The 72,089-nt window shown below is 41.2% G+C and overlaps 1 protein-coding gene across 1 annotated transcript; it reads left to right on the forward strand.

Moving 5' to 3' along the window:
* The first annotated feature begins 18,917 nt into the window (after positions 1-18,917).
* On the forward strand, positions 18,918-31,482 carry sall1a (spalt-like transcription factor 1a). The gene is made up of 3 exons (XM_046033579.1): positions 18,918-19,778; positions 25,311-28,717; positions 29,822-31,482. The coding sequence occupies exons 1-3, from the start codon at positions 19,706-19,708 to the stop codon at positions 30,260-30,262; spliced, it is 3,921 nt and encodes a 1,306-aa protein (XP_045889535.1). The 5' UTR covers positions 18,918-19,705; the 3' UTR covers positions 30,263-31,482.
* Positions 31,483-72,089: the final 40,607 nt, after the last annotated feature.

Raw genomic sequence — 72,089 nt, forward strand, 5'->3', positions numbered from 1 at the left:
CATTGCCTCATTGCTGCTCTGGGATTTTTTTGCCTTTTATTAAACCATGCTCTCACTTACACACACACACACACACACACAGTGAATTACACAGTGTCATTTCCACAGTGAAAAGAGTAGAGTATGTTCTCCGCTGTCCTGATAAAATCTGGAGGAGGAGACACCCAACCCAACTCAGCCCACCCTCCCTCTTCTTCCCTTCTTTTCTCCTTCTTTTACTCCCCCTGAAGGAGGGGGGGATAGTATTAAGCTTGACCTTATGTCCAGCAGGGCAGCTGCCTTCTTTGTCAACACTTGTCAGATAAAGTCAGCCAATGAGGCCATTGTTGTGGCAGGTAACTGTTTTTACACGCAACTTAAAGAGTGTCTGGTAGGCGGCAGTGGGAGATTACCACCTGAGATTTATTAAAATGGTCATTGATAAAAAGAACAATGGGGCTTAAGCGGGCAAGGTAAGTGGTCCTAATTCACAACAGGAAGAGGGGCCACGCGGCTCCACACCTACAAACAGAGGGGTCTGAGGATGAATGGCCCGGCCACTTTGCCATCAATTAGCAAATAAGCTCAGTGGCTGGATTGTCTCAGAGACAAAAACTTAGTAAAACAATGCACTGATATGGGACAGTGAGCAGCAGGCAAGCTAAGAGATAAGTTTCCAGGCTATTGTCCAGGTGACAGCAGGGAGGAGAGGAGATGGCTTGCTTTTGGATGAATTCAATCTACTGAATGTTCCAAATGATGCTGTGGCATAATTATCCTGTCCTTTGTGTCATACAAACTGCCAGTAGAAAGCAGAAGAAAAACAGTTTAAATGAGATTTTAATGAAAAGGCACATTTAGTTTTTCTCAACACTGATTAATTGCAGCTACTGTAAACTGAATATATCCCATGGATGTCACTATCTGCACACGCGGAGCCCTCCCTTTGCTTAATAAATATTTTGAGATTAAAAGCAGTGATCCTGCAGATGTTCGGGCAGACATGCACGGCAAGCGTATGTTTTTCGTGTTAAGAGGATGCGTTTAATTCAGCTAGGGAATAATTATTGAAATACTAGGCTGCAATCCTAATCTGAGGTCCAATCAAAGCATGAGCCTTAGTCAGATTAAATTTATCCCCCCACATTTCCATCTGCTTCAAGACATCTCCAAAGAAATACACATTTTCTTTGGAGGAGAAAACAACAGAATTAGATTTTGGCCCGCAGTGGTCTTAACATGAGTGTTTACCAAATCAGTATGGATTAAAGAGAAGGCCCTCGTCCTGGCACAGGAGCAAGTCTGCACAAAAGGACGGAGCAGCCCGGCGTTCCTAAAGTTCCTTGACCCAGACTTTTACACACACACATGTGCTGCAACATTACCAAGCCTATGACTTTATGTGCAATCAGCTTGTATATTGCTTGGGTGCATTCTTAAATCCGCAGCAGCAAATTTGGGCTTCAAATTGACAGAGGGATTAATCAACGGGATGTTAAAATGAGTGACATCATCATACGGATTCAAGTTCTGCTGGAAAGATTTGTCAGAGACGGTTGACGCAGCTACCATCACCAGTTTCTTTTCACCTTCTTCACCCTGTTGTTTTTTTTACGAGTAAGAAATTTACGAGGGTTTCCTCTTTGTGAGCATAAAAGGTCCTGTTTGTTAGACCCATGTCCACCTAGTTACCATTTAACCCCTAACTGTCACCTGTGGTAAACACTGTGGTTGTGCCAGTATTATGAGGGTGAGCTGGACTGGAAGAGGGCTTAAGGGAGGGAAGATGAGTCCTGGTGTCGTTATCATTTATAACAGCCACATTTTTCAGCAAAATGTATTCCATTCAGATCTCCGCAATTATTGTTTTTTGGCCCCATGGGCAAATTAAATCCATGCAAATCTTGAATCAGATTCAACTTTGGTGAAGTCCAAAATGGAGGAAGCTAATATAGCGCATTAGCTAACACTTTTATTTATTGCGCCTCTTTTGGAGTATTACTGCTTCACAAAAAAGGCATGGTTTACAGACAGTTGTGACACGGGAGTTAATGTTACAAATATATATGTCGAAGAAACTGTGTGAACTTACTGTCCTGTTAGCACCCAAGCAAACTAGCTAACTGACAATTAGCAGACTCACTAGCTAGGGAAGCCTTTTTTCCCCCTTCGGTAACTCTCTGTTGAATGAAATAGTGTAGGCCTACAGTCCTGAAAGCAAGCTGCCAGGGGGGCAGTGACTAGCTCTTGCCCTACTGGCTAGCGTGTTAGTGGCTAGCTTGCCATCTACAGTAGCCCTGCAAGTTATGTCTCTGTCACCAAGTGTACAGAACATGTTTAGGATGACGTCACTTTCTGGTGTGACCTGGCATTTAGGGAACAACAACAACAGAAAAGTAGAACAAATTGAACTCGAAAGAGTCATTGGTAAAATTCAAAGCACTTTGCCTGTGTACATAAAGGATATTTGAAACCCCAAATTATGGCAGCTAGATTTCCTAGACAGTGGAAAGAAACAACGTTTTTTATAACAATGAAAAGGCAACAAAGGACATGAAAAAATGGAGTGTATCCATTCCTGAGATAGTGCCTTTTTCAGTGGTTGTGGATGTCTCACACAGATGCAGACATATGTGAATACCGTGATTATTCTTGTCTCACATTATACTATAAATGATGGTCAAATCTAAAATGATGTTGTTGTTTTTAAGTATATTAAGCCAAAAGACAGTGTTTTGTGTCCTCTCAGCAGAACTGGTCTGTCAGTTCACTTTTTTAGAGTTACATGAGATGACAGCAGGCTACTATTACCTCCCTCTGTCAGACATGGCCTCTGCTGCAGACATGTCAGCCTGTGGCATTTAGGGGGATTTGATGATACAGTTACACATGTTCACATGTGTCTGGGGGAATTAAGACATATGTGACACTCTGCTGTCTTTCTTGGGCCGATGTCATACTTGTCCTCTTAGAAATTATGGCCCTGTCTGTCCACAGCTTGCTGCATTTCACACTTTGGATTACTTCATTACTCGCTTTGCGTTTCACACTGATAGCTACATCCTAATAGATCAACCAGTGACTCCTCCACTGTCTCCCCCTTTAAATAACTCAATTTCAGAGTAGCTTGTTTTAGTCGCTCTTTTTTAATGGCTGTGACCAATTGGATATGTTCTGCTGGCAACTGTCTTGCTCCTCTCATACACTAGGCCATTGTGAATATGAAGCAAAAAATAAAAAATATCAGGCCCCTCTGGATTTTTAACTTGTGTGTGACAGTCTGTAAATATATTTCATGTGACTCTCCATCTACCAACTGTGTATTGGTAGAAACTTAATGATGTTGTATGTGACTGCCAGTGTCTGTATGTCTGTCCCTTTCCATGTATACTACTGCTACTATGTGTAAAGGGGTGTAAGGATTAACTAATGCATATTAGAAAACTGATACAAGAGTCTGAGATTTGGCTACATCCACACAGAACCACAAATCTGACGCAAATTCTCAGTGAAATTAAGAGAAAGTTTTTTTTATAAGTAGCTCTCCTGTGCCTCTAGCATGTGTGTGACCTGCCCCTCTCCTGTTTGCTCACGACTCCAATCACACACCTGCTTCAAGAAATCCACAACATTCCCACATTGAAAGAAATGTCAGACTACTGTGTCTTGTGAAATCGATGCGCCAGTATACTTACTGATGGTTGGATAGCTTTGGAATTCATCAGTTCAGTGTGTATTGTTAGATTTCATTGTTTGACAATGTGTAAATCATTTATTTATTTTAATCACACTTTTGTTTAAAAAAAGTAAATTATCAAGTCCTTAATGCAGCAATATTGAACTAGCTTTGAACCGCAGTGTATTGAATCGTTAAAATGTATCTATATCATTTTGTATCGGATCATGGACCGTATATCCAGATATGTCTGATATTGCCTTAAGAGGGAGAGCTACACACTCCTGTTTGTGTTAAACGTGTTTAAATTTGCATCTTTAGGGTTGCATCTCTGCTATTTTTTCATATTGAAAGTACCAGTAGTTTTCACAATTTCACATTTTCTAAGTTGTAAAAGACAGGTATAAAATTGAAGTCACTACTATATATTTATACTCAATATATAAAATTCGTAATAACCTTTTAATATACTGTGATTGATCCAGACTGTGCTGCCATAGGAATAAGCTCATGCATAATAGACTGTAGGCAAGTTTACAAAAAAATCACTGAATAATTAGACCATACATAAAATGTGCAAAGAAAATCAAATTTAATTGCACATTTTACATCTCCATTTGTCATCAGACTGGCCAACATCAGCCAGTACAGGTCTGATCTTGGCTTATCCTGATATGTGGGTACACACACAAGCATGTTGACATGTAGCAAGATGTCCAGATCATAAACGAGGGGAGGAAGTATCATAATCTCTCATTACATCATTCATGGAGGTTATTGCAGACATAAACCACTGCTGCAGGAAATGACTTAACAACTGTCATAAAAGTCAGTTAAATACTATTCACCCCCTCCAACTCTCCATTTCCAATCAATATATGTTGAAATGTTTGTCTTCTTGCAAAACTGGGTATTCTCTGTTGAAAAGATGTATCTGAAGAATTCAAGCTTTGTTGTTGAAGTATGATATTGGCATCAGCGTATGCTCTGTAGGCTGCAGCCACTCATAAGCACAAATACGCACACCTGCAAAAAAACAACCTCCACAGCTATGGTCATCCAATGAAAGTTTTTTTTTTTTCTGATACGGATTGACGGATATTTAAATGAATGATTTTCAAGAATGGCTTGTTCATGGTACATTTTGCAGCACATTCCACCCAGCTCCAGATGGGTCCTCTTTGAAGATAAAAAGACCTGTAAATCTGTGGACAATGGCACAATGGATCAAACACAAAATGTGCGGTCAAGAATATCAGGAGCTGTCATGGGTAAGCCTTTTATCCACATCTCAGGGAACTCCTGAAATAATTGTCCACCGACTACTAGTTTTTAAACTTGAAATGCCCGTGATTCTTTTCCCCTCTTGCGCTGACCCACTTGGCGCTCTCCTGGGGTCATGTTTTTGGTGATGTGCTTAGAGTTATCTAAAGCCATTTTATCAACTAAAACACACTTGGTGGACCTCCCTCTCAGTTGTGCCCCAATTATCCCTGTGAATCTTACAGCAGGTATCCAAATGTCAAGCATCATCCATGTTTCTTCTCCCACAACTCCTCCATGGACTGGATTCGGTAATTAGTACCTGTGGGATGTGTCAGTGTGATCAGAGGGCGAGGGCTAAGCGTGGCTCCATGCTCAAGCGGTCCTTCATAACGGCTCTGTGGTTGCATTGTTCAGACAGGGATTTTTGTTCGATAGAGCCCCTGAATCAAACGTTACAGAAGTGTCAGCTGTGTGCAGGTATGGAGGCCAGGGCAGGTGGTGTATCGAAGTGGGTCTTAGTGTTCTCACAGCCTTGAGAGTTGCATTCCCACAATGGCCAAGACGGAAAAAAGTATGAGTTTTTACAAGTTTGAAAGTAATTCTGCAGCAGATAAGGCACTGTGATGTGAGAATGAACCAGACACTGGGCATTTAGCTGGTGCTCTTTGTTTACAAAACATAAAAAAGAATAATCAAGAGAACCAATACTGTTTGGGATATTTGTCTCAGAAATCAAATTAGCATTTTAGTTGCCACAGTGTTTAGGGTTTATTTTTTATGTTTGGCCCTCTTTTTTATATTCTAAATAGCATTCATGTATTTAGAATTGCATTCAAATGTGGTGACCCATTCCTTCCAAGCTGCTTACTGAGCGTAAGCCTCCAAGCTCCCCTGCGCTTCCATGTTTTTGGGCCCATAGAGCGCTTCTCCAGTACCCTGTCCAAACCTTCCGAGCCATCTACTGGCCAAGCCGTTTGACTACCTGGTGGCTCTCCGCATACATTAATGGGATAAATTGATTCAATGAAAAAGTCATATTGAAGGGCTTGTGAGGCTTAGAATTCATCATTTTACAGCTGCTCCTTTTTTTAGTGATGGTATACAGAGAAAAATGCTTTTTTGAGTGCGTTGCATGATGATCCTGGAAGTTTTAACACCAAATGCAACTGCTATTTAATTTGCAAACTTCAAACCAAATGAAAGTCGTCAGTATACTCTATAGTATACTGAAGTGCTTGTTGCACGTTCAAACAGCGTCTGAAATGTTTGCGACGCTGAAATTGGGAGTGGGAATTTGATTTCCCCATGTGGGTCCTGACAATCAACTGTCCAATCAATGAGTTACTTGTCAGTGTGTATAACTTCATGTTTAATCCTCTTGGTTTGTTTGTAAAAGGTCAGTGTGAACAGGAACCAGACCAGAACTAAAATGCAACAAATAATTTTTTTTCCCCCCTTGGTCTAGACTAAATGAACTGAACTACGGGTGCAAAATCAACCAAAGACTTGGGAGGGGATCGAGATCAGATCACTAGAGTAATTCGGATTTATCATGAAGCAGTGTTACAGTGTGGATTAAACAATTTGTGTATTCATTAAAGGCATTTATGTATCTCAATGTTTTGACCAAACACTTAGATATGCTTTCTTTCTACTCTGTTTCAAGCTCCCGTAAATAAGAGAATAGGTAATAAAGCAACACAGGGAAGCTGTGGGAAATCGACTGATGGAGCCGCTCAGCTCAGTCTCTCCGTTTGATATAAGAGCTATTCTATGCAAAAGCACTCCCCGCTCGTTTTTTCCCCCTCTCCTCCCCCTTTGTCACTTAAAGGATGCTTGGCGCCTGTGGATTAATTAAAGTCTAAACATTAAATATTGATTGATGCATTATCAGTGGCTCACAGTCGACTCCTCTCAGATTGATTTCCACTGTGATTTATTGTCATATTTGCAGAGTCATTTCACTTGATAACAAAGAGAAATTGCTTGCAACCTTGGTACCCCCACCATTAGCCCCCCACATTGACATGCTCCCTGGTAGTTAGCCCTCCTCCCATCCTCCCCCTCTTTTCTCTCTTGTTTTCTGCTGTCTTTTTTTATTCTTTCCCCTCTTTTTACTGACTTTTTGTCCTTCATCTTCACTGTCATCCTCATGCTGTTTAACAATAATTCTGCACTGCCATTTCAAAGTTGTTTGTAATGTGATACAAATGCAAGGATGCATTGATTAGACTAACAGAAAATTATATATATATATATATATATATATGTCTATTCAAAAATCTGTTGTTAATAATGTTAATAAAAATATGTTGTTAATGTTGTTTAATTTGGGGGGGAGATACCCCTGTGAAATCAATCAATCAGTTATACAAAAGTATCTTCTTTTTTAGGAAAACAACATAAAAAACAGACAGTGGAATTTTCTGTTGCAGGTCGCCCTACAGTTGTCGTGCCATTTTCATGTGCCAAACATAATTTACGATTTTTCTCCTCAGCCGTCAACGGTGAACTCTATTAATTTGTAGGGGGAGTCTGATTTATAGCCTTATGAGCCCATGTATTCACATCATCATTTGTTAGCCAGATATTTGCTGACAACTCCTTGGATGATGGCATCGTCCTATTTCTCCATCGCACACGCACACATTGTGGACACGTGCACAGAAACACACACAGAAAGAGAATAAAACTATCCATGATATATGAAATTAAACATTTATTGATACATATGTCTCCTTTTCTGCTCAAACTCTTCTTATTTACTTCTGTGTTTGAGCAGCATCATGTCATTTTCTCTCAACTCTTCGCCTTTACTGTTACCATCAAATTAAGCTGTCTGGTATGATTTAGATTCTATTCTTATACTATTAGGGACACACATAACTTCTTCTTCCATCCCACTTATTTACACGATGTCAAAACAGAAAAATGCTTTGTTTACCAACACTTAATATTTTTAGAACTTCTACTCAAATCAACTCATTATTTCAGGGGCTCTGGACAAATTGAGTTTTCCTGATTGCAATTGGATTTGTTGACATTGAATTATGAGATATGTCCTAATTTGTGTCTGTTGCATCTGTGTGTGTGTGCGTGCGCGTATAGTGCGTCTTAACAACAAAGATCTTGTGGGTCTTAATTCTTAAGCCAGTGTTGAGACGAGGGATGCATGTCATCCAGGTCTCACACGGTATTGTATTGCCTGCTAAATTGCATTATCACTCATGAGGAGATGGTGTGGGAAACAGTGTGTTCCCAAATCAGGTGCTGAATGGAGAACTGAACACATGTGATGTGAGTATGGTTCAAACCAGGCAAACTCCGAAGTCCATAATTGTCTCGATTTATAATTGATCAGTTTGGAAATTTGATAAAATAAGACTTTGCAAAACTACAGAACATAGTAACTACCTCACAACAATATAATATAGAACAGCTGTAAAAAAAAGTAGATTTATATCCTGCTTTTAAGGATCAGTAATAATGTTTGCACCATTGTTCACACATTTTGGCCTTTTTAAAAGATACATTTGGATTTTCATTTTCTTTGCATAGGAATTTCAGCTTGGCTGCACATTTGCTCGTCAGCCATACATCCTCTATTCAGAACATTCTGCTTAATCAAGATAGCCCCTCTGTGTTTGACATCCATAATCGGTGCGTAGTGAGGGAAATTATTCAATTAACCCTAATTAACACAGTAATATTCTACAAACTGCATGGAGATTAGACTTGTGCTTTGACTATTTCAAAGCATGTTCACACACACTCTACAAGCCCATCTATTGTCTGGGAGCGGTTAATTAAGGCTAAATTTGCTAATTGTTCATTTGTATTTTTCCAATTGGCCTGTCATGATAAATCACTGCGCAGTAATTCATCTCGCCTGATGTACTTCATCTCTGTCGTACAGGAGCTTGTGGTGCGGCTTAAGATGAAATGTTCATTGTTAGCATCATCTGTCACACTGTGGGAGGAGGGCGATGACAGCTGTGATTTGCTTGAGCTTTACAGTACCAAGCGTCTTACAGGTACAACCAGCTCCAACTAAACTGGGTTTAGAATGAATTTCTTCTTCTTCTCTCTGCTTTTGCCCCAGTGACAAAGCTTATAATGCACATATAACACACTTACAGATGGTGTGAAACAGGCCTTCACACAAAAGTGCAAATCTACAGCGCTTTCAAGATCAGTGGTTCCCATCATTTTTTGCGTGTTGAAATGTGTTGTAACAAATTAATTATAAACTGGATGTTTTTTTAATACTGTTAATTTCTAAAAGTGGGTATTGTTAGAATATTTTGCCCATAGGATTATATACACTTCACCAGTTACCTTTAGCTAAGCATTCCTGTTTATCCTTATCCACAGTATCTATTTCACCCACTTATCCATTACTTTGAGCTAACTATTGCAACATTTCTGCTTGCTTGCTGACTAGTTTTCAAGAAAGGCCTTTCAAGAAAAACTACAATAGACTACTTGCACAATGTACCGCACGTGTGCTTATTTCCTGTCAAATAGGCTAGCTAAATGGCTAAGCTAGCTTGCTTTCTAAAAACACTAAGGTGATCAGAATGACCAAAAACAAACAGTAAATACAATAAACAATGTGTGTAAAGCTAACTGTGAAAAGTGGCTGAAATAACAGCAAAGAAACCCAGCACTGTAAAGACATTGTTGGTAAAGCTGACAGGAAGTAAGCAGATGTGCAGTTCGTAAAACAGTTATACGTCACACTACATTCTCCTCCACCCCACCCTCCGCACACACACACACAAAGAGAGAGACAGTTGTAGACTTGTAATATGCTCGATTTATCTGTGTTACCTGCCCCGAACCGCAGTTGGGAGTGCACTGGTTTCTTTGACTAATTTAGCTTGGTTCGCTAATGTAATACTTATAATCTAACTTAATACATAATCTAACATCGCTGTATTTGCTATATACCATCCCTCTGTATGATAATATCCTGCCACCACACTGGATAAAACTTAGGCCCCATCCCCACTACTCCATTTTTGAATTAAAACGGAGACCTTTTGCAACATTTGCACCTCCTGTCCAGACTAAAACAACGAAAACGAAGACCTAAAACGGAGAAGTTTGGAAACGCTGCCGACCCCGTTTTGCGTTTCAAAACTCCAGAGGGCATTTTAAGGGTGAAGAACTTTAGAAACAATGACGCAGCCGCTCACTCTCGGCTCTCTGATTGGGTCTTATAAGTCATGCAAAGCAGAAACATGATGCTACTGACAGAGTTTTTGAGTTGGTATTTTATTGAAATATTCTGTACCGTGCAAATAACACTTCGGCCTATCTGCCTACACTTGTAGGCAACTGTGCATGTTGCCGGTTATTATTTTTACGACGAGTAACAGTCCCAGCTCGTTACTGGTGCATGCAAAAAAAATCTGGTCTGATTCTTCATCTGCATTTCTTTATTCTTTCGCCAAATCTTCTTTAACTATGGAATAGACCATCTGCTTCATGTTTACACCGGCACGCGCATGCCCAGTGTACCAGTGCCCAGTGTCGTTTTAATGTAGACAGAGATCAACTCTGATACTCAGCTAAAACGCTGGTGTGGACAGAGATCGTATTCGTTTTAATTCTCTGTTTGTAAACTAAAATGGAGTAGTGTGGATGGGGCCTTAACAGCTGTAGAACGTCCTGTATGTTGCAAGAGTTCTCACCAAGGCCTCCTGTTAGATAAACAAATCCCAGCACCTTCTCTATTCTGTGTTGAAGTACTTCCATACACTCTCATCTCTCTCTCTCCTCTGCAGTCTCTCCTCACTGCATGTATTGGCGTCTCTCTCTACCAATCGTCTTATTGATCCCAAATGAAACACTCAACTCATCAATACTGTCTTAATGCGAGTTTGTTGTTCAATCACTTGCCATTTAAATCACCCGGCTCAAGTCAGGAAAGCCATCCATTTTCTGTCTTATGCTGCAAATCTCACCAATTTGCTTTGTCATTTTGGGAGGACTGTGCAATTATCATAAATATCTCCCAGTGCTCACTTTGTCAGTCCCACAGTACAGAGTGATCATGCCTGGGAGAATTCAGGAGTCTGCCCCTTTTTTATCTCCTTTGTTACCTTTTATCCCATGTTGAAAACAGGTGCTTTTCTCTTACCACCAATACTTACGATGGCCTATTCTTACATCTTAAATGAGGTTTCATGAATGTCACAAATGAAGTCAAAGTGCAACCCCATTGATTAGGCTGGTAATTAAGATGTAAATGTGGTTGTGGGCTGGTGAGCGATCCCACCTGCGATAATAGCAGAGTGCTGTTAACATCACCAGGGGCCTAGCTGCCGTGCAGTGCGCTGCCTTATCAATGTTTGGTATGTTTAAGTATAGGCTCCACTCCTAATTCATGCTGTTTGCTAGTGCTGTGCTGCCACTGGCAGATACCAGGCTACAAGGTAATGACAATTTTCTACAGTGGGTGCAAGTCACTCAGTGAGAGGTGGCTCTTGTGTTAATCCACCTGGTTAAACAAAGGACCACTGGAAGACGTTACAGTCCTAATGAGAATTGCCTTAGCTGCCAAGTGCAATGAATGTACAGGAATTTGTCATGTTGACATATTCATAACTCACATTGACAGAACATGCTGCCACACAAGGCCACAAGGACCTCCAGCACAATGTAAGGGGACAATGCAAGACATACTTAAAAGTGGAGTATATGAAGATGATGTGAAGCCCCAAATTAGTTTTATGCGTGCCCGAATTCTTTCAAAGTGACTTAAGTAAAGGAAAATTGACATTTCAATACTACCACAAGCCATTAAGTAAAGCTCCACAAACTCTACATTTGCACATTTGTCGGGAAACGCAAACATTCAATGATACGCTTATATACTGCATCCCTTTTTGTGTGAAGAGCAGATGTGTGGTGTGGATTTAGGTAGACCGTGCAGCCGCTGGCAGTCCTTTAGGGTTTGGGCTATCACACGTCAGTGTTAACAGTTTAGCTTCAGTGCCAGGTAGAGAATGAATGACACGGGGCAGGGTGGCACATCCTTGGAGATGTTTGTCAGGAGATGTCCCTCCCTTCTGCATGTTTACACTCACAGGGGCCACACTTGGCTGTTAGCGGGGGAGAAAACTGGGAAAACAGCCGTCTTGTGAGAGCCAAGACTCTTACTGTGAATATTAAAGAGAGACAGAAAGCGGGGGGAGAAAACCAGCTATCTGGACAAAACAAAGCTGGGTTTGGAGAGCCCGGAGCACATAATAAGCACGACTCTTTCACTGCACACCCAGGGCTCTCTGGAAAAGTGGGGAGGCCGCTGAATGGGAGAGGAAGTAATAAAAAAAAGCAAACTTCTTTGAAAAGAGTCTGGTGTGTGTGTGTGTGTGTGTGTGTGTGTGTGTGTGTGTGTGTGTTTGTGTGTATGTGGGTCCATATGCATGCATGTGAGTATTCTTGTGCAGCTGTCTGCCTTACTGATGAGTATGTATAGCCATACCTGCAGCAGAGCTTTTTCTGGACATGAGCTACAACCTGGATTTTTGACGCTAGGATCACAGAGAGACAGAAATATTAAATACTGTAACATCATCAAAGACAGTGGGTGCATCACTGGGGCCTTGTGAAAAGGTAAGACGATCTATGCCGTGTCCCCTCGCCAGACATTTTGATGGGAGTTTAAAAAGCAGCAAGCGAGCCAGACAAGACGAGCCAGGAGGTAGGAGGCGAAGTAAAAGGGCAGTGGAGTTTGATGAGAGACTGCCATTCTGTCTGACTTGCAGCCTTAATGAACTCAGAGAGAGAGAGACAGTTTGGTTTGACCATGCGCACACACACACAACTTCTCTTATTATGGTTGATTGCTATTATCTGTAACTGTTATATATTGATAAATGACTTTTTAAAAGTTAAATAACTGCTCTGATGTCACTGCAATGTGGCAGTAAAAAAGTTGAATTTGGTTAAAAGGTGAGAGGGTGCAAGAGAGGAGGAGATGTAGACAACAGTGGGGAGGGAGTGAGTTGTGAAGAGGAAAGGAGGTAGTAGAGAGACAAGGAAAGAAAGAAGCAAATTGGGGAAGTGGTGGCAGTGCTGGAACTTCAGTGAGTTTACCCCCCAAGGTAGTCTTTTCGCTAGCCATCAGGGACCTGACTTCTCTGACGTCCCGTATCCGACTAGACTTCTACAAGTGGGTTAAATAAAGAATGACAAGCCCCACCTCACCCCCCTCCTTTCTCCTCCAGGCAGGTTTCACCCCTCTTCTCCTCTCCAGTGCAGACATGATGTGTGCAGCGACACAGCTTTAACCAAATAACATCCCCTCCACTCTCTTTGCTGAAAGCTCTGCCAAATTTTTGCAGCACTACAGAAATCTTCATCCTCCATGTTTTCTCCTGTGGCCACCGGGGAGCCAAATAACACACTTTACAAAAACAGACACGCACACGGAGACTCCCTCTGACACATACACACTTTTAGCGCTCTCTCTCGTGTGGTCACAGGGAGCTAAAGAACACACATGCAAACACATGAGAGGACCTCACATGAGCCTACAACACTGTTCTTTCCAACAGATTGCTGACTTTTAACCACTGAAACCTCAGTGCAGTCTAATGTGTGTTTGTGCTTGTTTTAAAGAGCAATTAAGTATAGAAAGGCGTAGTTTTTAGCACTGTTGTCTTTGTTGAGAATATAGAGGAGCATAAAGGAAGCAGAGGGAAAACTGAAGTAGCCATTTGATGAATTGCACGCCATCGGCTGGGCCCTAAAATGGCACTATGAACAACACGGTGCGCCAAACTGAATTGCTTTGCTTTCTGATCAATTGAGACATCTTCAAATATAGAAATCATTTAAGGAAGAAGAGGATAGGAAAGGAAGAAAGAAAAAGACGAAGAGGTGGAAGTGTGAATTCTTCATGAAGTTACTTACAAAATAAAGAAAACTATATGTTAAAGGGTAATCTACATGTGTAATATAATTTAATCAATTGAAATACAAAGCAACAACCTAGGGAGTGACAAGTTTCTGAAGCGCAGTCACCACCAGCACCACCAGTAGCCCTTCCAGGTGCCAGACGGTGAGTCTGGGAGTGTCACGGAGGCTCCACCCGGCCTCCACTACCATTCCTTCCCTCCAGCTCCAGGCTGGTCAGGGACAAAGCTGGAGATCAATAGCTTGCGTTTGCCCATAGCAGCCCCATTTCTCAGCCAGGACACTGATGCTAACTATCAATAGTAATAAGGGGCTGTCTGAGACACGGTTAACTGCTGGCCAACCAACACAGCTGTCTGGCGGCAGTTGATAAACATCTTGTGCCCAGAGTCACTGCAAATAAACCACATGATATGTTTCAACTTTGTGGGTGTATTTACTGTAAGAACATGTGTGTGGGTTTTTTTTTTTCTTTTACATGCCGTATCTACTCACTCGGCGGTTACCTGCACGGTGCTTTTTGTTGTGTTGTTACGCTACTCACCCGTCTTGCTTTGTGGCTGAGACACAGACATCACATATGTATATCCTGTATGTTCGGTGTTTACGAGCGAGTGAAGTAATGTAGGGATAATTCAATGTGTAATTTTTTGTTTTGCTTCCAGGTTCTTAAAAATACATAAACACTCAGCTTTCGGGGGGTGATGTCTGTGATTTCTTCAAGATGTTGGGAGTGTTTGGTTCCTCTGTAACCTCCAGTCTTAGTGATGTGTGTCAGTATAATCCAGCGCTATTCTGTGAAACATCTAACGAGCTAAGCATCTCTCTTCATCCAAATATCATTCGTCAATGTCATATGAAAGCAGAATGTGTTTTTCAAGAATACGAAGGAGCTAAAATGGGAGTCTTGGTGGTCGTCCAGTGCCATGGTGTTTCTCGTTAATGCAACTCAAGCGAGCATGTTTAATCAGATACAATCAAGTAAATTTGTATCATAACAATTGGAGGATTTAATGATTGCATCTCTGCAAATGTATCTATTCAGAAAAAAAAGCCAGCTGCAGGATAATGAGAAACAGACATAAAGTCTTGTTAGTAGAACGTACATTAATAATATAACATATATACATACATAGAATTTCCTTATTTTACTATTTCAAATTACTGATATATCTATAAAAAATATTTTGGAAATAATTGTCTAGTTTCAGATTTAAGGTATGTAAGTACAGTATGGATTTGTTTTTGTGTTTCACACTAGCAAAAGGCTAATTGATAGGTTTTTTTTTTAAATAAATCAGCACAAAAGTGTGCTAGTGTTTGCAAACTATATAAGAGGGTATGACAGAATTTCTGTGTGAGAGCACACCGCCTGTGGTATCTGGTTTCAGGACAGGACACTGCTGGAAGCCTTGCCTCTCTCACTAATAACTGTAAGGACGAGACTCCTAGTCAGGTATCCTTTGGCACACATCTCTTAACACTTGTACCTGGGCAACTACAGCTGATACACACACACAGTCTCACAGAGTGTGCGGGAGTGTGAGTGTGTCACGGATGTCTGTACCAGTGGCACATGTAAACTCACACACACTGGGGACTCAGTGTGTGATGGGCCAGTGACCTCTGGCACCTCTGTGATACTCTTGAACGTTTGCTTGTTTTCCCTCAAACAAGACAGGAATGAAAGGGGGGCGCCTGCAACTGCAGCTGAGATAATGTAAAAACAAACACGGCCCATTGATATTGGGTGATGCTGCAGGAAGTTGTCAGGGGGCACAATGGGGGGAGACAATCTGTGGGACAAGTGGTGGCAGGGCTGCTCGAGGACAATAGAAAGGGTTTGATCTCTTAATTAATGGAGGCTGTTCTCTACTGCTGCAGGTACTGAATTTTAATGCAGGCAATTTTTCAAAGTGGTTTCGTTAGTGGCAAAACAGAGCTCTAAATGCTGCATTCTGATCATCTGTAATTTCAGTTCATACCAGAAATATTGAAAGTTTCCATTGCAATCCAAACATTGCTTTACAAACTTAAGTTAATTTGATCATTTAAAAGGTATTCCTATAAAAACATACGTTATAAATATGTATAAAGAGTGGAATAAATTACTAGAAATTTGTTGAAAGTAATTTTGACATTTTAAATAATGTATAAAATATTACTTTTTCCATTTCAGTTGTTGCAGTTACACTTTGAACAAAGCTGTGCAGCGCCATTAAGAGCCATACAGTGACAGTGAGTGTGACTTGATACAAGGAAAATGTGGACCTATTTCTTTATTTCTTTGAGCATGAGGCCAGCTTACAACAATCCCTTTAATCAAGCTCCTAATCCTTTTGCAAGACGTCAGCATGCCATGAATAAGGCCATGCACTTCTTGATATTTGTATTGGGAATGATCATGGTCAGAGGCTTTACTGTTAATCAAAAATAAGGCTCAGCATGGCAAGAATATACTTTTAGTCTGCTATGAAAATTATTTTACATGTATTTAATAAGTCCCGAATAAAGGCTGTCTGTATCAGCTGACATAAGTTTTTGTGTATTAACATAGAAGGCCCCTCTTAATTCTATAGCCATAACTTAGAATTAGTACTTTTTAATCAAAGGGCCTTACATATTTAACTGATTGGATGAAAATCAGATCAAATAATTATGGTATAATAATGAAACAGCAGTCTTACGAATTAGTCCTCCACTTGTGCTAACATTCTGGAGTCTTGAGACTATGCACCCTTCCAAACCCCAAAACCTTTATAAGTTTTGCCCATTTTCTGGTCTTGCCACTCTCATTTTCGCACGCACACACACACACGCACACACAGAGACACACAAGCACACACACACGTGCAGCTGACCTAGATGAAGGCCTGATCCAGCTAGTTGTAATTCTTTAGGCATCGCATCGAGCAGGGAGCAGGGCCGTGAATAGAAACCCACCACGTGTTGAATGCGGTGTCACACAGAAGAAGGGGGCTTTCTAGTTAGAAATACACAGGCTGAGGATCACTAACAACTAGGGTTTGGGAGATTCCCCGCCTTAACTATCACATTATGCGGTCAAACGCCCAGTGTTTCTGAGCTATATGATCAATCATGGGATGTCAGTGATAATAGTGAATGATGGCACCGGGCTGGACCTTTTGTGATATGCTGCGCACAGCATTGATCGCGGGTAACAGACAAATGCACACTTTTTATGCGCGGAAGGTTTCTGTCATTTTCCCCTGCAACAAAGTCACTCATTTCATGTTGACAGATTGTAACTGGTATAATATTTGGACTAGATGTGTGGCTATTTTATTATTTTTTGATTAATTATAGACAAAAATATATATATATATATGAAATTCTAATGTCCATTTTTAAATATCTATTATTAGTATGATAGCCTCCTTTTATTAAAATCATGTAGTGAGAATATTCCTTTTACCCCCCCACTTTCCTCTTTCAAAGCTGTCCAAATGTACAATTAATTATGTGCTGGATATTATAATATTTTATAATCGACAAGTAATCGAGACAATTGCAAAAAAAATAAATAAAAATAATAATAATAATATGAAGTCAAAGTTGAAAACTTTTCCAGGCGCTGACACTGAGATATATCTGGTGGGTCCCCAAACTGTGTCCGTCTGTGTCATTCAGCCCATGATTGTTAACACTGTATCCTCACCGTCCCGAGTGAATCCCATTTAAAATGTCTCCCGCTCGGCTGGGCTGCAAATCACCCTGTTTACAATCTCACACCAACACTCACATCAATTAACTGGCCATTGATTTTCCCGCCCGGGACATTACAATATTGCAGACCCCTTTTTTCCTCTCCCAGCAATTTCAAGTTTGGTGCACATAATTGCATGGGCTTTTTAACGGCACATATACATTTCCCCTATTAATGATCATTTGCTGTTTGAATTTGTTAGTCACAGTCTACATATAGATTTGGTCCCATTGTCTGATAGACAGTTCAGACATCTATCAATACCACAATAATGTGTACAATTTAAAATGATATACATTCTTTAAATATTTGGCATAACGCATTGATAAAGCAGATCACTGGAGCCATCAGAAGTATTTGATTTTCCCCCTTGCTCTTTCCCTTTTTTTCATGAATAAGTAAATAGTAGGGCTTGTCGAAACTAAAAGATAGCTGACACAAGAGAGGACCAGATCCATCTAGCCTGCAGCCGCTCTTTAAATATTCAGTGAAAAATAATGGCATCCGAGGCATCACCTATAGTAACATTATTATCTTCATTTCTCAAAATCAGCTCGACTGAGAGCTTCGTTTATCTTTTTCACGTAATAAATCTACTCGCCTCAGCATTCACATGAAGCTCCTATGGGACCTCTTGCCCTCTTAAAACATCCCCACTGAAGACGCACTCCTGTTAGTGCATTATTTAGGGCGATAATAATAATAACAAATAATAATAGTAGTTATAATAATCATGTGCAGTGTGTGAGTGGTCCATAACTTATTTACAGGGTTGATTAAGATGTTATTTTCTTGTCAGTTACCAGATGTATTATTTTGCTCAGTTATCGTTTGTAAAAATGAAAAGGCAAAAGTCAAAACGTCCCGCTTTTGAGAGGTCATTCATATTGCTTTTACTGTACAAACAACCCACTGGATGGTGAAGATGCAAAGACAAAAAAAGTTTGTCTCTAAGAGTTAAATGGATGGCGTGAAATGCAGATGAGCCCACATGGCGTGAGTGTGAAACAGACATTCGCTAAAAAAAATAAAAATAAACAAAGGTTTGGGGCAGAAATTAAAAGCTTTATTTATCCCCATTCAGATGAACAGACTTGTCTCCGATGTCTTTACCACTGATCATCCCGGTGCGCACAAAGCGTTTGGATCTGCTGTGCGCAGAAAGAGAGAGAGAGAGAGAGGGTGAGAAGGAGGGAGGGAGGAGGTGGAGGTGAATGGCAGCATGACTGAATAGCCTGCTGACCAATCAGATCATCGATGGGCCGGGCTCCACATTTGTCCCAGTGCTGCACGGGCCCTCAAAGTTTGTTTATTCGCGGAATGCAGTGTGTGATGAAAACGTGTTACTAAGTAACCCCTCTTTCGACTAATAATAATCAAATGATACTGATTGGGACGTCGGAACACACTGTGGACTTTTGGGAACCCGTACCGGTGCCATTTACGCACGGAACATGCTCGCGCGACACTGCGTTTTAGCGCACCGGGAGCCTCGACTGAAACTCTTCAGAGAGTAGGTGCCCGTGTACAACACAACAAAAGCTGAATTACAGCGATCTTAATGCAAGAGCGGAGGACGGACTACCGGGCTGAAGAGAGAAGAAAGTTAGTAGGAGATCGCGGAGGTTTGAGTTGCAAGCCTCCAACCAGTCCACATCTACAGGAGGTGGAAAAACGCAAAGAAAAACTGTGATCGCTGCTTGATCAATGTGGAAGATTGAAAGATACTGTCGCAGGCATTGACTCGAGACGCTGACATTCCCCTGTAGTAGTCAAGATAAGATTTGACTTGGCTAACAGAAGGGGTTAAACCGTATCTAAAGGGAGTTTGGAAAACCCAGCCTTTCTTCCCCATACGGATCAACTCATTGGGTGGGAGCAGAGAGAGAGACAAGAGTCCCCAGCAAATCAGGAGCTAATTGATTAAAGAGACTTCATTTGAATAGGAGGGGGGCTGGCGAGGTGCCAATCGCCTTTCAAAGAAGCCCCCCCCGTATGATTAATCGCAGAGCATTATTGATAATCATAACGGGGCACATGCGCGGTGGATGGGCTCGATTTACGTAATTTTTGAGAAGGTTTTGTAGTCATTTTTTTATTCTTTGCCTGCTGATGTGCCAGCCAGCATGTCGCGGAGGAAACAAGCGAAGCCGCAACACTTCCAATCCGACCCTCATCTGCCCTTATCGGAGCACAATGGTGAGTCCAAGTATCCTATCGCTCCTTTTATCCAAGCACCATGAGTATGTCACTTTTTTGGTGTGTTTTATCGTGTCTGTGGCCACATCTGACGGTTAAAGTTCATACTTTGAATTGGACTTTATAGCCTACTACTGTTTATTTTTTTTGTTGGTGTTTATTTCTTTGCAAATCCGGCGTCTTGGTGATGGAGGTCTGTAACACTTTTCAGAAAACTTAATGCTGAGGATTTACATTTACTCATTTAACTTTAATTTACTTTAATTCACTTTATTCCAGTTGAAACGGGAATTTAGAACTGATTTTATTTTATTTTTTAACACCAAATACTCCATTGTCGGTCTAACTGTAAACTTGACTATAAAAGATAAATAAGTTCAAGATAATAACGATTTCTCTTCAGGCTTACGCTGCGTCTGTGTGTGTTTAAAAGTTTCACAACTTTGTCCTCCCCACTTCAGCTTTAAATCATGTTTTTAATCCAACGTTGAACCTCTCCTGTAATGAGAAGCCTGCTTAGTTTTCGGTCCTCTCCGAGGCTTCCCTGTGTTCAGCGGTCGGTCTCGCCGCATCGATGGACCACCCTGTCGCTCCTGCCGGGACTCCAACTTTTCCTGGGTCCCGGAATCAGAAATTCCCCCGTTCGTGTGTATCAGTCCTGCGCTGTAGACTCGTGCAGTGTGTTCCCTCTTTAATGAAAATCTGATTCATTTAGTCATTGTTTGTTTTCCACACTAGCCTGCCTTATTGCTAAAAGCTGGATGAAATTTAGCGCAGATGAGCACACATCCCTCCCAGATCCCGAAAATATACTCATCATTTACACTTTTTGTTCAAACAGCAGCACAGAGAACTTAAGTTTTAATGACACACTCGATTTCTTTTCTTGCAAAATCATTTATAGTTTTCTCAACCAAAACATTAATAAATAGGCTTGTTCGTTTTTACTTTTGAGAAGTTAAGGCAGAGGATCTTCGGCCTGCTGTGAAAAATATATATAGCCTAACTGTGATGAGTCTTTGTTCGTAAAGTGAAATACACTCTTTTAACGGTTCCGTTGCGCCTTATATGTGAAATCAGTGTTCACGAAGTGGCTCTCAGAACTGGAAATTCAGGACTGTGTGCTGGAGCTCAGAGTTTCAGAGGCCAGCAATACCCAGTCAAGCTGCAATTCATTGTGAATTGTTACATTTTTGTTGAAAAGAGAATATAAAATTGAACTTAAACAAAACGATGGCATAAGATTGAAGGATGTGATTAATAACCGTTGAATTGCGTAACAGGACGTTGCATTGTAACGTGTGTTTTTGTGACCGACATGTTGACTTTTCTATCAAAGGGCTCATTACCAGAAAATATGTTATAGAAAATAACAGTGATTTATATTTTGTCTTGTATTTCTGTAAGCTGAAATTTTCTAAATTTAAATACAGGCTTGTCTTTGGTCTGTCATGCAGCAGAATTTTGCTGCACAACATTTATAATTGTCATTATTTAAATTTGTACTAAAAAAATAAGGCAGTCCCTTAAAAACCATACCAGTACAATGAGAACGAATTTTTGGCCTTGCCTAGACCTATTGGAAATGGCCTATAAAATTGATTATGTGCAATGTAAATATTCTCAAAGTCACATTGTGTTTAGTACTGCCTGAAAAGCATGTGCAGGTAATTTGAAAGAAACACTTGCTTCTTTCAGGAGAAAGCCATGCATAGTAAAAGGTATTTGCAGCCCATTTCACATGATTTTTAGGAACTTGATGATTAATGCAAAACCTAGTTAATTCCTGAGTCCTGTTTTTTTCCAGCATTTTCCATTAAATCTAATTAACTTAATGAAGAGTTACTTTTGTCACAGACTCTGGCAGGCTGCAGAAAACAACATTTCTCAATTATGTCCAATACTATGCCACATGATAAAAAATGTTGCAAGTGTCTCCTGTGTGTAATTATAAGGGCATGGACATGTTGTCTTTAGGTTTAGGGTATTAAGGTAAGACAGTACGCATAGCAAGTGTGCTGTGTGTTTTCTGGAGAGTTTCGTAGCCGGAAGTGAAAACAGACAGTCATTGTATTTGAATATCGGTGATGCTGGGGGCCATAGTTACTGGGAGGTCAGAGTGGGAGCCACAGAGGGTGGGATGTTGAGCTGTTTTAACCTTTGCCAGTGTCCCTCTGTATGGAGGTGATGAGAGTTCAGGGCCCAGTGTGTTCCTCTCTACCTCGCCATTGACCCTGCTGATCGGAGCTGCAGGCGGCCCAGCAAGGCCTCAGCTTTTTATTTAAGTGTGTGTGCGTGTGTGAGGCCTTATCAATGTTGTGGCCATCCCCTTTCGCCCTATCAGAGTGGCCCCCCCTAGACGGGAGATTGGCAGGGCAGCCCCCTTTGCACTGTTGTTCCGTGCAAACAGAGAGTGCCGTTGCCTGTCATTTTGCCAGTGTTTATGTGGTGTGAGTCTAGGTGTAGCCTGAAGGACTTGCTTTGCCTTTTTCCCTCCCCCTGAGCTTTAAGCATGTCACCGGGGCAGAGCTTGTTAGATTTGAGTCTTGTCCTGGACCACGGCAGCTTTAGTGGAACCCCATCTAGTGTTCAGTGAGATGAGTCCTGAGGGCTGGAGACGATGAGAGCAGAAACCCTCCTGAAGTTACAAGTGTCAAGAGGCTCACAGAGGCCCCCTGCGAAAAAATAATGTAGGACTTCACAAAGCTCGCCGTCAACTTTTTCGACTAATCCTTGCTTTCTTGTCTCTCATATTCAGACTTTTGTCAATCTCTTAGAAGCTCTGTCTTCTGCTCTTTGTCGCTCCTGACGCCCTTTAGCCCTGCGCACTGCTTACATTGTGCTTTTGATAGAGATTCCATGGAAGTTTTACAGACTCCATCTTTATATCAGGTTGACTTTATCTTAATTTTAATTCTAAGTTAATCCATGCTATTTTGAGAATTAAGCCTAATGCCAGCATCTGCGCTGTTTGCTATACTAGTCTCATGTGGACAGTGGATTTGTAGTCATGCATTGATTCAGTTTTGATTTGATCTTTCTCTGTTGTCAAGTAAAGTAAAACATACTAGTACTGCACAGTCTAAAGAGAAAATCTGTAGCGGCGTTAAAAATTGAAGTTACTGATGAAAAATTATTCTTATGTTTTGCAGTTTTAAGGACATTATTATTGTTTTCTTCTCTCACATTCCAAACTTCAGATAAGAGTTAGAGAAGAGGAGACTGACCACTGCAGCATTTCACAATGTTGATGAAAATATTTTGCTCCAGTGTCTTAATTAGTAAAATACAAATGCACAAATAATTTTGGGACTAAATGTCATCTCTTTCTGTTTTTTTTCTTGCTTGTTTTTTTTTGCAATTATGTATTTTAGTGATAGTTTTATTATTGTATTTTTTGCATTTGCATGTTAAAAATGAAGTAAAAATTGAAAATCGTTTGATTTGTAGGATATTTTTAAAAATGTGCGTTACTTGAAATATTATCATATTTGCTTTGGGATTGTTTTAAAGAAACACTCTGAAGTACGTGTATGAGTGAAATACTTAATTTAATTTCAGTGTACAACATTGTTTCTGAAATAGTAAATGCATCGTTTGCAGCGCATTATTTTTCTTATGTGAGCATGCACACACATGTACACGCACACACACACACACACACACACACACACACACACACACACACACACACACACACACATATTTTAGTTATTTATTAGGCATATTCCAGAAGTTGTTTTTCTTTTGTATGGATCTTTTCATCCCACTCAGTGTCATATGATTAGGTATTTTTTGCAATAATATGTGTACAGTCAGCCTTGAGAACAGAGAAAAGGTTCATTTAATCCTCACTTTTCTCACACTATGAATGAAACACATTTTTTCAAAATTAGCGCTTGGAGTGTAGGTAGGCGGGTGGGTGGAAGGGGGGATTTAACATGAAAAGTTATCATTAAAGTTGAGTCTTCCCTGTTTGCATGGTTTGGTGGTGTGAGGGCCAGGGTTTACTGTCATGGCAACTTTGCGTTATCTGATGTCTCTGAGCAGAGAAACATTGAGGGAGATAATCCCTGAATTAAACAGGATCTGCTTTGAGTCGACTGAGATGAGCAGGGCCAGGCTGTGCCGACGATCCCCGCCGCTCCCATGCTGCGCGAACAATGGGAAGGCATCCTGTCTCTCTGTGGGGCAGAGCTGCACTTCTCTGGGTTTCATTTGCAAATGAATTCTTGGGCCTGATGAAAGTGTTGAGGGGCCAGAGCCACAGTGAAAGGGATTCATAGAGAAATGCAATTTGTAAATCAACTTGTATGTTAAACAGCAAGATTTTAGTGTGACAAAGAGGGAAAAGAATAAGGAAAGTCTGGAGCACAGCAGTGGCTCTGGGGGCAGGGTGTCGTCTTGCCTTTTCACTCCCTGACTTGTCCTGTTTATCAAAATAGAAAATAAACAACTTGTTTGTGTGCGCATTTGAAAGGTGGTCATTACTTTTGAAGTTTCATCTCAGTGACAACAGAAGTTGCTGTGTTTGAATTGCATTTCTGTGAGCTGGTATGTCCAGTTTCTCAGTTTTGGCAAGTTTGTGATGCATGCATTCTTATGTACTGCCCTACTATTAAGTTTTGACCAAGTCATTTATTTAAACAAAACAAACAAAGGTTTTTCCATTGCTTTTTTTTCCAGAAGAATTTACAGTGCCTGTAGTGCCTTTTCTATGGTTGCTAATGTGTGGGGTCAACGTTTATTCACGATTATGGAACAAAAGTCTGGTGACTTTTTAAAATGTAATGTATTGAATGGCAGACATATTAGCCATGACAAATAATTTCATATCATACATATTAAATAAGTCACTATTTACTTTCTAATTCTTTTCTCTTTTGTTTTGCTTCGAGCTTAGTATGTGCACGCATCAGCCTGGATGTCACAGGCTCTGTTGTTCATGTCTCTCTGTGACTGCAGCCTGAGTGGATACAAATTAGTTTAGTGACATAGATAACCTGTCTAAGATGTCCATAGTTGGCTGAAAATGAGCAAAGTTGACAGCAAATTGAAAGTCTAATAAGTCCTTCAAATGCTTGATTTGCAGCAAGTGGACAAGTAGACTTTGAAGGGCATGGAATATAGGAAATCAATGCCTTTCTATGAAATTTCATTAAGACCCAATGTCCTCACTTCACTCTATTCTATATTTTGATGGATTATCTGGAGAAAATGATTACCTTTGTTTGGGCTGATGAAACCCAGATGTACATCTTCAAAGATCACTTTTAAGCAATATTTGAGTAGTTCCCATTGATTTTGTATCCCCTCTTATCATGTTGCAGAGGCCACTGCATTGAATAAGGCCTTTTCTCATTTCTGTTGGCTTATTGTTGCCTTTCGATCGTTGTTTTTGTGAACACATCAAGGGGATAAGTGTAAAACTGATTAACTTAAGATTAACAACAATGGAATTTGAGGAGATAAAGCTGCTTCTTCAGCTGCAAAACATTTCTAATCACTAATCCTCTGTTTCCTCTTTTTCAGGGGACACAGAACTTTGCTCAGAGGACCCCCCCTGCAAGGAGTCAGACGCCCATGTCTGTAGCAGATGTTGCGCAGAGTTCTTTGAACTATCAAATCTTGAGGAGCACCAGAAGAATTGCACTAAGAATCAGTTAGTTCTGATAGTGAATGAAAATCCTGCCTCCCCCACCGGAACTTTCTCCCCTGGGTCTCCTCCCCATAATCTCGATGACCAGATGAATGACACAGCTATTAACACTGATCAAACAGAGTGCAGTGACCTTGTGGAGCCTAACACTCTTGAAAAAGACGAATCCATGGACGTGGATGTTTCCGGAATGAGCAGTGGTCATGAAGAAGAAGGCAGTCATACAGAGAGTGGGAGCCCTATCAACACAATCAGCAGTCATGGCAGCAGGGGAACTTCTGGACCTGCAGTAGGTACTTCTGCCATCTCTGCCCCTCTGCCACAGCTCAGTAACCTGACTGAACTGGGGAACTTCTCCATGATCAACAGCAATGTCATAATTGAAAATCTGCAGAGCACCAAAGTGGCTGTAGCCCAATTCTCCCAAGAGGCCCGTTCATCCGGGGGTCCCAGGGTGGCAGTGCCAGCCCTAATGGAGCAGCTCCTAGCCCTACAACAGCAACAGATCCACCAGCTGCAGCTTATCGAGCAGATCCGTCATCAGATACTGCTTCTGGCCTCACAGTCCCCAGAAATGCAGGTGCCCCCAACTCCTGCTCCAGGCACAATGGGGCCTGCTGCCAGCCCACTGACCACACTCAGCTCACATCTCTCCCAACAGCTGGCTGCAGCCGCAGGCCTAGCGCAGAACCTGGCTAGTCAGTCAGCCAGTATTAGCAGCCTAAAGCAGCTGGCTGCAGCGGCACAGCTACCTCAGTCCAACCCAAGCAGCAGTGAGACATCTCAGAGCATTAGCACACTGGGGCCATCAACAGCCAATGCCCAGTCCTCTGACAAGAGGCAGAGTCATATGAGTAGCCTCCACTCTCAGCTCAGCAACTCCTCAGTAGCTAAGTCATCCACGCCAGCATTTGGAATGCGTAGCTTGTTAAACTCTGCAGTGAATCCCCTTCTACCTCAGCCCCCACCTGGAAATCCCATGTTCTCCAGCTCTCTGCCCAGTGTTGGCACCACCGTAGAGGACCTCAACTCCTTAGCAGCTTTGGCCCAGCGGACGAAAGGCAAGCCACCAAATGTCACTTCATTTGAACACAAGAGCAGCTCTGACGAAGCTTTCTTCAAGCATAAGTGTAGATTTTGTGGCAAGGTGTTTGGGAGTGACAGTGCCTTGCAAATCCACCTGCGCTCTCACACTGGTGAGAGACCATACAAGTGTAATATCTGTGGCAACCGCTTCTCTACCCGTGGTAACCTGAAGGTGCATTTCCAGCGCCACAAAGAAAAATACCCACACATTCAGATGAACCCCTACCCTGTTCCTGAGCATTTAGATAACATACCAACAAGCACTGGCATTCCATATGGCATGTCTATGCCCCCTGAGAAACCTGTCACCAGCTGGTTAGACAGCAAACCAGTTTTGCCCACTCTGACTTCCTCAGTCGGCATGCTGCTGCCACCAACCATGCCGAGCCTGCCACATTTCATCAAAAAGGAAGATCATTCGATAGCCATAACTAGCCCTTCTGTTACTGCAAAGGGTGACTCGGGTGCTGCTGAGCCTTTAGCTAAAAGTAATGATGGAGTGTCTGAAGAGGGTGAAGGTGCAACTCTTCCTACCTCAAATGGGAAAACTGAAGATGGCAGCCACTCGTCAGGCTTCATGACAAATGTGAGCTCTGCTTCAGAGAGCACTGCCGACTACACAACGTCTAACAGCCCACCCATGATGACCAACCCACTCATGCCTCTTATGTCTGATCAGTTCAAGGCTAAGTTTCCCTTTGGAGGCATCCTGGATCCTCTCCAGGGGTCAGAGACATCCAAGCTACAGCAGCTTGTGGAGAACATTGACAGGAAGGTGACAGACCCAAACGAATGTGTCATCTGCCACCGGGTGCTGAGCTGCCAAAGTGCTCTGAAAATGCACTATCGCACTCACACTGGGGAAAGGCCCTTTAAGTGTAAAGTTTGTGGTAGGGCATTTACTACCAAGGGAAATCTTAAGACCCACTACAGTGTCCATAGGGCCATGCCTCCTCTTAGAGTCCAACACTCCTGCCCTATTTGTCAGAAGAAGTTCACAAATGCTGTGGTTCTACAGCAACACATTCGAATGCACATGGGTGGGCAGATCCCCAACACCCCTCTGCCAGAGAGTTACCCAGAGTCCATGGCCTCTGACACTGGCTCATTTGAGGAGAGAAATGTTGATGATCTGGACAATTTCTCTGATGACAACATTGAAGGAATGGAGGAGGGCCCAGATAGCAGTGTGCCAGACACACCCAGGTCAGCTGATGCTTCCCATGACAGTCTTTGTAACTCCCCAGCTCCCCCTGAAATGGCTTGCCAGGAGGGGCAAGAGAAAAATGGAAGAGAGAATGCCCACAATAATGAAACAGAGCTACAAGCCAGTCACATGAAGGCTATGGCAAATGGCTTATTTGAGGGGGATTGCCTCACCAATGACTCCTCGTCTCTGGAAGGGGATGTTGAAAGCCAAAGCGCCGGGAGTCCAGCTGTGTCAGAATCTACCTCCTCCATGCAGGCGCCATCTCCCACTAGCATGCAGCCACAACCACACAAATCCCCCAGCCTCGAAGAAAGGCACCATAGGGCCTTATCCTTGGAGCACACCAGTGCAAGCCTCTTGCACTCTCACCCTTCCAACATTGGAGCCCTGGACCTGACATCTGTCAATCCCTCAAAAGACCCCTTGGGCATGATATTCCCCTTCCGTGAGCGTAACATCATCAAGAACACATCCTGTGACATCTGTGGGAAGACTTTTGCTTGTCAGAGTGCCTTGGACATTCACTATCGAAGCCATACCAAAGAACGACCATTTATTTGCACGGCCTGTAACAGGGGTTTCTCCACCAAGGGCAACCTCAAGCAACACATGCTTACCCATCAAATGAGAGACCTGCCCTCACAGCTCTTTGAGCCATCAAACACAAGCCTGTCCTCCAGCCCAACCCCTTCCCTCATCTCTGTAGGCTCTCTTAACAAACCAGAGGTCAATGGCTTCCTCCATGCCCTCCACCAAGAGAACAAGGACATGCCCACTGGCTTGGTCACATCATCTGCCTCCACTTCTCCAGTACTTTCTGCTGCTCCGCCACGCAGGACACCCAAACAACACTTCTGCAACACCTGTGGGAAGTGTTTCTCGTCCTCTAGTGCTCTACAGATCCATGAGAGAACCCACACAGGGGAGAAACCCTTTGCCTGCAGTATCTGTGGTCGAGCTTTCACGACCAAAGGAAACCTCAAGGTAAATGTTGAAACATCCAGACAACTGTTGTTCTCCTAAAAGATTGTGCGTGAGAATGTTTGTGAAAAATGAGTCTCAGAGCAGCTATTTACTTTTATACGGCGTGTCAGAGAACTAGGCATCAAGAGGTGGTAATGTTGTATAATTAATTAAAGCTCTCTGAGAACAAATTACCTTAGTGGAAAGGCTGAATCACACAACTAATATGATTATTGGGTAGAAATTCCAGAATGTAATCAGCTAAGAATGATTCAGTGCACAGAATTAATTACCAGAGGCAATCATTGTGTGCTAGGTCAGCCTGTAGTTTTCCATAACAGATTCTGTGAAAACTGTCACAGGTTTAAATCACTAAGAAAACGATCCTGCTCAATGATCTACAGAAACTTGGGAGAATTATGTGAAGTTAATATGAAATTATGTCAATTATTTTTGAGTGTGTCCTAGAGAGGAATTTAGGAAACATGTTAATTTTTAATTTTCTAAGGTTGTAGTAAATCAAGCTTTGGCTTTTGGTTGTAACTGGATTCATACAGAGATATCTGTGTTTTTAGTTAAAGCTACTCCACTATAGGAAACACAGAAAAGTCTCTGAATGGTTTTGTAGTATTTTGTACATAAAATAGTGCAAAATATAATAATTTGAATGTGTCTTTCAAGACTTAGGAAGCAGGGAAAAAATGAAAAAATGTTTTTTCTTTGTCCTGGAAAGGCTATTGGCAGAGGTGAAATGTCACATGCAATAGTGGCTAGACCAATGAAACTGGACACCGTAATTTTACCCCAAGCCCTGTGATCCCCTTGTGAGATGAGCAAATTAAGGTTTAGATTAAAGAGCATGTATCAGTCATGCCAAAACAAGATGTTTACACCATGCTGGTACCTCTCAAAGCATAGGCAACTAACTGGTCTGCTGCACACAGGGTGTGAAGCTATTTTAATTTGGATTTAAGCATTATTATTATTTTTTCCATTGCATCATCTCATGTGCAGCTCTTGTGGCCAAGTTTGTAAACATCACTAATTTTCATCCCTCTCATTGCTCTGTCTCTCTCCTCCCTCCCTTTTATTCCATTTCTCACTCCTCCCCCTCTCTCTGTATAGGTTCACATGGGCACACACATGTGGAACAGTGCTCCTGCCAGACGTGGCCGTAGGCTCTCTGTGGATGGGCCAATGGCCTTCCTGGGTACCAACCCAGTCAAGTTTCCTGAGATCTTCCCGAAGGACATGGCATCAAGGGCAAGCAACGGGGACCCGGCCAGTTTCTGGAACCAGTATGCTGCAGCTTTTTCCAACGGCCTGGCAATGAAGACAAATGAAATTTCTGTCATCCAGAATGGAGGCATCCCACCCATGTCAGGTGGTGTGGGAAATGGGGGCAGCTCTCCCATTGGTGGCCTGACCGGCAGCCTAGACAAGCTACACAGCATGGAGCCCAACGCTGCTCTTGCTGGTTTGGAGAAAATGGCCAACACAGAGAACGGGGCCCACTTCCGATTCACACGCTTCATTGAGGACAATAAAGAAATTGTCACCAATTAGAGTGTATGTCCTCTGTTGCACACAGACACATGAAGGTGCCTGAAGGCATATTGTACACATATGTAGACACACAGAAGAAGAGAAAGAAAGAGAACAAGACAGGGACAAACTCAACTGAACTGCTTTGCTCGCCATTGAATCTTTACGAACACGAGTGTGAAGACAAGTTGCTTTTTTTGTACAATGTACATGTTATAGTTTTAAGGAGCTTATTTATTAGTGATTATAACCTTGCTTGAAACCAAGTGGAAGCATTAACAGTTAGGTTTTTGTTTGTTTTAAAGCCAGAATGGGTATGTATGGGTGCTTACAAATGTGCTTTTGAAACTTAGAATATCTGGGTAGATAACCTTACCTTGGCATTAAGTTATTTTCTGTCTGTAGTAGCTATAACCGAACTGTTGATGTCCATGTGATGCATTAGCCCTGTAATAAGCAAACAGACTTGCTGTAAATAATGTACACTGATCTTCTGTAGATGGTCTAACATCTGTGTGTCCATGCCTCCCTCCCCTCATCAAAACAAATGAATTCAGGCAAGGGACTAAATGATGTTGTAGTTCCTTTCTTTTTGATTGCTATTTACCTTTATTTTATTTAAGGAAGACAAAACATTGAAGTTTGCTACATTTCAAGGGTTTCTTTAGTGTTAACTTGTTTTGTTGTTACCGTTTCTGTGTATTGTACTTTCTACTGTTTGTTTACTTCCATATTTTTTCCCTGAATCTCTTTTTCTTTTTTTTTTTTGTTGCTCGTATTTTGGTGTTGTTGAAAGCAAGACAGAAGGGAACGTTCGGTCTGGCCTACTTCCTGGTTTTTGGAACTGAGACAGCCAATCAAATGAGCAGGATTCTCCTTTAGTTTCTCAGCTGGATTTCCATGTTGCTGCTATGTCCCAGCATCCTCACTGACATCAAGTGCAAAGTTTTGTGTTGAAGCTTCTGTAAATACGTTCAGATGTGGAAATACAAACTCCATCGCAAGAAAATGTACATATAGCTCACACGAGAAGTCCATCATGGCCAGGGGACAAAATGATAGTGTTTTTATAAATATAAATATATATTGGGTTTGACAACCTTCGGACTGTTACATGCACTTTCTTGGAAAGTTGGAAGATCTTTATGGGTCCAGTTTCTCTACACTTTAATACCTACTAACAACTAAGATACTGTAATTCTTTACTCTAATAATCAAATACATCAGTTTTCCAAAAGAAATATTGTGTGTTTGTGTGCTTTTATTCCCTCTTTACTTATCATACCATTGAAAATATACTGACAGTATTTTTTCACTTATCATTGACAATCATTTAAAAGAATAAAAAAAACTTTTGGATAATTTGTGACCAGGGCCATTGTGCAGCCTGTGCGACTCTTTTCAGTTTTTCTATGCAGTATTCCTGCTCTTTAATTTAAAAAGATCGCAGTTTTCACCTTGTTCTCACCTGCATTGCCAAACCTTGGAATCACAAATGAATCGCTAATCCTCTGAATCAAGTAAATTCAAGACTGGTTCCCTCCTGCCATTTATTTATCAAAAAATGTCTCAGCGGGGAAACACGTTATTTTGCAAGGACACGAAACTTAAGGAGGCACAATTCAGCATTAGCACTATTAATGTGTAGGGGATGCGGTTGGCTTTTTTAGACGTCTTTTGACGAAATGTACGTTTCATTAAGAATGCGACGATCTAATCATTTGACACAAAGCCCCAAAAGAAGTTGTCAAAACGATCACACGGTTATTCGGATAAAGCCTCTGACGGCTTTGAAAGCATTTGCCCTGCATTTTTTTTTTAATTCAAGCTGAAAAATTTCCCCTTTTGTATTTCAACAGCTGCATTTAATTTAACACATCGTTGCACATCCTGCAATACAGGATCTGCTCATTTCTGTCCAGCATCCTCGACGCTCTTCCCTCCTCTTCACAAAGCCGAAATCCCCAATATTTACGTTTTATATTTCAAGACGTCGAAGCTAAATGATCCTTGCCCACAGTGCCTGCTTTCTTTTTAACAGTCACATCTGTTCCCCTGAGCTCTGTTTGTGCAGTACATCGGCCTCTTGAGAGATTCCTTCAAAGGATCAGAAGGACTGAAAATGCTCCACATTCTCACTGCTCTGCTAATTGAAGAATATATATATAAAGTTTATATATATATATATATATATATATATATATATATATATACTTTTAATTTTTGTAAAAAGGAAAAAAAAGTCAGCATTTCTTCTTTTTATTGTATTATTATTTATGTTATTGATGCTGTCACTGATGTTATTATTATTACATTTAAGGGGTAATTTATGATTTTTTAAATTATAAATAATATTTGAAATAAGAGGAGAAAAAAATAATTCCAACACATTGAGGATTCACAAAAATAAGGTCAAACTTGTCTGAAAAAAATAAAAATAATAAATATATATGTATATATATATATATATATATATATATATATATATATATATATATATATATATATTTAATGGTTGTTTAGATAAAAGCATGATGACTAATTTTTTATGTTTACTATTAACAGGTGGGAAACATAAATATATAAATATACAGAAGTAAATACACGCTTTATCTCTTTGAGTAGTTCCACAACTAAACATGGACTGGGCTTTTCTCTCTTGCTTCCTCGCTTAAGTATCGATTGAGCTGTGCAGTATTACAGAAACACTTGAATCTCAGGTGGCAGGAATGTGTACAATTGATCTCTTCCACTGCGGCTCCCAGCAGTGGCTTTTTGCTCCACAACACAGAGCACCACAGGAAGAGCTGGGAGAACACACTGAAACACAATCGCTACAGACTAAGAGGGGCTGTCCCAGTCTGCCCTGTTCACTGTCACAATTTATTGTAGTGCTGTGAGTCTCATCCGCCGCTCTGCAGCTACCCTGAGAATGTGCTTTCAGCGTACAATAAACACACTCATAGGAGAGATTCATATGTGCTGCATCTTCTGAGCTCAACACAAACACACTCCTACATATTTTGATTTATTCTTAACATTTTATCTAATGTTTTTATTTCAGTGTTGGTTGTTTTCCCCCGCGTCTGAGCTAAATGGCTGAATGGCCTTTTGCTGCAGGGTCTGGAGAGGATGGGAACCATCAGCAAAGAAACATTACTCTCTCTAGCTGTAAGTCACTCCTGTCCACTTACTGTACACTTGAAGGTTCATTAAAGGGTTGGCTTTAAGTAAGGGCTGTATGCACAGCTGCCACACTGCAACAATAAGATCATTTGTTTCCAGATAACTTGTGTCAAGCATTATTTTGTACATTTGTACAAATTTGTTTTTTTTATAAAACTAGTTGAGTTGATTTACTTAATTCTTGCTTGCTTTGTTTATTTTTTAAATGATTTTAAAGGGTGTCTGTCTATATTTATATGACTGAATGAAACTTAATGGCTTTATAGAAATAAAAATAAATAAATTAGGGGAAAATTTTAAAAAGCTTATGCCATCTATGTAAGGAAAAGGTGGGGAACAATTTATGATCTCTACAGCTGCTAGCAAGTTTAGATGTGCCGTGTGTGTGTGTGCGCGCGCGCGTGCGTGTGTGTGTGTGTGTGTGTGTGTGCATTCTAGTCTGTCAGGAGAAAAAGCAAAAAGAAAGAAAGTAAAAATGAAGGTAAACTGCTTCTTAACTCAGACAGTAGCATCAGCGATGTTTCATAACATCTGTTTAATATCTCTTGTTTCTGCCCTCCACAGTCCTTCAGTGAGCAGGTCAGGTTGAGATGAAGCTGCACGGAGGCGATCACAGGAAGCTGGAGTCCCCTCCTACATCTTCTGCCATGTGCTGTCAGCCCCCCTGAGTCGATACAAACCGTAGCCTGGGGCCCGGCCTGGACTCCCCACTGAGGTTCTGGCCCACCGCTGAGAGATCAAAGACTCGCGGAGAACAATAGTGAGCCCCACTTAGCTGGCCGCAGTTCACTTTCCCCCGGACGCACAGCCACACCTGCCCACACTGTCAATCACACTCCGTTGATGGACCTGCTCAAAGGCCTGGCCACTTCCTGCAAGAACATATTTCTGTGGTGCTTTTACACATATTTATATAATTATACACATTTATTGTCTAAATCACAACTGCAACTTTGGTCAGCAAAGTGCATCTTGTCTCCACCTCTGACTTATAAGATAAGCATCCATTCTCCATGCAGGTGAAGTCCACAACAAAGGGGCTTCAAGATTTGTTTCCTCCATCTAGACCTCAAGCAGACAAGTTTGGCAGTTTGGTGATGATACATTATGGGATTAATACTTTCAGATTTTAAGAAACAAACTGAAATGAAACACTGATTTTTTTTAAACCCTAAAGGTTGAATATGTATTTTTTGTGTGAATTGCCAATCAGCTCTGCCTTTCATTTCCTTAATATTGCCTGTAATTGTATTTCATTGTAAGAAAAAAAGTGATTCTTGGTTTTATATTTATATAAACCTTACCCTAATTTGCGTTGTCACTTTCCTCCAGCCATTTCATGCTGGTTTTATCTTCCTGTGGTTCTCATCGTACTTCCTGTGGAAAACGGAGCCTGTCTGCAGCGTGTACACAGCTGGTTGGAAGACAAGACCTCCAGATTGTAAGTACAAACATCGAGCAGGATTTTTCAGGCCTGTACACTCTCACAGTTATCACAGACGAGCAATCAAAGTCTTCTAGGAAATATCTATCCTGCCCAAAACCAGACACCTTTTTTCTCTTATTGCTGCTCCTGTTTGTTCTCCATTGAAGTTGTGCTTTGGTCTTATGAGGTTTTGGAGATTGTCTTTGCATAGTTTATTTTTATGGCACAGCGATCTGGAGACTATCCAAATGTCAAGGTCATTTATCATGCAGTTCATCCGCTCCTTGGCTTTTGTGTGGTGAGAAAGGGAGGCACAGGCCCATATTGCATTTCATGACCTATTGTGTCAAATGAGTACCCAGACAAACAGGTGGGAGCCCTAATGTGAGCTCCTCGTGGACCAGACTTTCCAAACTTGAGGCTCCCTGGCCCATCCTTTAATAAGGCACTCATGCTTGCAGAACGGCCTCAGTGCTCTGTTTCGCTCATCGTTAGATGGGAACCTTCAGGGATGCTAATGAACATACAGTGAGGGTTTGTCTCATGCACAGTGCTCCCGCTATCTGCGTCTTGCAGTTTATCATCACCACTGAAATTGCAAGGCCATTTTACTGGGCTTTTACTACAAGGGGGACATTAAGCCCATTGTGATGCTAATTCTTTAAAATTTGATGTCTAGGGTTTGTTCTTTCAGGTCAGAGTAGGTTTATGAGACTGGGTCTTTTGACAGAGTACAAGCACCTTTTTTGTTATCGCAGAAAAACCTGCAGTCAAGGGTTGTCCTCATTGCCTCTAAAGGCAAATTTAATTTAATGTGCATTTCCATTTTACAATGAATCACATGTTTCCTTGTTTTGTACAGTAGAATGGAGACAGATCGTCTTTCTTTGGTTTTAAAGAACAGCTTCAAGATTAAGTAGGCTGATTGTGGCCCTTTCACCATCAGAAATACGGTTTGGTAACCCTAGCCAGGCCTGTCTGCTCTGGGGCTGAAACACACACAGAGTTGGGGACACTCTCTGTTAATGTCATCTCACAGATTCAATTTCCTCATTGCAATCTTACCACAAGTCCCACAACCTCTGACACATATTCTTATTCCTTCTCACAGTGTCAAAGCATGCTAGTGAGATGGAAAGATATTCTGCAGCCGCAGAGATATTGATATCGAGCGTCAAGATGGGATGTCTGAGGGACTAGGAAGAAGCCCTTCAGCCGCTTGTCAGGTGTGTTTGATTCCATAGGTGCACCGGAGAGATGTCTCGAGTTTATTGAATTTGTCATTTTACCCTGGGAGTGAAAAGGGCACCTGTGTGCTGCCGTAAGCCCCAGCGCCAAGACCGCCACCCACATCACATGATGACAGCTGATGTGCAGGGACAACCCTGAAGCTGTTGATATTTTTTTTTTTTTTTTGAAAGCAGTCCATCAGTCTCTGCGTACATTATTCATCAGGGAAACAGCTGAAAGGATATTTACTTTGTCAATTTTCTCATAAAAGCCTCCTCAGGCACAAAAAAGTCACCCGTGGTTACAGCAAGAAAAATGTAGCTATTTCAGTGGCAGGTTCAGTGCTCTGTCAGGCTCAAATTGAAGACTGTTGTAGTTGTGGATACTGGCCACCCACATCAGTGCTAGATCAAAGCAATGGCCTGCTACAGTGCCTGAATATTCAGTGACGTTACTGGAGTGTGATAGGTTCTTCTACTCAGTCACTGACTGTGGGAAAATGAGGAAGGTCTGATAGAGATTTTGCTCTGTTCTGTCTTTTATGGGATTTTGGGTTGCTGTACAGTGTATCTCACAGGTCAAGATCACAGGTCTGCCACCCACTCCTTTAAAAACGATTCACTTCTTTAGTCAAGGTTGGTTTTCTCATTGGACATCTTGTTGTAACCAAGAGGAAAATGGTTTCCTCCGTGAAATGTGTAATCAAATGTAAGATAAGAAATGCATTAGGTCATGGCAATTCCCACAATGTGCTGTTTGATATGGAGATGTCTGTGTGTCTGTGTGTGTGTCTGCGTATATAACCCAATTGCACCACGAGAATTAGATGTTTGACTCCCACTGGTTCCACCGGCACTAAAACTGCATCACTCATCAGATTAAAGCTCACACTAAATGGCATATGTTATGATTACGTGATTTCATGGACGTGTAAGTGTGCGTGTGTTTTGTGTATGTGGGTCTTTTTGTGCATGCCTTTCTCATGCTCAGTTAAGTCTGTGCCACCTGTGATTAATAAAAAATATCCCAGATCCAGCAGGTTAATGTTTAATCAATCAACTGGGAGAGAAGCCTCTAAATGGCCTAGTTTATTTTTAACCACAGCATCACATTAAATCCACGAGGTTTTTCACAGCCAGAACTCATTATTTTTGCTTTCAGCTAATGTTTATCAATCAGTGGTGAGAATATTTAATAGGAAATAATGTTTTCCTATCAGGGAAAAGTATGAAAGGTTTCAGCTATCAAGAACATAATGTTTTGAAATGAAGAATGAAGGGCTAAAATGTCACAGAGCAAGCTCAACATGTACAGTAACTGACAGTGTAAAAATCCAGCTTGTATCAAGTGATAGTGGTGATATTTAGTTTCTTTCCCTCAATCCTTATGTTAGTAATATTTGTAGCACTTCTTCTGCCATTATGTGTTTCCTTTCCACTGTGAGCTGCCACTGTGTGACTTGGCTGAAGCACTTGCGCTATGAAATCAACACCCCACTCTCTCGCAATAATACTCTCTGAGGCTTGGCCAGTTTACTAAATAATCGATCCAAATAAAAGCAGCAGATAAAATTGACTGATCCTCATATACTTAATTATTGCAGCTATTTGACCAAATAGCATTTTTCAGGATGCTCTGTGTCACAGGCCATCAATATTCCTTTAATCGCTGTTAGTTATTGCCCTACTTTGTTACTGCTGTGGATGGCCAGTCTCCAGTGGTCAGTTTGGCCCAGGGCCGTGAGGGAATGAGATGCTAAATGGTTGCGCAAACAATTTGATTATGCTGTTTAATTCCCGTCATATGGATCTGCCGGGCCTGCTGATGCAGTCATTTCTGTGAGGCTGTACAGCAGAGTGCTGACCTGCCTGCCTCACACCACCGGCCTTGAAAGAGCTGGTTTTTCCTCCATGACCTCAGCATCAATAGTGGCTGCTCCCTAGGTATGGACCGGTGTCTTGCAGGTTTCACCTCTTACCACTAACCTTTCAGCACTTGTATGATGGAGCTCTGTTCAACATCCAGTCAAGTTCAAATGTTGAAAGCTCTGGCATGCTGCGTTTGGCCCTCAGTCCTTACCTAGCTGAACCAAGGTGCTGCAACATATGGTGAGTTTAGGGTTAACGCTCCCCACCGAAACAGACCGCCTCAGCCAAGTGAAAAATGAGAAATGAGCAGGGCAAACTCTCAGGCCCAGTTGCCCAGTTCCCAAAATTAACATTTCAATTCAAAACCAATAATAACGCATTGTGTCTGGTATGAATGAGGGCTGCTGCAAAGGGAAGGCGATACCTCCTGTTCCTGTGTCAATGAAAAAGCTCCTTCATCTTCTGCTAAAGGGCCCACACAGTCTGAGGTCAGCCAGTCAGCCTTGGTTACACTGCACAGGCATGCCTGGGTGGACGGCTCGAGCTTCCCGGTGCCTTTACAAAAGCCAGGAACTACAAACACACACATGCACACACGCACATACACACACCTACACAGGCATACACAGAAACACTCATGTCATGCTCTGCATGCGGTTGATGGCTCTCACGTTTTTCCAAGGACTACTTAGCATGTTGAAAGAAAAGTACACTGTGTTCTTTGAAATTAGTTGCTAATAGCAATATCGTATGACCATTTAAGCTTTGGCCAGATATTGTCATTCAAAACATAAGAATTGAAGGAGGGTAAATAATCTCTACATGTGCATTCCTCTTACTTCTCCCTCTACTGTTAGGGCTACATTCATACAGTGGTAACACCTTATCTACTAGAAATTTGGTCTAAAACGTGCTGTATCTTGAGTGTGAATACTGTATGTCTCTGTTCACATAAACCCTCTGATATGCTCATTGACAGGATATCTCAGGCAGTTAGAAGGGGCCACAAACAAACACACTGTGTCAGGGGTTTTGGGCATCTTGGCTTTTAAGAATGGGATTGGGAGCCAGCCTCTGCGGCTCTGCCAAGAAGGTGTCAGAGCCGACCTCTGCTACATGCTCTCCTCCATCAGAGAGCAGATTACCAGTCTGGGAGGTGAGAGAGAAGGATACAGGGCAATTTCAAGAGAGCATTGTGGCTATTTCATCCGAGACTGAAGGGGTGCAAGAGCCTATCTGCAGGCTGTCTGTTCTAAGCGATGCAAGCTGTGTTAGTGTGAGTGATTCCTTACATGTACTGCACTGTCTACAGGCAGGTGGCTTGTCCTGGTGGGTTAATCTTCCACAGCTGTTTCATTTTTATATTCTAGTGTTTAAGGTATTTTGCACTAAAACACTGGTTTGGGACAGTACCATCAATAAAATCTCAAAAGATCAAGTACTACACAGAAAGTCACTGTTGATAAAAGTCATTAAAACCCCAAGTGCTGTATTAAACATTTAACAAACCTCACCTGCTCATCTGAGGCATTTTGAAAAAGGATGTACCATTTTAATTAGTGAGCTTTAGACATGCTGGTAGGCAAATTTTGTTATCTTTGGACAGAGCCAGTCTTTATGCCAAGCAAAACTAACCAGCTGCTGGCTGTAGCTGAAACTCTCTGCAAGAAGGCAAATAAGTGCATTTCCCAAAATATCGAATACTGGAGTTTATATGATCAACATGATTTTTCATTGTCCACAAACATAATGCTGTACTACATTTATCATAAATTTGCTTTAAAATGGTATTTGAATATACACTGAACAAAATTATAAATGCACTTACCACACTTGGGCCTTCCAGTCAGTATCTGGTGTGACCACCATTTGCTTCACGCAGTGCAACACATCTCCTTCGCATAGAGTAGATCAGGTTGTTGATTGTGGCCTGTTGGTCCACTCCTCTTCATTGGCTGTGCGAAGTTGCTGGATATTGGCAGGACCTGGAACACGCTGTTGTATACGCCGAGCCAGAACATCCCAAACAGGCTCAATGGGTGACATGTCCGGCGAGTATGCTGGCCATGCAAGAACTGGGATGTTTTCAGCTTCCAGGAATTGTGTACAGATCCTTGCAACATGGGGCCATGCATTATCATGCTGCAACATGAGGTGATGGTCGTGGATAAATGGCACAACAATGGGCCTCAGGATCTCATCACAGTATCTCTGTGCATTCAAAATGCCATCAATAAAATTCTCTGAAACGCCTTTGGAGAAGGCTTATGGTAGAGAAATGAACTTTCAATTTATGGGCAACAGCTTTTATGGACATTCCTGCAGTCAGCATGCCAAGTGCACACTCCCTCAAAACTTGCGACATCTGTGGCATTGTGCTATGTGATAGTACTGCACATTTTCGAGTGGCCTTTTATTGTGGCCAGCCTAAGGCACACCTGTGCAATACCCATGCTGTCTGATCAGCATCTTGATATGCCACACCTGTGAGGTGGATGGATTATCTTGGTAGGAAAAGTGCTCACTAACACAGATTTTGACAGATTTGTGAACAATATTTGAGAGAAATAGGCCTTTTGTGTACATAGAGAAAGTCTTAGATCTTTGAGTTCAGCTCATGATGAATGGGGGCAAAATCAAAAGTTTTGCGTTTAGAATTTTGTTCAGTGAAGTTGACTGTGCATCTTTTCCAGCATTCGTTCCACTCCTGACTCTTATGAACAGCAGAAAAAAAATCTAGGGTTCAGACAGGTTTAACTAATGATAACAAGATCCACGTCATAACCATTAACCCACCATTTTCTCTTGATATACAGTCACTTTTGGGTGATTTATTAGTTTATGATTCATTTTTTTAAGGAATAAGACAGAGGCATGCCATCCAATGAAGTCATAAATTGGTGTTCACACAGCAAGTGTAATTTCAATGTATATGTTTCTACTTTATATGATTGACCTTATATTAGGCATAAAAATTATACCAAGATGGAGTAACGTAAAATAAAATTGGAAGGTAAAGAGCACTCATGATTTTTATGTATGAAAACGTTACCATTGCATATCTATACTGAGATAGAAATATTGGTCCAGTAAACGAGTGCCCAACCTGCTCTCTCCCTGTAGTTTCCAGGTATGAATGTGTGTTAGTGCAGGACAAAATATATAAGTAAAAAAATAGATCACAACAGCCCACATAACATATCCATGATACAAAACCCACCATCATTATGCTTTTTTGTGAAATACCTTGCATGGCCAAGGCAGTGTCTTTTGGCTGGCAGTGATGACATCAGTGTTCCCAGCGAAGAGACCAGCTCCACTAATAAGGCGCTGCTGGGATTGCCGCCCGCTTAGGTTGTCAATGAGTCTGTCTTGATCTGAGGATTAGGCCAGTCGTTCCAATTACAGCCTGGTGTCTTGAGGTTTGTCAGGCATTGACACAGACTCCTGTCGATGGCCCTGGTGCATATTCCAGGACCCCGCTGAGTGACAGGCGCCAGCGCGCCAAGAGACGATCACACACCGTTGAGTGTTTGTGCTTGTGTGGCATGTGTGGGGTGTGTGTATGTGTCTATTCCAAAGCATTAGTTTCTTATCCATGTAAGAGCTATCAGCTGAAAATGAACCTGTCCTACTGTACAGTACATAAACTATGAAGGACGAGGTAGAGTGGTGTGTCTCATTTCATGCTGCAGACTCTTAATGACAGTCTATCACTGGCATAAGAATGGTGATGTATCAGATCACTGTCAACTGTGGATATGAGAAAGTCATCAGTTGTGGCTGCCAGTCTGTTAGAAAGAGTCTTGATAATTTATTGCAATACAGAAAAGAAAGAGTCACACTCTTGGATCACTCCACAAGTCTTTGGCGAGCAGCTGGACCTCCAGCTACCTCATGGTGGCACAACAGCAAGAAATGAAAGGGGACCTCCACACCGACCATCGGATATTCTAGAATTTGCTATCCTGAGTCTATAATGTTCAAGGAATTAGTGGGGTTTTTTTGTTGTTTGTGTGTTTCCTTCAACCTGCCTCAGTTATATTTGCTTAGGTCTGTAATCTCCTGCATTAGAATGTATTGTATAGAGGTTAGTCTTTGTGGAAATAAACAGATTCAGAATGTGATCAAAATATGGGAGAAAATCTGTCACCATGAAGAAAAGTGTGAGGGCGACTGACAATCTTCCCTGGAAAATAAGGAGGGCAATTTGTATCTGTTTCTCTCTATGATGGACTCCACCAGTGTGATTGCAAAACACCAGTGCAAATGGCAGGTTGCACTGATGATATCGACACCAAAACCTAATATTTACTGTCGATGTTTTAGATTTAATACACTGGTTCACTCCATAACTGCATTGGAAATATGGTGTAACACGGTCTTTGAAAAAAATATACCTTCTGTATACAGAGACATTACAAGTATGTAGCAGGTATGGGTGTTCCCTCTAAGCACAAATATGGCTTCTGGTGTGTATGCACAGCTCAACTGTTGTGTGAGTAGCACTCAGTAACTTGACATGGCTTGGCTGGACTCAGCCAACTCTCATCTGGTCATCTCTTCTAACTCAAACCCCCCTCCCTCCACACTCACACACACACACACACACACACACACACACACACACACACACAAAAGCTTGTCGCCTGGGAGGCCAGCAGTGACTTTACACCCACAGAGGTGGGTCATGTGACACAGACTGCTGTGTCCCAAGTTTGATACTTAATATTCACCACCTGGTGTTATTTACATGCCATTAAAAGAGAGATAGGTGCTGCCCCCACTGCCTCTTTGTGCGTTCTAAATGAGAAATCCTAATTGCATTATGTCAGCCACTCAAAAAATAACATTTCTGCTATGTTTTTTAATTTCATAACAGTTCTTCCCTCCATTTTTGCCGGGTGTAATACTATCTGCGAGCGATGTTAGCAGGCTGTAATTAAATATGAATGGAGTGTTGTTGGTTGCATGGCCAGTGTGTGTGGTTGAGTGCTGGCCTGGGGAAGAAAGCTCATCAAATCAGTTGTGTTGGTGTCACTCTATAACACTCCATGGCAGGGAATCTCGGTGGTCCTGTGTATAAAGGGGCTGGGAATCACCTGTATTTAGAGTTAATGGATTCAAAGTAACTCACAAGCTCGCTCTTTAATGAACGCTGGATTGATAAAAAAGGGCCCCCTGCTCCCCCTTGTCCCCTCATTGCATGAAAAACATTTTTAAATTGCATGCTGGCACAGATAATTCACTTATTCTGTGTAATTGGATACTGACCAGGGTTAATATGTAGGGTGTCATTAAATGGAAATGTAGAGTTGTAAAGGGGGACTGTATGATACAGGGAGTCTTTTATATAGAGCTGCCCCTATGGAGCTGATTGTGAGCTCCTTCTTCTAGCTTGCAGGGACCTTCTTTATTTGAGGCAACTCAGGCATGAATTCTGCGAGGGAAAGATTGGGGACAGTTATATTCACTTCTGTTTGTTGCCCAGTTGAATGAAATGACCTTTAAGATAAAGCGAATCTCTTGAGCAAGTCAGGTGAAGAAAAGGCCGCACAAATAGGGCAGATGTGGTGAAAGGAACGTTTTAAATTTGTCAGTGAAGGAGGCCTGATCGTCCATGGATAGTTAAAAGACTGTTGTTTGCTGGTAACCCTGTTCTGCCACCACAACAATACCACATGGGAGGAGGCACTCACTGTCTCTCCTTATTTTGATTCAAACAAGATTGAACACCAGGGAATTTATTTTTAAAATAATTGTTCAGGAAAAATCCTGTGATCCCCAGAAAATTATTTTTGGTTGGGGGAATGCAGCAGTGGAATAATGTAGGGTAATCTAGAGACTGGTTAATTAAGTTTCTCCCTCAACCTCCATTCATCTGAAAGCCCTGTAATTAGCCTTCCGAAAGCAAAGGTATTTTCTTCGGATGGGTCAGTTTGAATTCCTCCTGAATCCAATAGAGAATGCAGAGCTTCTGTGGCTTCAGGAGAGGCCTATAACCTGCATTCTCCCAGTGACAGCAACACTGTAAAACTTAACCAAACGGTTAAACATGTTCTAAAGAAGGCCCATTAAAAGCTAAAGAATGTGGAAGTATAGTCAGTAATAAAAACAACAAAATGAAGCCTTTTAGTCGCAGCCCAATTTTTGTTTTGCTCGGTAGTCTGGTGTCATATGGGGTTTGCCACGACTCACCAGCTTTGCCACCTACAGAGTGGGCAGACTCCCGGCTGCCAGGGTACTTTCAGTAAGGAAGTTAATCATATACCTTAGAGTAGCGCGACACAAGAAAAGCGGTGTTTGTAAACCTGCCCCCACGGCTCTGCCCATAATTGGCTCTACAAGTGACTGCCTCGGCTTCCTGTCAGCATTATATCTGTGTTCACACCAGCCCAGCTGGTAAGACATTTGTTCCTTGAAAACATGGCTGCAGTTTTGATCTTTGGACTGTGAAAGCAAAGTAGCTCTCACAATGGTTGTAATGTGGGGAGGATTTTCCAGGCTGTGGAGGAAGCCAGGCAAAAATGTCCTGCTGTCTCAGCCTCACAGTGAATTTTGTTGGTGCTCACTTTGCTCTTTTGTTACATCTGTTTTAGGATGTTTAATGAGTGATTGTTGTTCATTGAATACTCAGTGTGAAACACAATACACCTGTACATCACTTCATGCACTTTGGTTGGCCTATTTCTTCTTCTTCTGTCTGTTTCTTGTAAAATCCCCTCCATTCTTGAAATACTTGTTACCAAATGTGGTGGAAGAAGTACTCACATCACACATTTATTTAAGCAAAATGTTTTTTCAAGTGTCAAAGTACTGCTGGATAGCCTCTTTCAGAGTGTTAACATGATTTTGTTATCTATTGCATATTTTTGGATTATTAGCTTATTCTTAATATGTGAATGACAAAATAACATTTGAATGTTTTAGAAGTGGAGCTAATTTGACTACTTTGCTGGGTAGTTTAATCTATAACAGTGCATCTTTATTTCATAAATGATCATATGTTTTAGATTTGGAGTAATTTAGTAAAAACAATATTTTCCTCTGAATTGTAGCTGTGTAGAAATATAAAGTAGTATAAATACCACTATTCCACTATAATATCACTTTATCAAGCAGATTTCATTCATACCTAATGAATCGTATGATCAAATGGTACATTTACCAAGCCATGTGTTTTATATCCTGTGCTTTAACTCATGTTGCGTATGTATTTAAAACATTCTTCCAACACAGCTTTATAAGCGAATTTTGAGAACAATTAAAACAAAGAGCAGAACAAAGAAACTGAGTGGAGCCAGGCATGTTTGTTGCACCTCATGGCAGTGTACAGATTGTTATTAGGATGCAGGAGCGGAACTTTATTTTGAAGTTGACACATGGCAGGAATCTGTGATTAAAATTGGAAATGTTAAATTACTGCTGGTAACACCTCGACGTGTGGAGGGATGTAACTTCCTGTGCATCTGTCAAGAAATACTTCCAAGCACCTCCCAAGCTGCTGCTGCTGTGCTCGTATCTGCACCTCAGCTCTGCTAATAGACCATGCAGGGAAAATTGGGGAATGGGAAACACTTGGAATATGCCCATAATGAATCATAGTAACCCTAAAATCAGAGGGTAATGATAAATTTGTAATAGTAACCACTTGTATGGCACAATTCAGAACACACACACAGACATCTCTTTGATTTCAAAGCAGACTTTAATTTTGTTTGTTTCTTTTGCTAAAAAAAGACATACATTAAGATATGTTCATGTGACAGATGTTGAATATATTTTCTCTTTATTCTTGATTAATACAGGATGCATGAACCTTTGAATGTTGCATCATGTGTTTGTTGTTCTTTTGAAGGGTGCGTGAGTTTCTGACAGATATCTTAGCCAGGTACCAGGAGGAATAGCTCAAGTTGCAGCCACTCGGCCACATGTGTTTATAGCAGTCGCCCTTGTGTAATGAAGAATCGCTCCTCTTCACTTCTCACCGGATACATGTATGGCTGAATATGACTTTCTCTGGCTGCTATTCCCATTTATAGACAGGCTAGATTTGTTTGGGATTTTTCTGGAAAACCACACTCTGATGAACATCCTGCCCAAGACATTTAATTGTGGCTGCTCCATTTTGTGCACAAGCAGTGCTCTGCCTTTTTAAGACTTGTTTATTCAAAAGCATCCACAAGTTGATTGTAACCTTATTTTTTCCTTCCTTTGGCAGTCACATTTTTCAGGAGTTTATGAACTTTGTTGGATAGTGAAGGGAAAGGACAAGTATTCTTGTATATATAATTCATATATGTTTTATACAATCAATTTTTTCATAAATTGTAAATTGACTTGTGTTTATTGAACATTTTGGCCAGTTTTTTATTTTATTTATTGTAATACATCTTGTATCAGTATTTGCAGTAATTTTAACAAACCTCTCCTTGATCCTCTCACAAATTGTTTTTATTTTCTTACTGTTGCTTACCTTGGGGTAGAGGCAGTAATAACGAAATATGAGCACAAACAATACCTTGAATGCATGAAGAGAAACCTCAGTCATAAATAGCAGTGGGCGCAAAGCTAAATATTGACTGTGTGACTCCATACTGATGTCTCCTGTGACTATGGGCCTTTGTCTTTTTCACCGCCAGCCTGTGGTAATTGAATTGTAAACAACACCCACCATGTTATTATTTACTGGGCAATGCTACTCAAACTATTCGACCAGCCACCGCCTCTGCCACCGGAGCAGAGCTCTGAGTCACTTTGACGTGTTACCTAAAAGGCAGTGAAAACAATATATGGCCAGCTCATCCATAAGTCATGGCATTTGCCGCAGCACCGGTGCATCCAACAGAATGGGGCTTTATGAATGGCACAAAGTCTGTGAATGATAACGGTCATTAATATGTCCATTGAGGGTCACCACATTCATGCCACATATCAAATCCCCTTTGAATGAGATCAGTTCCCTCCTGTCAGAGCCCATTAGATCCGTCCCACAGCCCCAGTGGCCAGCTGACAAGGGAGAAACCCTAGCCCCAGCCTAGCACCATTAGCATTAGAAAATGAGCAATCAGCTGGAATGAAGCGCAAGAGGAGGGGGGACTCATCCAAACTTTAGTAGTGATACCCGGCAGATAAAACGTAAAATGTTAGACCGTGTCAGAAAGGCATTGTTCTCTACATTGATATTTGTGCTACCATTTTTCTTGTAGAACATTTTTAATTCAAATATCTGAGTTCAATACATTTCTAAGTTTAGTGCATGCCTTGTGGTTGGTTGTGTGTCTTTTAAAGGCTGCACAATTCAACTACTTCCCCTCCACTGAAAATGTTCCGGCTGCTCATAGAAAATTGTGTTGAACCTCTTTGACTTTGCGAAATAATTGAGTTAAAACACTCGATAAAACATTAATTAGCTTAGCGGTCTGGAGCAGATAACATAGATAAAACCCTATGTAATTCATATTGATTAGAATATGCACATTGAGCGTAACCTCTTAAGACAAGTTTTCCTTATTAAATGGACACAAAGCCGAGGTCATTATTCGTACAAAGAAAGATCGCTTTAGATTTTATCTTTTCACATAAAAAGGTTTGATTGGATTTCTTTCTGAGGAAGCTGCACAATCTATTTTATTCTGGTTTGATTGTATTACCTCTTAATTAGTTTGTATATTGAGTAGAACAGGCCTTATTGATTTGAGGTGCATTCATTTGCAATGCAAAAATCCTCTTTAATCCAATATAATCTCATCCTTACTCAAACACAGCAGACTGCATCTTTGAGTCACTCTTTTCCTGCTTGTTTTCCATTTCCTGCTCTTTGCCTGTCTTAGGGTTAATAGAACCCTGTGGTATAAATTAGAGATTGCTTTTTGTGTATGCAAAATAATTTTCCTAAATTTGGCTGTTTATTTAAAGGTAGTTATACTCAATTTCTGTGTATTTCATGTGGAGAACTGCATGTTGTGTGTGGTAATTTATACATCGAGCATAATAACAAGCTGTAGTATTTTCATGTGCCTGTGTTGTGGGGTTTAATTTCGAGCTGTTTCAGTGAATGATTGGCGCTTGTAGGTGTTGTGTGTAAATCTTCTGCTGAACACCATGGAGCTGGCGGGGCCATGTCACACAGAAATCAGCATTGGAGGCGTCAAATCCCTCCCACCCGTCCAGCGCACAGCAGCAGGCTTAACAATTCTCTGTAATTAACCTCACCTGAACTTTAATGGCCCACCTCCGGGACCGAGGGCCCCGACTGTGTAAAATTACTGTCACACATGGAGCCGAGGGGGAGCCCCACCGCAGCGGGTGTGTTCTACTCAGACAACTGAGAGGGAAATGCACCCCTGTGTAACACCTAATACCACCAACACGATGTCAGAGCGCTCACAGACATTTTGGGGGTGGAGAGAGGTGGGGGCTGGTGGTTTGGAGATGCTCGAGCACATAAAAGCCATTTGAACCTCTGAAAATATCTGGGAGATGTGCTTCATTTTATTTTGTATTCATCTCTGTGCTGCTAAGTCATCTTTGTGTTGTTTCATTGTTTCATTGATGATGATTCATGCTAATGCTAACTATCCTTCTAACTATCTTCCATTTATGTAATAAATGCAATTGCTGCTGCAGGCAGAAACATAATACAAATCACTTCATTTGTGTCTAAAGACACCTTTAGAACAGCAAATAAAGGTTTTCAAAAACTGTTTTTTGTTGAATCACAGTTTTGTCAATCAGCTCATGAAACAAGCAAAATGGATGATAGTAGCTATATATTATATATTATATATTATATATATAGTTTATATTATATAAATAGCCAACATGTCGTCCTACCTAAACAACAAAGGTTATTCATCAGTGCCTTCCAAAACAACCCATGTGACTGTTCTAGTAATGACTCATATGAGGGTGCCACCTCTATCATTAAGGGTGTCGTTATGTTTAGGCAACTGAACATCTTGGTTCCAGTGAGGGAAAGATCTACTTCATGGTTAACAATTGACTATTTGTAGGAGAGACAGGATGCAAATCGCCAAAAACACTTTCTAACGTATTTTTGGAGAGGGAACTCATCATTCATGCCACTGCAAAGGTACCTGTCAGAAGAATGATGCCAATATTCTGTAGGTCATCAATAAATGCTGTTATTTTTCTGCTATTTACTCAGGTGTGGGTTACAGTCACTCAAGGCCTCTGCTTAAACACACATGGACTTAATTTCCAAATATAGCAAACTTTTACTCAGTTTCCATTAAGATGTCATGAATTCCCATCAAAATGCTTTAAAATTAAATGAAACTGATGTTTAAAATATTTCAAAGTAATTTAAAGTTTTAAGCTGGTTTACTAACTCGCATGCTTGTGTGCCCTCTGTTGGTCAGCTACCACTGGCGAATGCATTTTGGATTTATCAACGTACAGTTCATTGTTAATACCCCTCCAACCCCTCCAACATAATGATCAAAGTTTGTCTAAAACTATCACAGCTACACCAAGTGGAGCACGGCTGCTCATGGGTGTGAGGGGAAAAGAAGAGGGATTTAGGCACACATTATCTGACTGGTCTTGAATGACAGGAAGCGGTCCAGCTTTGAGTTTCAAGGCAGACGAGCTGTTGTCATAAAGCGCGCAATGTGATGATATTAATGTCATACTTAATCACATTGTATCAGACAATCTTTGTTGGTGCAGTTTTAACGACTGAACACAAAGTGTCTTGTTCAAAATCATGCGGTTGAAGGCCTGCTGCTCTTTCACTTCAGTAGTCCTCATACAACAGCTGCATGCAGCTACTGAGACATGTGCTTGTTGAACACTGATCTGAATCCTGTGTGTGGTAAGTCTGAGCCTTGGGCTTTGGTGGAGCAGACGGGTGGGGCGCAGGGTAGATTTCTGATGGATACAGTGAGTCTGAAGTCATCCAGTCGCCCTGTGGTACACTGAAGTGAGGTTTCCGGTAGGGATGTTCTCACCATGCGTGTGTGTGTGTGTGTGCGTGCATGTGCGTTCATATGCCCAGTAGCTGAAACACACACAGAGGGGTGAGTCACAGCCACTATCCCAGGATCAAACACTTCAAGTGGGCTCTGGGTTTACCATCAGGCCTTATGTTTTATCAGCACTGTGGCTGTGGTCCTCTGCCCTGGCTCGGTGATACATTGATATGGACAGAGAGAAGGCCCCAGACCTCTACATCACTGAGTCCTAAACGTTTACTTCATAGTGATGTCGTACATGTTAGAGTTGTGCCAGATGGCGGTGCAGCATTTTATATGGGTGTGTTTCCTGCACTTTGTTTAGTTTATTCTCTTATTCAAACAAGGCTGTTTTGATTTTTGATTCGAAACTTGTTTACGACATAATACTGTAATTCAGCAAAAAATAGAATATATGTTGATCTGGTAAGATTACAACAAAAAATGATAATAGAAAATTACAAAATCAGAACACAATATATATAAATAGAGGGTGACTCAATCATTACAATCATTCAACATGGATTTTAAACTTCTATTAAAGTACAATAAAGTTTGAAAGCTGTATGAACTTGTTTTTACGTCTCCTTCTGTGTGGTATTTTAAAGTACTTAAAGCCTACAGATTAACATAAATTGATTAGCTGGGTGGGCAGCAGCAGAGGCAGTTCCGTCATACACATCAGCAGTATATGCAAAGTGACAGGCTGACAGGTCGGCACACACACACACACACACACTGAGCCCCTCTCACCCACTGGCTGCTGCAATATCCCCCGAGCCGCTATCTGTCTGCCACTTGTATGAAGGATAAAGAGACAGGATGTGGAGTGGGGGGGCTCGGGCCTATGACTGAATGCACCATCAATGGGCTTATTTTCATTACAGCCAAACAAATGTGTCACCCCAATCATCACACGGCTGATTTTATCCTTCTGTTACTGTAGCTCCACAAGCATTTCCTTTTGTGAGCGCTCGCTCCTGATAATCCCGCTCTGACAAAGGGGCCATGTGCCGCCACAGAGTTCCATGACCAAAAATGTAAAACTAGTCGTTTCCACTTACATACTTTCTCAGTGATATCATACATAATGAAAGAGTGTTTGTAAGCACTTTTGCTTGTTAAGTAATTCCTGTAATCCCATATGTTGCAATAACAGGTATTTAGGGGTAAACACTTACTGGAATTCGACTTGTTTATGCAGATTGTTTGAGTTAAAATAAAGTCATTATTGAAAGAAACATGATTTATTCCTGAAATATTCTTTATTATACTAGTGTGTGATCTTCCACCCTAAATCAAGTGCTTTATGGCAAGAGTTAAGGGATACATTTTTGGAGCTTAATTGAGCAGTGTGAGTAAAATTTACAGAGGCACAGCTCTCGGTGGGATGGGGCCTCGGTGCTTTTAGCCGGGCCTCCTAAACCAGAGAAACTCCTTTATTCCACCCTTCACTTGCAGACTGACTCCAGCTTTACTGGGCTGGTCCATCGTAAATGGGACTGGGTATCTTTTTTCTCAGTGGCTGCCTCAGCCCTGCCAGACTTGGTGTGGGCTAGAGGGTGACCTTACCAGGTGAAAACAGTGTAAAATACACACATCGAAAGGCCTGCTGCATGCTGGTTTCTGTTATTAATTTCTGAAATCTGGGGAGCAGGTTTCCAGAATGAGATATTCATTAAAGAAAAAAACATCACCATACAGGAAGTCATTTTTAAGTAAATTATTTTCAAATAACAGCTCTTTTTCCATCTTATCTGACATGTATCAGTTGACAAACTGCCCTGTTGCCTTATTTGGTTGTACTGCACCAGTACTATTATATATTATATAGTATAATTTCAGTTACTTGTATTTTTATTATTGAGCATGTATTGTGTATGTATTGAGGCAGACTGTGAAGCTCTCATTCAAGCAATGACAAGCAAGTAATATTAAAACTGAAATGAATGATGAAATGAAAATAACTAGTATTATTGTTGTTGCTGCTGTGATTCTAATAATTGTTGTGAATATTGTAATAAAAGTAAATCCTGCCAAGCTGCTGTTCAACTGAACAGCACCAGTTGAACAGCAGCTACTGATCATCAGCAGCAGCGTTGGCATTTTCCATCAATAATTAAGTTGAGGAGGAACTTCACTCTCTCAGAGTTTAGGTTGCTTTTACCACTATCATGTTTTATTTATAACTTATATATTATTTACTCAGCAGTTTTTATTATATCTTCAGACCTGAGAACAGTGGAGGAAATAAGAACAGAGATAAGACAAACAGACACATATGTATACAATACAGTGATTAGAAGCAACATCTCAAAACAAAAGTTCAAAATGAAAAGTTTAAATTCATTCAATTGGATGACATGTTTTTTAAGGTCCTTTCCATTTATATAGTGCCAAAGTACTGGAAGGCTTCTTCCCTAATTCCAGTATTATTTAATGGGTATCAAGAGGTAGCTAGTCCTTGGATCTGTTTTGATGAGTAGCAGTATTAAATTTGAGAAGAGATGTCACATACAGAGGAAGCTTTAGGAGGAGACGTTATAAACAGAAATGATTGGTAGAATATGAATAGTGTGTAGTTCTCTTCTTGTTGCTGGTGAGGATCAGCCTACTCTTTCATATAGTACGCAGTGACAAGTACCATATTTATCTTCATATTTAATTCCAAACCTTCATCTGAGTTCCTAGTTCCTAGTAGGCATATTAAATTACGTTTAACAATAACGTAAGTGGACAATATTATAGTATGAAGAGTTCTATATTTTGTACATGTGACTTTGGATCAGAATTTCTTCTAGGTATAGTTAAAGGGCATGAATGTTTGTGTATGCGCATGAAGGGAGAATTATATTATTCATAACAATTGTATGCGGCAAGTAAGCTTATCATTTTTCTCATAGTTTTTTGTTTTGCTATGTGAAATGTGAACATTTGTAGAATGTGTATTTTACCAACTCACATCTGAAGCCAAGTGGATGATTACATAAACGGGACACGTGTCTGCCAGGACGATCAGCTAATTGGCATTTTGCGGTTACAACAATTAACCACTGTTTCTTTTCAAAGTAATTCAGAAATACTTGCCAGCAAGCTAAAAGTAAAGCAGTTTTTTTTACAGGTTTTTCACCTCAGAGCTGCAATGACAAACTGGTTATGTGCTTGTTGCTTCCACAATGCGTACTAGACTGACTTTCAGTGGAGTTGGGTCAAGAGTCATTGATCCAAGGTGGGGTTGGTGAAGGTGACTGAGGAAATGCTCGGGGAAACAAATTGACCCTCGACACCAGCTGTATCTGAGAAATTCAGTGTCATGACCCCAGTGGCTTCTGTCACATCAGGTGCTTCTCCTCAGAGGTGTAATTGAGCCAGAGGATCCGCAGAGATATGATACTGTTATGAGTCAATAATTTGACACAGGTGTGTTTGTGTTATTGATAGTTTCATCGGCGCTTAAAGCAACATTATGTAGTCATTTTATCTTAACAGCTTCAAAATCATTTGAGCTTACACTGACTGGTAAAAGGGACAATGTCATTACCGCTCTGGGTCCGGAGCACCTGGTATTGGCACTATGTAACATGTAGGCAACCTTTCGACAGGGGTGTAATACTTTACGGCATCACGTCACACACCAACAAACCCTTTCAGCAAGCTAGCTACAAGAAGAAGCTAGCTCAGTATTCTCAGTATGATATCATGGCTGCAAAGAGACTGAAGAAGATGTTGTCGAAGGAAGCAAGGAAGAGAATTAGAGAGAGTGACTGAGCAAGAGACCGGACAAGAGTAAATATTGGACTGGCTTCACTCGTTGGCGAGAGCTTCATAAAATAAAAGGCTGGGCTTGGACAAGTAAGTAATATTAGCAGGTTTGCTTTATCTTGTGTTTATCCACTTGATATTTGGCTGTGTTAGCAAAGTTGCTGACTTGCTAGTTTTTGATCATAAATGATGTAATCCTAACAAATGCACGTGAACAACTGTCCTTACGTAGGACAGCAGTGTATAAGTGAAATGCACTGTAGTGGTGGCAAATTGCAAAATCTAATCTTACGTAACGGTGCTTTAATTCAGCGGTGCTCAATGCATACTGTCACTTGACAATGTAGGTCAGATTCAATTTTAGAATATATAGTTGTCTGTGTAAGGATACAAAACCCACTTGAAATGTTTGAGATCATCCATCACCCCCATGCGTGACGCGTGCCGCAGGTCTGCCACGCTATCCTTTTGAAGAGGGTATCAAGTGAACACTTACTTGCAACTATGAGGAATGTGGCACTGTTGTGTCCAGCAGACTGCAGTGTCTGGAGGAATGTGCCAGACTACAATCTGTTCCCTCCTTTAGAAGAAAAAGTTCCCCTTCTAAGGAACCAGCCTTTTTACCAGCTTATTACATAGACATCTCTTTACCTTCCGTTTGAGCTCTGCACTGTTAAATTAAGTTGCAGTAATGGAAAATAATAACAAGACAACAGACAAGAGGCTGAGATGCAATGAGCAGAAACAAAGCCATTAGTGTGTGAGTAACGCTGCAGTGATACTGCAATAAAAGCTGCAGAATAAACAGCCACAAGAAGGTGTTTCTGTTAGCAGGGAGAAAACACGTGTTATACAGTGAAATACTTTCTTAATTCACCCTTTATATCAACTGTTGTGGGAACCTAACCATCATATGTACAGTGCAATATCATCAATGGGCATGCTTGTGCTTTTGTGTGTAAATTATGTAGCCAGATGCTCCTTTTTCTTATTAATGCATTAAATACAAAGTTGACAAAAACAAGAGGGACTTTCAGAAGTCAGGTTAGAGCTTATTTATAGAGAAAAGTAAGAGGTTATTGATGACATTTTACATGACCTATTGATCTGTATTAGTTGTATTTAGGTGTATTGATGTAGATATTTATTTCATTTGGTTTAGTTTGCACTGGTGTAGTTGCTGTTGTTCCATGTTTTAGACCAGTCTTTTGACACCTAAGGACCATGTTTGAATTACGTTGTCTCACTTTAACATGTCCTCCATTGTGTTGGTGTTTTTGTTGTAGATTCATAAATAAATTAAATGAAATTACAGAAGTAGTAAGTGAATATGTGTTTATCCATATATCCCTTTTTGTTTATAGACAAGAAAGACATTTTTACAAATTGTTTTTCTTTGTGGCATTTCACACACACAGACATATACTTCACAACGTTTCAAACACTTTAATATATTTTTATATTGCTTCAACTATGACTTGATGCTGACATGGGTCCACATGCTCTGAACAATACCTGTATTTTTATGCCTGACACCTTGCAGCCTTTTCCTCTGTGCCCAAACACAAGCCTGGATTTGAATGTAATTATTTGAACAGATAATTTGTATTTGTTGTCTCTGACTTAAAGTATCCAAGTCTCTGGTTACAACTAAGCCTCCTGTCACTACTTGTCTCTTGAGGGACGCTGTGATTTATCGACGAGGTAAACAGCTTATGAATGAGGCCTAAGCTTTAGTTATACAGTTTACAACATTTGAGTAACCACAGGAGGTTTATGTACACACTCTTTCTCAAGGCTACTGTTAGGGGAGAGAATAAGGTTGCCAGCCTCATCTTATGTCAAGGGAAATTCCTCAATGTCTTAATTGTAAGCCTGTAAGATTAATTCTGCGTGCACAATTGCTTGTGTAAACGTTTCAGGGTGACGCTGAGACATTTTTAAACAAGTTTCATGCAGCGTGAAGAGTGACCGGCATTACTAACACCCGTACCTGCAGCTTTTTCGGCGTCGCGGTCTCGTCTCTGAAGCTGAACCTCCTGAGGCTAAGTTGATTCATTGGGGGAGACAAAACAAAGTACAGATGGAAAATTATCACATTTTTATGAGTATTTAACAGCTATTTGTACTATTTCCTCTTATGAACTGCTGAGTGGGTGATAGATATACCTTTAATAATTTGTACAACAAATATAATGTTATGCTACGACCAATAAATAACCTTCTTTTTCTCCTGTACATTGGTCACTTTCAACAGAAATTATAAGCTTTTTGGAATATTAAATCGCCAAAACCATCTTATTTGGTTTCCAAGGTCCTCATATTTAATGCATCACCTTTGTGAAAGAAAGAATTTGGTGCAAAGGTGAAATGCAGTATTTGTAGTTTTCTTTTTCCGCCATGGCTCAGTGGGCAAACAGGGGAGCAACCTGCATGTGTTTAAGTGCCTAAGGTAAGACGGAGGCTGCTATTGGCTAATGATTGACTAGTTAGTGCTCTTTCCATGTCCGCATGGGAAATAGACTCACAGACATGTGGTAGAGAAAAAGCAGAAAAAGACAATGTACTGCTGAAAGACAAAACGCAATTTAAGTCTTGGTGTTGTAGGCATGTGTTAGATGAAAATTTATATAAATTCAATAGAAGATCAACTGTTAAAATGTAGTGCAGTTAATTCTTCAGCGATTATGCAGAATTAATATTCTATAAATGATAAGAAAATACTTACACTTTGTGTTCCTCTGACTTGAGTATTTAAGTAAATGGGCTGCTACTTTGCACCAGTCCCTGCTGACACTGTATCTATCTGCACACAGGCGTCACCAAATTCTTGCACATATTTAAACACAGCTATTGTAAAAATGGCCCTCTTCCTGTTGTTGTTTTGTGGAGACTTGATTTTATTCAAGCCTCAGGAAGTGGAATAATTTCAATGCAGATGTTTTTCACTGTAAACAGCCGTAGTGATCTGGGGGGAGTCTGAGGATGAAAGTGAGCATCGGGGAGAGTAAGGAGTGTTTTCCAGAGGTGGAAAGCGTACTGAAATATTTTGCTTGAGCGGCAGTGATGGTGCTTCATTTAAATTCTAATTAAAACAAAGTGAGGTTTGTATCTTTTTTTGGAGAATGGCTCAAGTAAAGGAGAATTATCTTAATTAAGATCTTTGACAAGAACTCAAAAACACTGTGGATTAACATTACACCCAACAAACTTGCACAATACAGAAACTTTTCTGCAAAATGATATGGCCTAGGGTCTACAGTGTTTTTTTAACATTGGATTCATTGCTCTAGTACAGATCTACAACTTACTTAAGCAAAGGTAATTAGTTAAACACATTACTCAAACTGTAAAGAAGTTTAAGCTCAGTCATTTAGATTCAAACACGAATCGGTAATTTTATTTAAACAGAATCAGTCATTTCAAAACTTGAAAGATGTGCTAGCTTGTCAACTTCTGAGCTTATGTTATTGATACTGATGCATGAAAATACAACTATTCATTTATTTAAGTGCACTTGTTTGAAATAATCTTTATTGTCACTGATGACCAGGACAAGTTCAACTGGACAAGCTGATCAACATATTTCAAAAGCAGTATATAGCTGAGTATAGAGAGCCGAAATGCAATAACTTTGCAATGCCCTATATTAATAATAAGAAAAGAAAGTTCATAGATGCCAGTCAAGGACAGTAGCTGATTAACATGTTGGCGGCTACTAATAAAATGAAAAATGATGCCGTCTTGTTGAAGATTAAACTCAAATCCAAAGCCATTTTTATGTGCTGAGGTGTTATGGGTAAATCAACAAGCACTAACCAATACGTTCTGGTGTAGTGCAAACAGAGCAGCAGACTCATTTGATTAATGAGCTGGCATGATGTAACCACAGGGGGAAATAGGTTAGTGCACCTGGTCGTTTACACAGTTTTTCATTCATTTGGGAAAATGCTGTGTTCAGGAAGCCAATGGTCAAAGAAACCGTTTCAAACCAGCCACTACTTGGAATTGTAAATTTTTTTAATAGCTGAATGATTGAGTTTCTGCTAATCTTGGCACCGCCTTCCCAATGAATGTCAATCTTTTTGACAGAAATATAGCTTATAGGTCATGACCTACTAGTTTTCCGTGTAGCACTAGCACACACACACACACACACACACACACACACACACACACATACACAATGTTTGGTTTTAGTTGTCTGCAAACACGTGTGAATAGTTGTAGTAGACATGAATGGCCCTGTGTCCCTTGACATGTTGCCCCTTGTGGTGAAGGTACATGGTGTTCAACCAGCGGCTAACATCGCATAGTCATATATTGCTCTTGTTTTTTCTTCGTCAGTGGTCATCAAAAGGTCAGGGAGGTGACGTGAAGTTGTAAAATGGCCTGAGAGAGGGTGACCTATGGCTGTCTTAGCATTCCTAATGCAATAGTGAAGCCCCCGGGCCTGGCCTGCCAATACCAGGCTGATTATAACGAATCAGGTCCCTCTTAACACAATAATGTGATCAATTTCTCATTCCACTGAATAAATAACATGGCAGATAGGGAGCTCTGTGTGACCTGCTGTTAACCCCTTGCCTCATTATTCATATCAGTGCCTGAAAAGAGAGGGAAGGAGGCAAGGAGAGGAAGGGAGAAACAGGTGAATTTGAGCTAATTATTGTTTAGACAGTGTTGCTTTGCTAAATGCTACTGATTGGATAAATGTCCTGGGACTTTCTTTATGACATCTGCTGTGAGTAAGGCCAGTGGAACTCTGGACCTGCTTTTCTTTCCTTTGAGGATTAAAAAAGGGTGGCAGATGCTTTACTGTTCCCCAGCTAGTAGTAGCAGTAGCCCACATGTACATCCACAGCAGCCCAGCCAGGTCAGGCCAGGCAGAGTAACACAATAGGCTCACCCTGACTGCTATCTCCCTGCTGGGTGCTTGTTCTGTCCAGCCACTGGTTAACACGAGGACACCCGGTAAAATACCCAGTTCACCAGGTTCAGCAAGAAGTATAGACAACAGCACTGCTAAGGGGATCATAATTAGCCCTGTCAGTCCTGCATCATACATAAGAGAGCTCCTCTCTGACACATTTGAGCCCCATAAATCTGTACGCTTCTACATTTACTTCAGGTAGGCAGTTACCCTTCAATCTTTGTTCCGGCCTCAGTAATAGAGCCTGGTCTGAGCAGGCAGGATTTCTCTGCACTGTAACCAGAGGCCGTGCGCATCTGTGGCGGGGCCCATGTGGGAGCATACGACACTCTGAGGCGAAGCTCTGAGCTTTACACGATACCCAGTCGAGCTCGACCGGGAGGATGTGACATGGTCATTGCTCTTCATTTATTTACCTGTGGGTTCTTTTTTATTTTTGTCACGGTCCCACTCTGAGTCTGTGTCACTTCACCTGACACCCAATATCTAGACCTATTGCTTTCATCTGCTTGAGTATTGGTCTTCACTTATCTCACTCTCATCATCTAACTTTAATCAGGTAAATGGATGCATTTAAATGTTGCTAATTTCACTTTGGTAATTGCCTGTGTTTAATTGGGTTTGATCAAAAGGAGCATCTTAAGTAATTTGAAGTTACCGGTGCAAAGTTCCCCAAAGTCAGTGCACATCTATAAAAACCTTGACATGAAAAATAACCTAAAACCCAGTGTGTTGCATTTTACTGCAAGGAGACGGAGTGGCTATCGCCCAGATTAGCCGTCAGGTTTTATTTTAGCCAGTGTATTATTTATTATCAAAGTGCCTTTATGCAAAATACTAAACACCAAGCTGCAAATTCAAGAATATCATGTTAACTTATAAAATCAACGATAATATACATTTTGGTTATAATTTTTTACTTCTGTATTCATGCTTTTTTCCTTTCATATTTGACCTCACAGTACAAAATCACGCCAGATGTCTGTATGCTGCTACTTTATATCCAGCTATTTACAGTAGATCCCTCTTTTCCTCAGTTCACACATAGACCTGATGGCCTTAGCATCTGGCCACATGGTTTAATCTCTCTATATGTCCCTCGCACGCCACCCCACCACCCTCTTAACCCCCTTCTTTCTTTTTCCTCTCCATGTCTGTCTGCATAATTCTGGAGCATGTAAACGACTGAATGACGTTGCCGAGGCCCCGTACAATTTTATTTCAGCCATTAGTTCCAGGGAGTGTATGGTGGGGGGGGTGGGGGTCAGTTCCACATGAGAGGACTTCCTCCTCACCAGGCAGTGTTTAAAGAAGAGCAACAGGTGGCTGCTGGCAGAGAGAACCTGAGGCTAAGTGGATGTCAAAGTGGAATTGCGGCTGAATCGCGGCTATTTATTTGACCCTCCTCACATCTGCACTCTTCCCCTCTGAGAAGGAAGAGACGAGCAGAGGGGGCGTTTTGTTCGGCTCCTCTCCACAAGTTAATGCGGGGCTGGGGGATGTGTGGGGGAGTAGGGGGATAGGGAAAATTGTACATGGTATTAATTACAGCCCTGTGTTCACATCGCCGCTCCTGCTATGTGTTTATGTATGGAAGTAACATCATGTGTGCACAACATGAAGGGGGTCAGCGGGACGGAGGTGTTTTTCCATGTGGCAAGTGAACACATCCTATTAATTCACTGACGTTCACATCAAGCTGCTTGAACCCCAGTGAGATAAATCTGAGTCATGTTTTTTTATCAGGAGAAGGGCGGATGTGGGAAGAAGAGTCTTTCCACAAACAGATCTCTGCTATTTAAAAAAACGTCTAAATAAACAAAATAAATTATTAATAAAAATCATCTAAAATCATCTAAAACATCTAAAAATAGTAATAATAATTTTGTAATTTAGTATGTTATACTTTTATACATTTATAATTTTATTTATAATTTATAAATTATATGTGCTAATACTACTTTTCAATTCTCAATTTAAAACCTTTACTCCTACTAAATTGAATTTAGTTATTTTGTTGTTACCTATTTGAATGAAGGAACTAATCATGTGTCTTTAATCCTTTCATTTTTACTTTCACATTTGCCCTCAGTCTCCTTAAACCTGCAATTATGGATTTTTGGATTAAGTAGTTACTGAGCAACAGATTCATTCATTTGTTTTGGCAACCTGGGGAATGAAAATGCAATATCCACTCTCTTTAAGCACTGATTTTGGTCTCTACCAAGGAAAATATCTGGCTTGTTAGCTGCTAAATGCTTCACAGTGTTCACCAGCTAGTTGCTAACTTTGTCTGTTTGCTGTTTTGTGCTAAGCAGGCAGTGTGTTTTTTGTGAAAACAGCTGCCTGCTACAGCCTAAAGCTAAGAGCAGTGAGAGGGAAGCAGAACAGAAAAGTTGTGGGCCAGACACCTAACAAACAATGAGCTGGAACTGTAGGTTCATCTCTATGAGCAACCCCTTTGACATTGTAACATTGTTTTGATATATTGTTAGTGTAAAATAGAGGTTATAGCCTTTAACCTGCCTTCACGGAGCACTTTCTAAGCTAACAGCCTGGCAAGAGACTTCTACCAGCAGCATCAAGGGTTGTTGGCAGTGAGAAGAGAACAGTGGCCAGGTCTGGGAAGAATCCCTACGTGTCTTTCCTGTTGGCCTCAGTTTTTCCATGCTGTTATCAACCCAGCTGATAATGCTCAGCTCCAGGCTCTTTTTCTCAGGACCCACAGCACACTGCCACACATTCTGATGGCGTGACACAGACCTCCACCACAGAGCCCCCTCTGTCTGAAGCAGAGCACAATGCCAGGCTGAGACCCGCAGCTGGTTCGCATATTGGTGAAGGACTCTGCCAGTCTGACTACTATTACTGATATCTTGGGATGTGTGTGCCACCCTGGTTGCAGGTTTCAAGCATTTCTAAAAAAAAATGTACTTTTAGATAAACAGAGAGAAAAGTGGAGGGATGCAGCTCAGGTGCTGATAATGTTGTAGGAATTAAAAATCCGAGTAAACTGTAAACTGTGACCAAGTATAGTTACGCATACAAGGAATTTAACTCGGTTTCTATGGCTCTCAGTTTACTTACCCACGCTTCCAAGAACCACAATGGAAACATCATACACCAAAATAAACTAAAAACTCACATCTGTTTTTTTCTCTTTACCCTCCCGATATTATTTGTGAAATAAAATATTTTTATAAGTAATGAGTGGAATTTTATTCTACAAATACAGGGTAAGCTATTCATATTTACATCTTTAATGGGTAGAATTAGTTAAATTCAGATTACAATGCAAAATTTTAATGCTTTGCAGATGCGTTTTGAAAGTCAATGAGAAAATTCTGTACCAGTGTTTTGGTAAAATGGAGCAATGTTTTGCTTTGTTGGTGAAAACAATGGTGATTGCTATATTTTCCTGTTTACCACATGGGTTGAGATGGCAACCAATACATAACTTCACACAACACATCTTGGACCAATCAGACTGCTCGGTTGAATCAGATTACTTTGTTGAAAACAGTCCTTGTAAAATATGTGTGGCATTACAGAACAGCACAGAGATATAAGCACATTAATAAGTGTGTTATTAAAGGCTTTGATCTGAATATTGGTCACTGCAATTTATTTTAGCAAAATGAATAAAAGAAAGTCTCAGGTGAATTCTTAAGGGGGCAGCTGTACAGATAATAGCAAATTTAGTAACTGAGTTCATATTTAAATGTATTTAAAATATGATTTAATTTAAAATGTACTACCCTTGTATACCATTTTCTCATATGATTATAATTAAAGAGCATTTGTTGTAATATAATATTATTTTGTATTGTGTTTATGATATCAGAAAATGCAATAAATGTTACATTTTAACAGTGTTAATGAATCATTCTCCACTGCTATGGCCCACCACCTTCTTCCGTGTCTGTAACTAAGTGGGAGGTAGCTCCCAGACTGAGGCACAGTAAAGTTTATTAAACACATCAGCTGGTTTGCAGCAGACCATTACTGTAATGCTATATTCCAGCAATGAGAGATCAACAAATAGGCCTGGAAAATAACAAGCGAGGGGACTTTGGTCTTTTAAACCAGAGAGTATTATGCAAACTTTGAAGGAGGAATTTATTAAATTTCTTACAACAACTGAGGGGCTCTATTTAAGTTTGCCAGAGCACTTCGGACAAGTATTGGCTGTGGTTTCCAGTTGGCTCTGAGAGCAGTCTGGTGGCTGCGAGGCAAACTTCTGGAGTCCCCGGTTCCTAAAATGAAACAGCTGCACAGTGTGACACACTGAGAGAGAGCAGTGGGGCGTAGGGAGGAGGAGTTTTCATGAATGAAGTCAGTGGGAGGAGGAGGAGAGAGGAAGCTTGCACAGGGCTGAACACTACTACGTAGGTGTGTCATTAAAAGGGTTTGGGGGGTGTACAAAGTATGGGTGTGGTCTCAGACATGGGTCATATAAGTTAATTTTGATTCATAGTATAAGAGGGGAATTGGTGTTGTTGTTTACACTGGCTCAGGGTGCAGCAACCCACTGTGTAATTTGTAGTGTAGTTTGCACAGATCTGCCCCCAGGGAGCCATGAGAGGCTGTCCTACATCGGCTGTTCCCCCTCTGCCAGAGCCCTGCGTCTCCCCGGCACTGCACAGCCGACAGAGACAGAACAGAGCACCACTTGGACCACGCAAAGGGATATTAAAATCCGCTGAAAACTTCAGAGTCTCACTTTAGATGAACTTCCAAAGCTATCTAGCAGCCCTCTTGCACTCTGTTCCAGAACAATATCTGTATAATTAATAACCACAGGAAGAAAGAGAGAGAAATACACTTTGCCAAGCCAAACCAGAGCCATGTGTATGATGGTATGGAGCGCACACATTGTTTGGGTTGGTGAGACAAAAAAAAAAAACTCTATAAAATACTTTCTGCTGAATCTGTGGAAAATTGCGGAGAGAAGCAACACGCTCTTTGTGTCTACCTGTCCAATCAGTATTGGGAAGCTGGGCAGGGATGGCATCCAGCTGGTGTTGGAATATGAGTCAGAATCCCAACACAATGTGGTGTGGCAAACTGGTGGTTACCCAATATAATTATTCGCTATTATTATATATCACCATCTTTCAGGCAAAAGCTCAATTTTGGTAGAATTTGGTAGAAATTGAAAGTTCACTTAATGTGAAAACAGATAACTATATGACATGTGCAGCACTTTTCATCCTCCATTAGACTTACATTTACACAACAGAACCAAATTATTACATTTTAACACAAATCTTTTGAGCAAGCAGGAAGCTGGCAAGTCATTTTTTGCACCTTCTGATTCCTGTAAATACACAGCTTCTCTCTGAGATGAAGCCAAAATTCAACTTTAGTCCTATAACGCAGGTCTTCAGTGATGGTTACATCTGCATAACATATGCCAACGGTATTTTACAGTGGCGTGAGCGCATAGCTTACATTTTTAGGATGGGTGGTCTCAGTGGTATTTTAAACCATTATTTTTATTAACACCGGCATTCTTTGCACCCGGCTTGATCCCTTTTTTCCTCCTTAATTTTTTTAAGCATCTTGTTATTTAACACACTTGCATACCTCTTTTTTTGTCTTGCTGCTTTTAATGATTTTTATACGTAAAAAAATAATAACACATCCTAAATTATACCCTTCACGTGCACTGAGCCACACATGAACTTTCTCACCCCAGCTGTGTTTTACTCTGTGCAGAGATGCTTGTGCTGTTCTTGTTGGTGTGTGGCTATCTATCTCACACCCCTCCTCAAGCTCTCCTGATCAATATGGTGAGCCAGTGGTCATCATCACTCATTGGGAACTGACACACACAAGTGCTTGTACATGTATGTACTCCTTCGCATGCACACACACATGGCATGGCCTTTTAAACCTTTGTATCTTCTAGAGTAAGCAATGGGACATAACCCATAGAGCACATAATCCATCTGGCTTTGATTAATGGATTTAACATCCATTTTCAGACCCATACAATGCCCCTGTATGAATTTTATCAGCGTACAGTGACAAATAGCAGTTCTGTTCTCTGCTAAGAGCCCTCATTGTTCCTCAGACGAAGAGTCATGCAGATGTCACCGCCTCGGCCAGGCTGCCCAGTGACTTGTTTAAAAAATATAAATGTAACGGGCTGTAGGCTGACATCATTGTCTCAACAATATAGATGCCTATTTTGTCAGCACATAATCGGTATAAATGTATTACTTGATACTGTTTTGCCACAGAATAATATCCTGGCTGTGTTCGGGGTGGGGGTGCGATTGTGCATGTGTTTTCTCATTAAATAAAATGCCAGTATTTTATTTAAATAAAAAATATCCAGAATATGTCCATCTTACATGCAGACTTTTTACAGCTCCCAAAAGATTCAAACTAAATGCATGCGTGCATTTAGTTGGCCTCATCTCTGCATTCATTTAGAAAGTTGCAGAGCTAAGCATGGCACCATCTTTACTGTTGCCATACCCAGAGTCTGTTGACTGTAATATCAGTAGGCTATGAAGAACTGATCAGGATGGCATGGCTGGCTCCCAGATCTGGGTGTCCTGGCACTGAATAATGCAGCTTTTTCCTCTGAGGCCCTGTATCCTTTGGGCCATGTCACTGAAGATGCCCTCCCATCTCATCTCTCACTGAGACATGGAAATGTTCTTCTAGTAAGAGTTTACATCACTCTGAGAGGCTCAGTGATGAGGTTTTTACAATGGTAAATGGACTGGCCTAAGTGGCATGCATCTCCCTCTGAGTATGTCTCCTGACTGTCCTCCTAATGACTCAGAAAATATGCATGCCGCTCCATTTATGGGCAGTAAAAACAGTCATCCAGCCGCACGCTAACAGACTGTGAAGAGCGCCATAAAAACTGTCTCTGTCATATTCACTTAAAGCATAGTGCAGACTGGCAGCTCAACTGGCTATCATAACATCCAGAAGAACTGTCACTGAGCTCCGCTGTACCTCTCTGCCCGTTGCGAGCAGCCAAACATGAAGTAAAACAGCAGGCGTGCCCTCCCCTGCTACAGAGGGTGACATGAAGTAGCAGCCCCGCACATAGGAAGTGACATAAACAAGCAGGCCCCAGAGAGGAGGGCCATCAGTGGCGATGATGAGCGACTCTCTGGATGCTCCTTGACATGTGTGGCTGCAGCAGTGAGCGGGTGAAGGGAGCAGAGGAGGGAGGCAATGGGTGTGTATGTGCGTGTGTATGGGGAGGGGGGGTGACGCCGGGTGTTGCAGGGGCATGCGGTAGAAGTGTGCGTACGCCTGCATTATCCGGCTGATTTAGTTATGACAGCTGGTGCCCAAGAGGAACGCAGCAGTAGGGGATAGGATCGCCCAGGCTGCAGACAAATGATGATGAAGAGATCACTTTAAAGAACAATCTCCATAATATTTCATGCTCGCTCGGCAGCTCCCAGGCAGCCCGGGCTGCAAGGCTAACTGCTCTATCAATTGATTTGATTCACTGCCGGAGCTACTCCTCGCACATAGTATTTCAAATAAATGACACAGCAGATAGGAATGATATCTACATCAATATTAACCCTGAAAAGAACTAATGGATGCCGGCTGCAATTTGCGCTATATCCTGAGTAATGCATGGGAGGCAGAAGGCAGGTGATAGAAGAGTTATAACTCAGGCTTTTCCTGTCTCCCCCCAAGGCACAAGAGGATACAATTTGACCTACACCCACCCCGCCCAACACAAATATACAAGCTACATCTTTCCCCCTCCCTAGGCAACCATTTGTTTTTGTATTTATAAAGCACATTATGGCAGACTAGGCTGAACTAAACCATCTCTCAGGCTTGTGGAACACAAAAGCAGTTTATCAGATAAATCACCCTTGACCAGTTAGCTATTAGAGCAGCCAGGAAGTGGAGCACGGGCACGTATGGTGCTTATAATGAAAGCATAGTTGCCTTTTATTAATGCATGGACATGATGCATGCTCCTGTGTTGCAGTGGTTTAACATGGCTCAGCACTCTTTAACCTGATCCCATTTACTAACCTGTTGTATTATGAATTCAGATCAGGTACCAGGATAGACATACAGATTATACCTGATAAAAAGACCACAGTGGCGTTCTACACAGGGGCCATGACTTTTAGACAGAGGCAGGCATTCAACGTTCATCCTTATATATTTGTTCATTCTATATAAAAATATGTACCGTGCTAACTACTTTATTGGATTTCTTTTTCACTCATTTTTTTATTTACTATAGATAAATTGTATTTTACGTAGCACACAGACAACACAGTAAGTTACTTCTTTAAATACTTAATGGTCAGGTCAGGTATTTTATTTGTTGCTGTGAGATGCATTTATGTGGTAACATTTCCGTAAAGGTGATACCAGAACATTCATTAGCCTGGATGATGTTCACTGAGTAGCTACTGATCAGTCCTGTCCCTGATATCTGACCCCTGCCCTAGTAAGAAGAGACCTCAACCACACACACACACACACACACACACACACACACACACACACACACACAGATAGTAAGAGGTTTGTGGCTTGTCAATAAGGTGGTGATTAATCACAGTGCTGATGAGAGTGTGTAGGGTTCAGTAATGCTTAATGAATGTCATAATAATACAAGCATCTCCTATTGGTCAGGTCAGTGAGTGGTGTATGTGTGTGTGTTTGTTGGGGGGGAGGTATGTAGGGAAGGTGAGGTTTATGTGTGTGCATTGTGGGTTGCGCCTTATCCGAGACCCCCACCGCTGAGCAGTCTGCTAATGAGTCCACTAGAGACCCACCCAATACCTTTGATTGTGATGCCATGGAAGAGAGGGGAGCAGTGCAATCTTTAGCTGGATTAAGTATCTCTTAAGGAGATCTACTTTCAGCCACAATGTTATCAACCCTTGAGTGTGTATTAATTAGGCCTATTGCAGAGGCGAAGCGGCCGAATTTGCAGTATTCCCTTTACTCTCCTGCAGACACACATGCGCACACGAGCGCGCATGCAGAGCCAAAATTAATTTGTCTTATAGCCTCTTGCAGAAATTCACTCACTCCTACACAAGCACAAGCCTCCTGTGCTGTGAAACTGTGCAGCTTTTCTGAAGGGGCAAAATCATACATGTTTAAAGTGAAGTCTACACCTACATGTTCCAGCATGTTGTTGCACGCTTTAATTTGACACCCCATTACATCTCCGTTTACATGTTACATCCACACATCTGTATGCATGTTTTGGTATTGTATACATCATACTGTTCTCATTAGCAGGGCTTTTGATATGAAGTGATGCATTATCTACGCACGGGGCAACAGTTGATTGACTGTGGGCCGGTAATACTGTTTAGCCCCACTTAGAGCAGACTGGCTTTGATGTAAGTACATATTTCCTGGTGAAGGGGTTGTTATAATTTCAAACATTCACTGACTCATCATATGGGGGGCTGACATTGTTGCGGTTCACTTGCTTTTTTTTTATCTCTTACATGTGTTTCCTGGACGTGAAATCCCCTTTCCTCTTCCCTGCAAGTCATCAAGAAACCGTCTGTTAACTGGCCTGCAGGTACATTGTTTACCTTGTGATTCTGTATGGCGAAAACCCTTCAGTGTGTGTTAGCAGAAGGTATTGCACAAAGCATTGATATTCAATCCAGTTGCACCCCCCCCCCCCATCATAACCCGGATGTTTAAGAAGCATGTCCAACTGGTATGTTTTGACTTGGTTTAAGTGGTGTTTAATGACAGTGGACTGGCTGTTCTGTTCCGGAGCTGTGTTAAGAGTTTCTAATCAAACGTTCTGCTCCATCAATAATGCAGCGCCTTGGATCCCATGGAGGACTTAATTGTGGGTGTAGCGCTGATAGGGAGAGCCTTGGCTAGGGGTGTCTTGTTGCACTCTTTAATTAGAGACCCCCGTCATGTCAAGAGCAGGAGCCCTGGGTGTTTACTATGCAGCAATGTGCCCAGCACTACTTTGGCAAGAAACCTACTGTAACCCTGCCATCAGCTACCGCTCATAGCTGGCTCTGCCTGAAACAGTGGACGAGGGGAGAGAGAGAGAGAGAGTGAAAGAGAGAGAGATTTTTTAATATACACCTGGAACAGTAACTAATTATTATTTCACAGCAAGTTTGCACCTAAAACCCCCCAAACATGCATGTCTTCTTCTGAGCAAAGGTGGTTCACATTTTCTACAGTCTAAAATTAAAGTATTATACAAAGGCAGCATTAGAGATGTTTACCTACAGCTAGTTGGGGGCTTTATTGGTGGGGCTATGGAGTTTGTAGTACAAAATTATAGACAAGATTATTTAATGATGAAATCATCGATTTTTATCTCTCTGCAAGCTTGAATAACAGTTTACTTAAGTAAATATATGCAACATGACATGAGCAATGTGAAATCACCAAAGTGATTCCATTGCATAAAAGGCAATTGGGTGCACTACTCCCATTGGGAGTTCAATCAGACAGGCTTTTTCTATGTCATGTCAAACATTTTGTCATTTCTTGTTAGGGCTATAGACTAATTTAGGCCCACCCTAAAGCCACCTATGGTATTCTGCCTGTTCTACCATTTGTCCCTCAGAAGAAATAAGGTGAACTTTATCTTTTTTACAGTTTACAATTGATGTGATGTCATCTGATGGAACGTCAGTTGGGGCTGAAGTTTGGATATTAAAAAAATCTGGGAGTGTAGAGTTAAAAAGAAGTGAGCTTACCAGACCTCTGTAGCCCACTCCTCATCTCTGCTTGAGGCCAGAGGCTCGAGGCTATATTAGCCACTAGTAACATAACACACCCAAATCTCTGACAAAACTGTTGGTAGTCAGGTTGCATTGTGGGGGATGTAGGCACCAGGTTTTGACAAGAAATAAGAATGGATGGAATGAAAAAGATGATATCTCTGTGTCTGTAGCATCGATTTGATCCCTTTTTTAAAAATTGTCCATTGTAAGTCCGACAATGTTATAGGAGTGCAATGCTAAATCAGTGGTGCTTTTTAATGCTAGGATGAGTGCTAATACTGCAATGTGTACCAAGTATTAAACTGGAGATACAACTTATTGCATACTCACTCATTCAAACCCTTCACTTCCTTATCTATTTACCCTTTCTTCTGTTACATGTGGCCGTGCTGTAATGTAACACTACTATTAAAAGTCCATCAAAATATTTACATAAAAATACAAGTAAATGTATTTGTTATACAATGTCATTCAATACCAAAGGTTAATACAGTATATTCATTCAAATATTTTCAGTTTAGTTTAATTAATTATTGATGCATGTACTATTTAAAAGGAAGGTTAGTCCAACTCATTCCATATTGTTAGGTAACTAATCAGAGACAGTTATTTCTGCATGCCCGCGACCTGATCCCGGATAAGCGGATGAAGATGGATGGATGGATGGATGGATGTTTCTGCATGCATAGAGACCTGAAACTATGGAAACAACATTTCTCTCTAAAATGCTGGGGAGTACAGATTAAAGAGTTACTTCTACTGTTCATTGGAGTGACTATCATGTTTGGCCATTGTGTATTTTTGTAGCTTGTAGCTTTTTTGAACATTATTAAACATGACATTGATAAACTGAGAAAATCAAATGATACAAGTACGTATCAGTATTAAAACAAGAATGTTCCACTGAGCCATTCTCATATATCGGTCCCTCTGAGGGTGTCAGGCCCAGATGTGTGTTTCTTTTTTCCCTTTTCTTTTCTTCCCTGTCTATCATGGTTATTAGACCAATTATCGATAACAGGCAAACATCCCACTTCTGGAGTCTCTGCTTCATGTTTTTTATAAAATCAATATGGCCCCCTGGCCCTTATCCTCTATCCAAAAGAAAAATGACAGAACAAATTTCGTGTATTATGGATGATGGTGCCTTAATGTGGCTCATGTAATGAAGCTGATGATAAGGAGCTGGGTGGACTTCCAATTAGGAAGCTCCTCCTTTAGTGATATGGATTAGTGTGTTATTTGAAATGTTGACTTTGCTTCATTGAATTGGTGATCTGACTGATGCTAAAATGAGTGACAGAAAAATTGGGAGCAAAATAAGGGCAGCGGGATGACCACATCCTGCACTGAAACTTGACCTGATTGTAGCTGACCTGGTGTTCTAGTGAAATGCAGAGATGTATGTATTTCCCAGTGAGAAAATGCAAAACACCAAATTATATAATTTGTGTGTTGTAAGGCAGCCCAAATCCTTTCACATTTGACCTGGTGACTGTAGATGCTGTGATCCATCTTAATGTTCGCTAGCAGTAAAGTGGTCAGGATGAAGAGCTGCAGAAGAAGATATCATTCAGTGTCTAATCGCTCTATCAAGCCATGACGTGCCTTGTGTTTGTGGGGTGTGGGGAGAGATGGAGGGATACCCCGGCCAAACATCAGGTGTCACACTCAGCGCCAATGAATGGACAATAGCTATCCATCAATCTTCCATGCCAGCTTGTCTAGTGTCTTGAAACCAACTACAATGTCCATCTCAAAGCAATTTGATCCCTTCAGCTAACACATTCATCAGCCTGACCTCATTTGCAATCCAGGCTGGTTTCCTGAAGAGAGGAGAGTTGGATTCAGAGGAGAGGATGGGTGCAAAATATTGAATTTGAGGGAACCAATGACCAGTAGTCCAAAATATTGCTTGGAGCACAGTAAGTGAGCGATGGTCTTTATCTCAGTACCATGGTGGCTCATTTATTTAGTTGATGGATTGTTTATCAGTCAGTCCGAGCAGCCATGTATTTGAGTAGCTGGAGGGAAGTTTAGAGGGCTTTTATTCAGCGGCGCTGTAGCACCACCATGTACATCCCCTTCAGCCAACTGACCCCGTCGGGTCATCAGGACTTAAGTAAGAGTGAAAGTCGCTTTAAATGGAGCAAGGCTCCCAGGGACCTAGCCTTGGCTGAGCAGCTGCTGCTGGCCGTTGACTATTACTTTTCCAGGGGCTGACTTTGATGTTTTAACAATCCATACATATTGATTCAGACTGATAATAAACAATTTGATTAGCCTCTTTCTATAGGCTGTCATTTCAATCACTTTCAGAGCTCCGATGGAGTGGAAGTGAGGGGCTGTGGACGGAGGGAGGGATAAGGGGAGGGCAACAGAGACTGAGAGACAGAGAGAGAAGCCAAAGCTGAAAGAGAGGGTGGAGGGCTAGAGCCCCCTCCTCAGACAGAAAAAGGAATCCAGCCCTGATTAGGCCTCTGCCTTTGGTGAATTGGACAAGACAGCTGAGCTGCCAGGTTATTAACTCCCTCAGAAAATTCTCAGCCCTCTCTCAGGCCGGCCTGAATACTGCGATCTGGATCGATAAGCAATCTCCGGTGTGTACCAAATGCCTGCTGGATTCATTTGTCTCCCAGCACCCTCTCCCTCCGCTGGACAATACACCTGCACAACTGAGCCCCCCCCCCCCCCCCCCCCCCCCCCCCCCCCCCCCC

Source organism: Micropterus dolomieu, linkage group LG20 (genome assembly GCF_021292245.1).
Source record: "Micropterus dolomieu isolate WLL.071019.BEF.003 ecotype Adirondacks linkage group LG20, ASM2129224v1, whole genome shotgun sequence".
Lineage (NCBI taxonomy): Eukaryota > Metazoa > Chordata > Actinopteri > Centrarchiformes > Centrarchidae > Micropterus > Micropterus dolomieu.

Excerpts from the sequence above, each read along its gene's own strand:
- sall1a (XM_046033579.1), top strand. The coding sequence starts at position 19,706 with ATGTCGCGGAGGAAACAAGCGAAGCCGCAACACTTCCAATCCGACCCT. Across the intron at positions 19,779-25,310 it reads GCCCTTATCGGAGCACAATG|GGGACACAGAACTTTGCTCA; the intron begins GTGAGTCCAAGT and ends CCTCTTTTTCAG. Across the intron at positions 28,718-29,821 it reads CGACCAAAGGAAACCTCAAG|GTTCACATGGGCACACACAT; the intron begins GTAAATGTTGAA and ends CTCTCTGTATAG.